The following is a 72,089-nucleotide window of genomic DNA, read 5'->3' as shown; positions in this document are numbered from 1 at the left end:
GTGGCTGATAGTGTTCCATGACCCGTACCACTGCTTTCCACTTTGAGGGCCTGAAATAGATTTTTCTTGTCTCTGACAAGTGAAAATCCTGTCTGTGCCCTACGACCCATTGCCTGAAGTGTGGAGGAGAACAAGTAGCTGATATAGGGGCACTAGAGTGTAGGGCAGCAGCAGCAATCTCTTTGCAGAGCACACAGCTTTCCTGCCATATGTAGCAGAAGCATCTTCCACTGACCCCTCTAAAGACTTATAGAGTTGGCCACTGTAATCATAAACTGTACATGCTGCTGGACTAAAACCAGTAGACATGCAGTGCCTTTGCTATAGGCCTTTACATCTAGAGCAACTCCACAACAGAACACATTTTAGCAATAAAGTTAACAACTGTTACTAGTATGGTGGTTAACTAAGTCCAGAAGTGCTAAGGAAACATGTTCCCAACTAGCAAATTGTAGACTCATCTGAGGTCAAGAATATGACATGTTACCTGAGAGTATTCTCCAGCATGCTTGTATGGAAAATAGTCAGACAGTGGAATCCATTCGTATCTACCTGCAAAAATGACAGAAACTTGGTATAAGTTGTTATTGTTGAAGAGTAGGTGTGAATTCTGTTTTACTTTGCTTGCTTTGCAGTTTTTTTTTCTTTTTTCTCCATGTGAATATCATACAACACCCATTTGAGATGAGCTATTCTGTGCTGTTTTCACCCCCAGCCATTTTTTTCTTACACCCCTGTAGATGGTAATTTTAATTAATTTCCGAGTTATTAAGAATATACCCACTCAGAGGAATGTGCTAAACAATGCAATTCTAAAGATTAATTGTACAGATGTAATTAGAGTCATGCTCTCTGCTCAAAAGCACTACTGAATGTCTACAGTGACATTATTTAAATCATTTGAATCTATGTTGGACAAATGCCATTATCTCTGAAATCTAAATCTGCTCCATAGTGCTTGATTATCCTCTTGCTTACAATATTTTTAACACAGCATGCGTGTCTTCAAGGTACTAGTGAAACTAGTTCTTTGTCCCTTAAAAACAAAACAAAACAAAAACACCTAGGCAAACTTCAGAGAAGAAATGAAACAATTGCTTCTCTTTAGTGGTCATTCCGTTCAGACTTTGGAACAGAAGGCAAATCCTGTGTTCTGTGGAGCAGTTTCCTGAAGATTAAGTGCAAAATAATTACTACTTTTCAGTTGTGTGAATCAGTGGGGCACAGGGCAAGGATAGTTGGGGGTTTGAAAGACATGAGGGAAGTAATGGTGTTAATGGAAAAGAAGTGGGTGGTAATCGTACATTAAAGACCCTGGGATATTAACCTTTGACTTGCACATGTTGTTTATTTCATGCTTGATTAATAGTTTTAAAATTTAGGAGGAAAGGCACCTTTTGGCCTTTTAAACAATGCACACCTTCAGTGAAACACTTCTCTTTGTTTTGTTTGCTTATTGGAAAGAGGAAAATCGAATTGTATTATTCAGCCTCGCAGCCAGTTTATTACATTTATAGCAGTTGTTGATGGCCTCTTATTTGGAGCCTATGCAGTTTCATTTGGAGTGCTACACATGCTGCATTCATCCAGAGGATTAACTGAATTCTCTGCATTAGGGGGGTGACCTTGGTGAACAAAATGTGTTTTTGAGAACGTACAGGTTCTCCTTGATTTTGGGGGAGGTGTTTTTATTTTATTTTATTTATTTATTATTATTTTTATTAATATCTCTGAGGTTTGTATGCTGACTTGTCCAAGTTCCCTTTTCCGTTTTTGAGTGAGTACTTATATAAGTATTGAGCAAAATTCTGCCTCTGCCTCAAGTGTAGGGTCCCCCTTGACTCCCAGTAGGAGCCATGAATGTGCTTGCAAGAGCGGAATCAGGCTTATAAATCTATGGTCATGCATTGAGACAGGCTAGCTCTAGTATGAGACAAGTGGGCTGAGTGCTATTCCACTATTACTATATTTCACATTTTAAATCACAGACTAGTAAATTGTCAAATTTGTATATGACCAAGCAGAATCAGTTTGATCAGTGCAATTTACATGGTGTGAATATTTTACACAAAACCAAAAAAAACTCAAACTCTTTCTCTTCAGTGTGAGTGAGATATTATGGATCAGATTCTTTTAAGGTTGTTTAATGTTTTGGGTATCCAGTTCCCATCTAATTGTATAGGTTCCTTTTGTAGCTGGGCAATTCTAACCCTAATGGTCTTAGAGGGAAACAGTCCCTCTTTGCCTCAGATTCTGAGTCCAAATTTCTATAAACAATGTAGCATAACAATATGCTTATTGTCTTTTTTATAGATGTTTTCCCTTGCATTATAGGAGTGAAATGCCTCATACATATTCACCTACAAAGAGCTTTGAGTTGGAAAAATCAGCATAATAAAATGTTGTTTAATTTTGTAGACTTTACTTTGTTTGCATAGCATGCAGTTTTATATCCATAAACATCAGATTTTCATATCTGTTATTTATGTAAATTTCTATGTCTGTTATAGATTTGCAATCCTTGCATATTCTCTATTGAAATTTGATTATGCTGTTTGTAAAACACAGACAAGAATTTAATGCCCATTCGTGGTGATGATGAAGCGTTTTCTTGCTTTTCAGAAGCACACTTAATTGTCTAATTTTATCAGAGGTGGAATTTAAATAGATATATCGAAAAAGCTAACAGAATGAGTGTTTTTTTGTTTATTATGGAGCTTTGAGTAAATGGTATGTGACTGTGAAAAGAGCTGCAGTGTGTGGGCGTACTGGTGTTTGAACTGCTGATTGCTGCCAAAGGTTACTGGAGTGAAGACAAATGAATTCTTCAAGGCAATTAAAGGTAATGTAGTTGATGAAACAAAATCTTCAAATCTCTCTCACTTTCATATAACTTTAGATTTAGGTCAGCGTGCCAGTGACATAAGAGCACACAGAAGGTGAAAGCCACTGCTGAAACTTCTTTACAGACGGTCTGCCATGCTGTGTCTTTTGGGGAGGAAGGAGTACCGACAGGAGTGTTTAACATTAAAGCTCGGCACACTCCAATGGTTCCCATTCAACTCTGAATACACTTCAAGGTCCTGATCCTACTGTTGTTAATGGACTGGGGCCTGTCTTAGAGACTGCCTTTCCATTTTCATCCAGGATACACAGGTTTAACGAAGATGCTGCACTTATTATAGCCCTGTGTGAAGCAGGGATTCGGAGACAGAGTGCTTCAAGCATGGATTGAGCAAGCAGCAAAGGTCAGAGTGAGCCTGGACCTGCTTACAGCATGCTGTGAAGACCAAAGTTTTTCCCTATAAATCTTCCCTCAGCAGAGAGATCCAAATTAATTTAATTCTCATAGCAGGAAAGAAGTGGGAAGAGGAAAAGGGTGGAGTAGTAGGATAGAAGAGAACATGCGAATCAAAAAAATGCAGGGGAATGTAATAAGCATGTGTTGTTCTGGAAAGAAGGTTGATCTAAAAAAAATAAAACTTCCTGCTATTAACTAAAATAATACAAATCCAAACAAGCTTAAAAATAGATATCTTTCATATCTTTCCATTAAAAAATAAAAAGGAAAGAAAACATCTTTGATTTAATCGCTTTTGTTTGTTTATTTTAAGATGAGACTTCTGTGTTGTCTCAGGTTCAAATATCAGGTTTCTGCACTCTCACAAAAAACAAGTGCAAGCCCCTGGCTATTTCAAGGGCTGTCACTTAAGTTTGCTAGCAGCAGAGTGGTATCTCTGCTACCAAAGGAAGCTTAAAGGGGAAAAAACAGCTGCATACCAGAAGTCAGAATATCCTATGGGCAGAGATTGTTGGTGCTCTAAGCAGGTCAGCTCATCCAAACTCTTAGTATATATGTTTTAATTCTCTGTGCCACAGCTAGAACACTTCATACTATGCCTCTACTATATATCTATGCATAGTCCAAAAAAGATCAGGTTAGGTAAACATTTAGTGGGTAAAAGTCCATGTAAACAAATCTTTGCTATCTGTTTGCTGCTTCAGGCTCAAGGAACTCAGCAAAAGATGGTGGACAAAACTGCCCAAATTGCTCTGCTTTCAGTGTCAGGTCAGTGGGACATGTGTCTTGAAGTCACTTTGAGTTTCTGAAATCTTACCTATTTTCACACTCAAAGAAGCATGTTTACAGTGCAAATTTTGGGGGGATTAGTTTGCTTTTATTTTTCCCCCTATGATTCAGCCCATTTTATTATAGATGACTCTGTGAAAAGCAAGTGTTTTTACTCCTGTACATTTGTGCAGTGTGTGCTTCTCCCATAATATAGGGGTTCAGGGCATCTAAAACATCTTTATGGTAAAAAAAATATAATGTTTTGAGGGTTTCTAAAGCTATATTGAGAGGGAAGGTCACAAGGTATTCATAATCTTTAAAATGAAAATGTCTTACTCATTTAATCTTTAAATGAAAATCTCTTACTCACTTACTTCAAGGAATTTCTTTCTCTATCCACACAAATAAAGGCAGGGCCAGTACATCATATTAAAAATATATGTCAAAGCAGGAGTTCACGAGATGTCTTTCATCCCCATCCTGCTTCATCCTTTCTGCTCATCACTCAACGTCTTTTCCCTACTGAGCACCAGCCACATCATGAGGATATGTGCTGCAGCTTTGCCTTCTGGTCGTCTGACAGTCACAGTACAGTTTAGGTTAGAAAGGCTCTCTGGGGGTCACCTACTAGCTCCAGGGCTGTGGTGCCAAAATGGTGCTATCATGGGAAGTGGATTTTCCTGTTGCAAGCAGTTGCACTGATTATGGGCAATGTAACAGCTTCCGAATGCAATCTTCCTAGAAACCCACCCGGAAGGGTGTGTGAGTGCTCTTGGCTGCCATCAGTCAAGGCCCACTTTTGCCACTTGTTGTAGCTTTCTGTGTGGCAGTGGAAAAAGTGGGGGGAAGTCTGAGGAGAAGTCAGTGGAGAAGTCTGAGGAAAATACTTTATCCTTAAGGCGTGCCAAACTACATTCTGGAAGCTATCATCTGTAGTAATTAATACCTGAAGCAAAGAGGTCACATCAGCTTCCCTCAGCACAGCACTGCTGTGTCCCAGGGAACCCTCTGTCCAAACTCTAGCAGGGCCACCAGAACAGCATAAAATGAATTATGAACTAGGCAGGTGATGTGGGAAAGGGCAGGAAGTTTAGCTGGGAGACAGGAGGAAGAAAGGGGAGCACCATATACTCCCCTGTGCTGGCAGGGGATAGAGTCTTTGTCACATCAGGAAAAGAAACAAAATACTTGATGAAGTGAATGGTGTCTATTTTTAGCAGAAAGAAAATACCTTCTGCATCTTTTGCACTACAGAAGGAGAGCACGTCTTTATTTCTGCTTGAAATAAGGGATTCGATCTGGCTATCCAGTTCAGCCAAAATGCCTATGGGAGTCACAGCTCTCTCTGGTGACAATGACTTGGAGACGTCACGCTCGCGTCCTTTCCATCAGGCCATTAATCACCCGGCAGCTGCAGCGTGTCTTTCTGCAGGCTCTGGGGAGCTCAGAAAGGGTGTGAGGAACCCAGGGAGAGTGGCAAACCGGCATGCCAAGGGGTCTGGCCTTCGCCGTGGGGCAGCCACTGCCAGGCCCTCCCAGCAGCAGGTGCTGGGGCAACTCAGGGCGCGGATCCCCTGCCTGGCTGGGTTTCAGTACCCAAGGTGACAGCGATGGTTGTGTGCATCAAAGTTGTAATTTAGTTGCCATAACAACAGGGCACATCCTTTGCAGTCTGGGCACTCCACGCCTGGTGTACGATGTTCGGCGGCTGCTTTAACAAGCTAAAATTGGCTTTTATTTCATTCTTGTAACATCTATTGTTTTGGATAGAGGAGGAACAGCAGCTCACAGCCATTGTGCTTTATGACTTTTTTTTTTTTCTTCCAGCTTGTCCTAAAACTCATGGGTACAAGGGAAGTGGAAGTCCAGGTGGCATCATTTTGCATTCTAATTTTGAAAACTTAAAAATAAGTGCATAGCATATAAATACACACATATATATATATATGTGTATATATATATACACATATAAACAGAAAACACTTGCAAAAAAGATTTAACATACCTGGGAGCTGAATGTCACAGTGAGTTTCATTTGGACTTTTATTCATCATTAGCTATGGAAAATATTACTGTGATTTTAATAGCATGGTGTTCCCATCACATGAAGTACCAGCAAGTTGGTATGATCTATCAGTAATGTGATGTAGACTGTTAGTGTTGACCATTTTATAAACTTAAAAACAAATAAACTAACCAGCAAAAACAGTTGTACATTGGAAATTCATGATCAGAAATAATGTAAACAAACAAAAAAAGAGCCTTTTTTCCTCTCTATGCTCTCTTGTTCTGCTGACATTAAAGGGTCTAGGCCACGGCACAACGAAGTGCAAAAGAAGTTTTGTCATTCCTGCTGCTTGACTCATCCCTTAGCATTCAGGAGAACTTTCATGTGCACAGATCTTTATCAATAAGTCCCAAACTATTGTTTTATATCTGTTTACTACTTTGATATTTAGTAGACATGTAAGGTAATTTCTGAGGTAATTTTCACCCTAACTCTCAAAAAGATCCAACTCCTTTTAAGGTGACTTCAATCATGGCTTAACACCTTGTCCGAAAGTGATCTGAGGGTTATTGCACAGAAAGCCTAATAAAAGATTTATTTTTCAAAATAATAAGACTGAGACAATAATATTTTACTACACTTTCCTCAACTGGACAGGTAAAATATGTTTGTGTTGACACTTCTGAAGGACAATTCTTGTTCAGGAATGATTTTATACACAATGAGAAGCTGGAATAGCAACAGCAATCTTTGTAAATCCTAATCAAAATCATAATCCAGTTGAATAAGTCTGCTTTGTAGAGTTAAATCACTGTAATTGCACCTGTTCTGTCAAACCCATAGGCCAGTAGCTGCACAGAACTATCTCCCTGTCTAGATATACTGGAGTCAAGAAATTTTCTCTCTCTCTGCACATTTTTCACCCACTTGTGATTCCTAACTCAAGCACTGGCATCAGGAATTTAACCACAGTCCCTTGAGTGCAGATGGTCAGCATATTAGTTTACAGTTCAGCTCAATCTGCACCTCCTCCAGTTGGTTTCATAGTCCACCGGGGGTTTTCTGTGTGCCATTAAGTTAATCCTGGTTCAAATTATCCTAACAAATAAGAATGCCCTCCAAATACTTTTTGAGGGAATTTTATGAATGACCCACTTTGAGGAACTGCATGGATTTTATTCTTGTAATGCATTTCAGGTATTCAATATTTTGTGACTTTCTGAAACAATAGTTTTAGTGTTTACATTCATGGTAGAACAGCAAAGGGATGCCCTCTACATCACGTTGTACTTGTAAAATGCTGCCTTTATTATTAGCAGGGGGAATTGCACAATATAATATTTGAGGCCATAACCAAAACAAGTATAAATTTTCCATAACAGGAAACTCTATCTTTCTCCTCCATGACCAAATTATAGTCTGTTAAAATCAATAGACAATAAAGTAACTGAGTTTTGAAGACTCCTCAAGTAATTCTGCTGCCATAAACAGTCCAAAAATCAGCTGCTCAGTTATCCAAGTTTCCAAATGCTGACTCTCATCTTTCTTTCAGTAAACATAACGTTATCAGTTACATAGGAATATGCTTTCCAACATTGAAACTATGCTATTATGAGGTGCTTGAGTGTTTTGAACACTGAATGAAATATAAGTACCAAGTCCTTGTTTTGTGGTAAGCATCAGATAAAGGCCGTGTACTTGAAAATGCAGTGTATATTTCCTTTAATATTTACATAATCATTTGTTGTTTAAGGGTGGCATGGAGTAACAAAGTTACTCTTGGTAAAAAGAAAAAAAGGTGGGCAGAAAGAAAGAAAACGTGACTCATCAGTTTATTTTCATGAGAAAATTTAGCTAGGTTCCTGCCCTGGGAACAAGGAGAGTGGTTACACTCCTCCAGGCTGCTCTCCCACTACAGCTAAGAAGCTGTGAAAATAGACTCTTTCAGGGCTTGAATGTGAATGAGTTGAACTCTCCAGCTACTAGAAAATCTTTTCAGAATCAGACAGAGCTGAGCAGGTTTTCAGTTAGTCGTATCCCATTCATTCCCTCACCCCTTATCCTCCACATACTGATTCAGCTTGTAGCAGCACAGGTTAAGGCTTTTGAAGTCTGATCAAAGATCCCACACTGGCTGCAGTGTGGTGGAAATGAAGGCACCTTGCCTGTACTGCTCTTCCTTATTGCGAACGTTATAGCTCCCTCACAGATAACACCGTCATCTAAAACAGGAGCAGAAACAAAACAAAAACGCAAATTGCTCTGTACCTTGGCTGGTATTTTAGCTGTTGAATTACGAATAATCCAAGAATTTTAGCTAGTGCTAAAAGATTTTGTTCCCTCCGCTCACTGACAGTTGCTTCTCAAATCCTACTACCTCACCTCCCTGATGTAAACCATTACCTCTCTCTAAAACGAATTACAAATAATGTTTGGATAGAACTGAGTACACCTGCACCACCTCTCACCTGGGAAGAAAGAATTACTTGTGTCACATTTTACAGCAACTGCCTATGAATCACTGACACATTTTTGACTTTTTAGAGTTCCCATTTCATTGGAATGATGAGTGAACTGGATAACACCTTGTCCTTAAACATTTGTCTTTTGAGTATGATCAAAAGCCCCATGCAGTGCCATTTTTACATGAGGTCCACATAGTCCAACTTCTTGTAAGGAAGGTCTGGCAGGGAAGACCTCTAGCTATGCTGATTCACATTTTGAAAGAAATAGAAGTATTTCAGGTCTCTTTATTAATAATATTAGCTTAATATCTATTTATAAAACAGTCATTGATAAACCAATAATAGTTTAAAGTTTTAATATTAAAAAAAAAAAAAAAAACCACACATTTTTTACATTGAGTTCCAAGCTGGACAACTTCTGCTTCAGTTTTTCCAAACAGATCCTATTCTATTTATGTTGTCTCCTGAAACTATATGTACATTCAATTATAAATTAGAAAACACTTTTTGCTATTTTTTTAAGGTTGAAACAAAATACTGGGTCAGTATTTGGTCATGAGCTAGAGCAGCAAGTAACACCTCAGCCTGTCACTGTTAGCCTACAATTTTTCTTTGACTTGCTGGTGTTTACATATTTATTGCTGTTTTTTTTTTTTTTTTTGTTTTTTTTTTTTTTTTGTTTTCCCACCCCTTCCACTTACCTCTAAATTGCTAGACAGGATAAGGTTTTTGATTCTCTTCTCCTTTTGAAGTAAGTCTTGCAGTGGAGATGGGTCTCATGGCCATTTTCCATACTACAAACAGGAACAGACCTTGAGAGGAGATTGTGAGATCCTTCTTGGTAGATGTGTGTGAAGAGACCTCTCTGCCTTTCTCTTTGCTTCTTGGGTCATCTTCTTCAGCAGCAACCTCCTCTCCTGCGAGGGAGCAATAACTCCAGAAAAGTTTATGAAGGATTTCTTGAACTGGCAGCTGGTGTCATTTTGTTGCCCAGTTCTTTTATTACTGACAGTTTCTTACTGTCCACATCTGATGTCAGTGCTGACATGTACCAAGCTAACCAAAACATTTAACTAGTCAGCAACATGATACCCACAAGCTAGCATTTTTCACTTATCTCAGCATTTTTTTTTCTGTAGAGGAGAAAGCTAATGGTTTCTGTATAGCTTCTGATTCAGTGCAGAGACTGTGCTCCACTGTCAGTTCATTTCAGTCCACATTGCATCTTGTGACTTTTTTTTTTTTCTGTGCAATTCAAAAAAGTATTATTTTTTATTATCTGCAGTATGATAAATAATGTTTCAATGAGATTGCTGATCTACAGCAAGCTCTGAATCAAGCCTAGCACGGGTTTTCCCAAGTCTGTGAAGGGTGGGCAAAGTTATGGACAAAGACTGTGGTCTACTGAGTTCTGTTTTCCTTCACAACCTCATTATTTAAATGGCTGCTGATAAATGAGGTACAGAAAATGACATTAAAATGACTCATGATATCAGCAAGCATTGCTGCCTGGAAATGTCACATTGCTGTCATTGCACTGAGATAATAGGACCCAATATTTGCTGCTGTATACAATCAATATGGTGAATTGATCCTGGATCCTTTCTTGCTCTTTGCAGAAGAGAGGTGCTGTTGGCCAGAAGTAAGGGTAGAAAAATAAATAAATAGTTGCATTTATGTTTGTTATTAATTTTTATAGACAACAGAAATAAATATTTTTGTGACTTAAAATACAGTGCATTGCAATGTTTCCTGGTGAGGGTGATTAGAACAGCATGTAATGGTGTCTGACTAGCAACATGAATTCATTGACTACCAACTGTTGAATCTTACATATTTGATCTGCTTCTAAACTTTATGTTTTATTAATGTCAAACTTCAGTTTTAATAAGTCCTGATTCTATGCTTCTCAGTCAGCTTCTGAGAAATTAAATTTTTGGGGCTCGTTCTTAAGGAAGAAAGGACGTAGAACTGAGCCTGTCATTTCTGCATAGTATTAACCACGCTTTGGTGTTCAGAGAACTCTTTTAGATCCTTCCATGCAATACACATTTTATAAGGATAATAACAGACAGAAAAAAAAAATATTCTGTGAGCTCTGTAGCTTTATATTTTGCTGCATTGAAATCTGGAAGGAGAAGGTCTTTAGGGTTGCAGGCAAGACTATGGGATTCTGGGGTGCATCAGGCCCAGCACTGCCGGCCAGGCTAGGGAAGGGATTGTCCCACTCTGCTCTGTGCCGTGCAGCCTCATCTTGAGCACTGTGTTTGTTTTTGGGTACCACATTATTAGTAGGACATAAAACTGTTAAGAGAGTGTTCAGAGGAGGGCTAAGAAGATGGTGAAGGGTCTAGAGGACAAGATGAGTTCCCTCGGTTTGTTCAGCCCAGAGCAGAGCAGGCTGAGGGGAGGCCTCATGGCAGCCTGTGGCTCCCTCATGAGGGGAGCGGAGGGGCAGGCGCTGAGCTCTGCTCTCTGGGGACAGCGACAGGACCCGAGGGAACGGCATAGAGCTGGGACAGGGGAGGGTCAGGCTGGGGGTTAGGGAAAGGTTCTGCACCCAGAGGGTGCTCGGGTACTGGGACAGGCTCTGCAGGGCAGGGGTCATGGCACCGAGCCTGCTGGAGTTCAAGCAGCATTTGGACAATGCTTTCAGACACATGGTCTGATTTTTAGATGTCTTGTGCAGACCCAGGATTTGGCCTTCTTGATTCCAGGAACAGGGCTTGCTACTGGTAGAGCACACTGCTTCCAAAAGTCAGCACACAAATGGGCACACCTGCTGTCCTGCCCAAAGCCATGCAGCAGTTTGGAGCTGTGCAAGAGGCAGAGCCCCAGTTGTAGGATGCAGTACCTGCTTCAGTCATTCTTGTCTATGTAGAGTCATTAAAGCTATGCTGTTAGGAAAAGAAATGTGCAGGCAGATAACTACGGCCTGACCTGACAAGCCTTTCATTTTAACGACTGCTTTAGCTACACCCAGGTTAGGCATGGCAGAGAGGGGTTGCATATATTTTATGGTGTTTTATTAAACCTAAATATATAATATATACTTCTTATTTTTATTTTTATTTTTATTTTTATTTTTTTTGAGGGGGTCAGGGGTAAGTCCTTCCATTTCAGTTTGTACTTGTTTCAAGAGATACTTGATTCAAAACTAAAAGATATGGGGTTTTCTGTGTACGTGTCCGTGAAGGCCCAGCAGCCTGGATGGGCAGCCCAGATTTAATTAAAATAAATTACATCTGTTCGTGTGTAACAACCTCTTATGGTAAACACTGTGTAAGGGTGTCTTGGTGTTTCTGTGATACAGCAAGCCAACCAAAATTTCCGCTTTATTTTTCTTAAATAGAATGAGATGATCCTTCTGGTAATGCCTTTTAAATTTGCCTTTAAAAGCAAATACTGAAGGGGGGGGGGGAGGAGGGGAGGGAGGGGGAACACGACTACATTTCTGCAGTAGAAAGCCCATGAGATTTGGACTTCATGGGAGTTTTTAGTAACAGAAGACTGTGAACCTTGTGTTGTTTGTCTTTGTGATGTCCTACCTTACAGTATGAACAGAGAATGCATTTGATTAATCAGATGAGTGTTGTGTCCTTTTCCATGAGCTAACTATCTATCAGGTATGCATCTTCCCCTGAGTTTTAAAAGCAATCTTAGCCTGATATTTTAACCGGTGTGCTACAGTATTGTTGGCATATATCTTGTATTCCTTCATATATAGTATGTTGCTCTACACAATTATTTTGTGTTCACATTGTAAAGTATATTTGAAGCTTTTCTGAAGTAAAAGCACATAACCAATGCTTTAAAAAATATTGCTTGAGGAAATCATTTTATTAATCCTACACACAATATCCTTCCTGTCAAACAGTGGAATTTAGATGGCAGAATCAATAATGTAGTATCCACATGGGGATTGCTAATACACAAATTAGTGCATGGTGCTTCTGCACTTGGTAAGAAAGATAGCCTGTATTCTCTCAGTCCTTTATTGTTGTACAATCAAAGAGAATTGTGGACACAAACAATCCAGTAAAATATAATGGAATATTTCATGAATTGTGATGTTTACTAACAGGAGTAGAAGTTGCTTTTTTCAAGGCATGGCTGAACAGCGTAGCAAACAATATTTACTGTAGTAATAAAAGGCAAATTATCAGTGTTTTCCTTTAAAACCCATCACAGAGGTAAACTAAAATCTAATACAATTTGTAACATTAATGCACACTGTTTACAGCATAGTATGTGAATATTGCAATACTGATGGTTCATCATATTTATTCAATGTAACAATATTTTTCTGAGTTACTGAAAATGTAAAGGGATGTAAATTACGTATAATGAAATAATTTAATTTCTAATGATTACAGAATGATCTAAATATACTGAACAAGACCCCATGACTGCATACTCCAGTAATTGCTCAGCTGCATGCTTATTTTCATAATCAATGCATTACTCAGACTATCTTCAGTGGAATTTATTACCTCATTTTCAGTTTCACGCTACTTAAATATGCAGTAACCAGTCCCACAGAAAATTGTGATCTGTACAGCAAAGAATCATGGTGTCAGAGGTCAGAGTTCTTTGTTTTCATTCCTTTGAAATCACTCTTTAATATTCTAAAAAGGGCAAAAAGCATGTAATTTGCATTTAAAGCACTGCTTTCCTGCATTACATCCCCTTAAATATATCTTTTGGATAGTGGACATTTATCATAGCATTCCTCTTGACTCTAGAAACAGTGCAGAAGGTAGCTGAAGAACCTTTATAACCGTGCAGTACAAGGCAATAAATCCCAAACTGTCACATGATTACTATGGTAACCATCAAGCCTGTCGGGCTTCCAGCCGTACTGAAAGGTAGGTTCAATTTTCAGCTCATCAACTCTTCCTGGTGATTTACTTGTTGACACTGCACGTTTGATATAGTAGTGTTAATGCCCTCTTGCATCGCAAGGGACTAGTACTGACACCCCTTTTTATAAGATGTTGTTCTGTAGCGACCTCAGGAAATCATTTAAAATTGTAGAATTGTATTTCTGTCAGCAAATGCATAAAGTGGCATAAATTACCAGATTTCAATTCCTATTTTTAAGCTGCTGTAACTTTGTATAGAAGAGCAGACCTTCTTTATACAGGAGCATGAAGTATGAGTTTGGAATTGAGATGGAAATCCTGTATTTGCTTAAACATTTATAGTAGGGGATACATACAGGTCATCCCGGTGTGTGTATCACTGCGTTTGGAACCTTCTCCCATTCTTTGCTGGAGAGACTGAGACGGTTTTGGCACGCTGTATGGTGCTTTGTCTTTTTTGTCCTGGAGAATTCTCTATGGAAATGATCTGTGTTTCTGAATGAGTACAGCAAATGCTGTTACGCCTCAAACAGATTACTTGAAATGTTACGTTTTGCATTTACACACCCACTTACTTTCTGCCCAAGGCAGGCTGAAGCTGCATCAGGTGGGCCAAATAAATCAGGGATTGCTGACTAGCATTGCGTTTTTTTAAAGTTGTCTCTCTGCTTTCTGAGGTCAATCCAAGTATGAATGCTATATAAGCTTAAAATGTTTTTGATGTTGAAGAAAGGAAAGAAATCCATGCCGGTTTTTAAAATTTGAGTAGGTTTGGGAACAATGTAACTTCTGAAACATGAGTTCCTAGAGAATTTGCATGTGCGTGCATGTGTCACTTGGAGTGTGGTTGGATCCTCTGGTATCCAGTTAGGTGTGAAATCTGATTGCCTCAGGGGTAGATAAAAGCAATCAGTCATAGTATCTCTGTTAGGAATGGATTACTCTGTGTGTTGAAAGCCAAAATCAGCACTTAGTTTTTCTCTCCGATGGGGTGTTGATCAAATGTAACTTCTCTACTCTGATACCTTTCTTAAAAAACACTGTAGAAACCTGGTATTTTTTTGCATTCCACTTTCTGTCAAACCTGATGGAAACTGACTGGTTGTTGCTAAAGGCAGCAGTTATGGGAGGGAGTTTGTCACGTCTCACACATGCCAAAGAACTAGTATATAATTTTTTGTTGTTGTTTTCCTCGGAAAAAAACGATGGAGAAAAAACCCTGCAAGGAGCAACTAGTATGTTGTTGGTCTGGTGCCTTTTGAAGTACAGCTTTTTGACCAGAAAGAGTGTTGCTTAGTTTGAAATAGTTTCTTCTACCAAGACATTTGATGCCCGATAGTGGTGTCACTCATCCCATCTTCCACTGCAAGAAGCCTTTAAAGATCTGCATCTTGAAGGATCTGTAGGTATCCCTGCCTTCCTTTCCCTAAAATAGTCCCTAAAATCCGCCTGAAAACACTGTATATGTCATGTTACAAAAAGAGCCAAAGCATTGCTGATGGTACTAGGGATTTGTAACAGTATATCTGGCCAGAAATTTTACCCTTCTTCAGGCATAGTTATCTGCTGAAAAATGTTTGTATTTGGTTACCTGGAAAAAATGTTGTTAATCTTTGAGACATTGAAAACTCTGAAAGTGGAAGTGTGCTGTTCATCATCCCTTCTCACAGCATAAGTTTGGGTTTTCTTCCAGATGGCAAAGGCAGAGGTGGGAGTAGGGCCCCATCAGACAGGCAGTGGTTTGGCACATTTTTTTGCTCCCATTCTCTGCTCACTGCTATATCAAGTTGTTTTCTTCCAGTATTATTCCAGGCAGGTAGAAGGAGATTTCATGGAAAATACTGCTACAAGGCCAGCCTTGACCTGTCAGACTTAACGAGGGAGACCATTACAGATCCCCAGTCCCAAACAGGCTGATATTGGGTGTGGAGGTTGTATGGGATGTTGGAATAAAGGGCATTATGCTATAGAGTTTCTTTGGGCCATTTCCCATTGGTGGGTTTTCTTCCCTGCTGTTGTGGTAGATTGGCCTTGGCTGGCTGCCTGATGCACATCTAGCTGCTCTCTCAGTCCCCCTCCTCAACATGACAGGGAAAAAAAAGAGTTGAAAAAGGTCATGGCTCAAAATAAGGACAGGGAGATTTCTTGTTAGTTACCATCATGGGCAAAACAGACCCGACTTGGGGAAGATTAATTTAATTTATTGCCAATTACAAATAGAGTAGTATGGTGAGAAACAAAGACAGAACTAAAAGCTCCTTGTCTCCATCCCTTCTTCCAAGGCTTGACTCAAACATTCATTCTTGACTTCTGTACCTCCTCCCCCTGAACGGTGCAGGGGAATGGGGGCTGTGGTCAGTCCCTAATAAGTTTCTCCCCCCAGATCCGCTGATTCTACGGGGGCTGCCCACAGGCAGCAGCTCTTCAAGCACTGCTCCCACATGGCTCCGTACCACGGGGTCCATCCCCCAGGAGCAAACTGCTCCAGCACGGGTCCCCCACGGGTGGGCAGCAGCTCCCCCCAGACCCCTGCTCCTGCGTGGGCTCATTTCCACGGGCTGTAGCTCTGGCCTGGGGCCTGCTCCTGCGGGGGCTCTCCATGGGCCTCAGCCTCCTCCAGGCCACATCCACCTGCTCCACCGGGGGCTCCTCCACCCATGGAGGGGCTGCAGCGTGGAGATCTGCTCCGTGTGGGACCCATGGGCTGCAGGGGGACAGCCTGCTCCACCAGGGGCCTCTCCACAGGCCGCAGGGGAATCTCTGCTGGCGTGTCTGGAGCACCTCCTGCCCTCCTGCTGCACTGACCTTGTTATATGCCGGGCTGCTTCTCTCACATTTTGTCTTTCCCATCTCTCACAGCTGCTGTGCAGTGTTTTTTACCCTTTCTCAAAGATGTTACCACTGAGGCACCACCAACACTGTTGATGGGCTTGGGAGTGTCCTGCAGAAGAAAAAATTCGTTCATGAATTTTTAACTGAATGGTGAAGACCAATACAACCGTTATGTAAGATTTCTCTCTAAAACATGTTATTTTTGCACTGAACAAGATCTTGCCAAGACCTACTTCCTTTTCTTTTACCATTTGTTACAGACTGTATGTATGGAAATTATTCATCTGATTTCAGTGAGGCTTCCTTTGAAAACAGAGCTATTACTTCTCAAAATTTATAGTGACCAGCACAGAAATGAAGACTCTATTCTGCATTTCCCCACAGGATAATGACTAATATATAAGTGAGGTGGTGGGCAAAAGAAGCTGTTAGCTTCTGGCTTTATGCTGGCACCACAGTAGTATTTCATCTAATGAAATTACATAGAAATGTTTTTATTTGAGAAGTCTGATACTCAAAAATGTGATATATTTCTTGTGTTCATTAAAATGATTACTCCATTCCATATGATGACTTAGTCTCATCTTCAAAGGATCAGTAGAACATTGTCATGCAGGGCCATGGGCTTATGGGGAAAGGACAGAAGAAAGGGGACTTTTCATGTTATAAGGAATGGTGAGAAGGAAAATCTGAGAAAGAAAAAAGTCTGGTTTTGTTTAAACGTTTGACAGTGATAGATGTGGGTTAGTGTTGCTTTCCAGACCACAGTTGCTTGAAGGCAGTAAAGTTCACTTTTTTGTTCTGGCAGGTCATAGCTAGAGCTTTGTTTGAAACATTGGTTCTTGGCTATGTTGTTAAGCAGAAACTTATTAACTATCCGTATTTTCACAATCCTAAAGCTATATCTGGACTGAGATTTGAGTAGATGTATGTATCTTTCTGGACAAACACAGATGGATCCAGTTCTCATTGGAAAGCTGCTTATAATTTTCTCTGGGTAATTTATGCATATCACAAATCAGAAACGTGCCTAATAAAACTTGGTATCATTTTATACTAGGAGCTATGTATAATAATAATCTTTTCTTGAAAGGTGCTAAGACTGAAAAAAAAGCTGACTTTCTACCATGAACATGGTCAACAATTTATTAAAAGTCTTCTATTTTCTAGAATTCTGCATCTTCAAAATTCATAAATTTTGCCATAAAATTTGGTTCTGGAATCTGAGCTTTCATTTAAAGAGAAATTTATCCCTAACTCTTATTGTTGCAAAGAAAAACTTAAAAAGCATGAAGGGAAGTGTGTCTTCCTTCATGATCATGACAATGTGAAATATGAAAACCTCATTTGAGAGGTTATTAACTCTGAAGCACAGTGCTTTGATAATTCTAAGGCTTGCTCAACTCCTTGAGTGCTGTCCTTTTTAGCAGATGTAGCTTCTTTGCTAGCCTGTAATATCATCATTAATAGCTGTATTGATTCGGTCATCCATTGTTATATTTAATTCATTGCAAAAGTGCAACCACCAAAGAGGTTACATAATCCAGAAATCTTAGTGCACTCAATTGGAAGTTGGAAGAAGGAAGCTATAAAATGCAAGGGACCTTTCCTTCCTCTTTATTGCATGAGTCATCCTCATCTTCTCGACACTTCTGACATATTTTACATGCTGTCATTTGGATAGCTTCTGAATTTCGTTCTTTCCCTACATCTCTACATGTTGCTGCCAGGAAGATTTTTTGTTTCCACAGTATTATTAGCTCTACTCCATCAGATTCCAGCAATATTACAATAAAAGGAAGCCAGTGACTATAGGAGTTTTCACTGTATTGGTGCTCTATTAAGACTATGCATCAGTGTATATGATAAAATGGATAAACACTGATAAAGGGCAGAGAACATAACTATTATCCATGTTTTTGCAGTTACAGAGCTCTGTGATGCATTCACTAGTGCTATTTATACATGTGTCACTGAGTAGTCAATAATATCTCAGTGCTTCAGTTTTAAAATAAAATATGGCTTTAAAACGCTATAATAAAATCCAAACGTACTGAAATGCTGAAAGATTTTTTCTTTTGTTTAAATATATTTATTTTCAGTTAAAAAGAACACTGTCTCCTGATGATAGAGTTGAGGGAAATTATCATTCACAAAGCAAATCAATGACAGCTCTGCATCAAAAGTGTAGAGCCTAGGAAGGGTTGGAAAGCTAAATTGAGGCATAAATAACTTAGGCTACTAACAGATAGGATGAGGTTTTAGAGAAGGAGGTCTGAAGGGAGGAGAAATGGGACAGGTGTTTCACAGGACATGCAAAAATGAACTGGTTCCCTTCCTGCTGTGGATGGGACTCACTGCTGTGTGGTGAAGGATGCTTCTGGCAGGCAGCATGTATGATGCTGAAACATTTTGCAAAGTGGGCATGTCGCAAAGTGCTGACATTGGTTCCTTGTGAAGGATCAACAAGGCTGGAAGAGTTTTGTTTTGGGGAGGTGATTACAGGGACACCATGGTGGATTCCCCATGGCTGAAACACAGCGGCTGTCTATATAATTGGAAAAGTGGGGAAAAATGCAAAGGTTGTCTGGGAATGGATAAGATCCAGCATGCTCTTGCTGTCATCTGCAGGAGATTTCAAAATAAGCCAGTAGCAACCTTTTCCAGGAAAACAAAATTAATCCCCCTCTGCTAGAGAAGGGAGAGTATCACGTTGAGTATGCTAATTTGAGGTCCTCTTTATAATTTACTTCATTTGCAAATCATGTCATCAACTTTCCACATCATGCAGACCTAAGCTCCGGAGTGAAATATATTGTTTTAAGAAAAGGTGGACAGTGGCATAAATCAAGTACAAGCAGGTCGTTGTTCCGTGGCTCTTTCCCTTCAGCAAACATGCGGTAATGAGATTTAGAGAAGGTGGAGGCAGGGTTTGCAGTAGAGAAATATACGATGGTGACTGACAACCAAGGCGAGAGGAATAAAGGAACCCATGTTTTCAATTAACCATGTCCATGATCAGACCTTGAAAAAATGAGATAGTGGCTATGTAAACCGTGCATAATTTTTGCCAGCCTGTATCAAAATGAGACATTATCACAGTGTGCAATGGAATAGATTGCCAGAGGCAAATGCTTATGTGATAACTTTCCCAGGGGAATAAATGAGAAAACTTGCATGCTGTCAGCTGTAACATTTTATATGTTAGCAGCCATTTTCCGTTTGGGAGCCGTGGTTGGCAAGTGGCAGAAAGATTCCCTTTACACCCAAGAAGGGACAGAGAAATGGTACATATTATACTACATGTATCTATCTATATATTCACAAACAATAGTTTTATAAACCTTTTTACTTTCAAAGGTCTTTATCACTCATTTGCATAGATTTTCATTAAGTTAATGCATTGTTAGTGGTCAGAGGTATGCAGTACTGCAAATTATGAATTTGTTACTGAATTGATTTTTCTGTGTTATTTTAATTACCTGTTATAGTCATCTGTATATTTCTCCAATTGATGCATTTTTGTGGACTGAAAAACAAAGTATTTGATTTGTACCTGAATCACAGATGGATTCTGCTGATAAAGAAAATCCAAAATATTTCAATAACATATTGGCTGGTATAAGAAAAAAAAAAATCTTGAACAGCGATTTGTGTGGTTTTATACCCAACTACGTACATCCAGTATGAACTCTGCTCACTCATAAAACTCTGCTGCTTGATAACTGAAATTTATACTCACTCATACACCCCATTCCTTTTATCAGAAGTAATTAACCTTGTGACTGATTCAAACCACCTCTGGTGTCTGTTAATAGAAGTCCCTTAATGACATACATTTTTCAGATGTTCCAAAAATGAAAATTAAGGTGACCATTTCACAAGTAACATGCACAGTGAAGTTTTATCTCTTGCCTGAACAAATGTTATTGGTTTCTTTTAGATCTTGTTCATTTTTGTCACTTTGGTCTTTGTATGTGCTTAGGCTGTTCTAATGCATGTTTGTCTTTTACTGTTTTTGGTCTCTTGTTTTAGCATGTCTCCATCTCTGATGAGTACTTTTAAATACTTAGTATTTCCCCTGGGTTTTTCTTGAGATTTGTTCTGTGTAGCAAGTTCACAGGGTGGTACTTTCAGAAGGATTTCCAGTGGCATTTGGCTGAGTGGCATGACTGTGTCCTGTGGGTGCTGCAGGCATCTCTTCCATTCAGACCCATGCAGCTGGTGAACATTTCTTGTCCTTGGAAACATGGGAGGCTCCTAGTTTACACTGAGCAAAATATGCTGACCTTGTGAATTAATGTACTGAATTGTGCCGGAGCAGTCTCCCAAAGTGTAATTAGTTTCTTAGACATAGTCTGCCAAATTTTTTGGGTTGAAGTGTATATTTGCTTTGCATTGGGGCTGAGATTTCAGGAGCTCCATATTGATCTGAAGTCCTTGCTTTCTAACAGCTGTTAGACTGCAGACTCTCAGTCATGGTTGCAGTAAGAAAATGGCACTTTGGTATAAAGCTCAGTTGTTAAATAGTTGCAGAGACTGCCTTATTGCCTCCTAGCCCTATGAGTCTCTCAGCATGCGGCTTGGCTTTGCACATAGTGTGGTTGGAGGGGCAGTCCTACGCTTCCTCCGCCTCATCTGTTTCCTCAGCTCACGTGCTGGATTGAGCAATCTGTGAGCCCAGTGAGTCAGTTCAGCCAACTGATCTGATAGAGAACCTTGTTTTGGCAGATCCATCTTCTGTCAGGCAGGTCACTGCGCCAGCTGGCGCTGCAGTCGTGTGGTTGCCCCTTCTGATGCTGGGGAGGAGCCTGGTGGAAGGTGAAGGTGCTGCTTTCCGGGGTATCTCCCAGCTTCACCAGGCTGCGTGTAACTTTACACTGAATTTCAGGATGGGTGCCTGGATTTTGAGGTCCGGTGAATGGATTTTATGCAGTTATTTGTTATGCAATTCATGCTGCACTGGTTTTCAGTCTCCAGAAACACTGAACTGTAACCACCAACCAGCTTTGAAATTGCATAAATCTTTATGAAGGGGGTTTTGTCTTCACATGTTTTGTGTTATTATGAGCTAAAGATGAATGCTGTTAGTCTGTTTACTTTTTTTTCATTGCTACCTGTAGCAATGTACCTTTTCCCATGGTTCTAATGTAAACTTTACAAGTCCAAAGTGTCCTAGATTCTCTGTGCATGTTCTAAATATCAGAATCAGAAAAGCTTGTTTGTCTGTCACTAAGGATTTTTTTCTTTTTTTCTGGTAGATCTCCTAAAGGTTGATATATTTCTCCTGATTTCTCTTGGATATTATTGATTTTTGTGTGTGTGTGTGTGTGTTTGTTTGTGTGTGTTTATATGTTTCTGGCTTTTATTTTATTTTATTTTTATTTATTTTTATTTTTATTTTTATTTTTATTTTTTTATTTTTATTTTTATTTTTATTTTTATTTTTATTTTTATTTTTGTTATCAGAACTCATATAAGCAGGCAGCAATTTGTATTATGTGAAAGAAGAGAAATTTGTGCAGTCCACACCTGCATAAGCTCTCGTGCAGCCCTTTCCAGAGCAGCAGTCCCAGGATAACATCACCAAGAGGCACTGCATAAAGCACCGAGGTGAAAAGGCTGTTCGCTCAGGGCAGTTCCTCAGCCCAGCCCAGCACTTTCCTTCTCATCCCTAGGAAGTTCCAAGGCCACTGTTCAGGGCCTGGTCTGTAGACTCCAAGGCTTTCCCTGCAGGATGGATGATGCCTCAAAGTAACGGGGAGAATTACTTTAATCGTTGGTTCTGTTCTACCGCCACCTTGTTAGGACTTGTTAGAGGAGAGGTATCCTTTCTTCTCTCCTGAGAGGGCTGGTAATTTACTTTGCTTTATGACATTTACCTCCTTTGGAAATTAATTATTTTCTCTCTCTGTCTTTGCAATTTTGATTTTCTCTTCCATTAATGCTTTTATCGTTTGTTGTAGCATCTCTTGCAATCCAATTTACTTATTTGTATTGATATTAATTTATTTAATTTAATTTTAAGATGCTTCACTTTCCTCCCCAAAGCCTTCATAGTCTCTTCAAATAATATTTGTTTGGGTCTATGGATTATAACCTGTAGCATGCTAGCTGCAAGACCCCCTTGCAGAATTTTCAGATTAGCACTCAGATGTTTTTTTCCAGCCCTCATTTGGCAACAGTGTGCTATTAGGATCTGCAAAGCTTATTAGGATCTGCAAAGCTATTTTTGTTGTTGTTGTTTTGTTATTGCTCAGATCCCACTGTAAAACCTGCTATATAATGCTATAAAATCAATGGCTTGATCATGTGCTGAGCTTTCAGCATGACCATTGCTATGTCTTTTCCTTTCTTGTGGTTTCACTCTTTCTTTCTCCTCCTTCTCTCTCACCTCTTCCCACATGTAAGGTCTCTAAGACAGGCACATTGATTTTGATTTGTTCTGAGAATAGTGAAGTCCAATGGGGCTTGGTCCTCAACCAAGACCTCTTAGTGACTTATACATGTGCTTCTAGCTCTTATGTGCTTATCTCTAGCCCCTGGAAACTTTATCTCTAGCATCTTTCTTTGTTTATCAGACATATGATTTTTTTTTTTTTTTTGTCCCTTCCAGTATCTTTTTTTTACCCTTAATCTAACATCTATTTACTTTCTCATATATAAAATTTTGGAAAACACTCACAGGTTAAAAAAGACTAATGATCTCACCCAAAATGTGCTGTGTGAATTTGTTAAACAAAAATCAAGTTTCTTGTTTGTTCTTGTTTCCTTATAATTTTAATTAGCAACGATAACTTAATTATAGTTATTCTGATTAGAAGCTCTGGCATATGATGTTTACTACATGTATTTGCTGTGATAAATACAAGTGCATAATCCCTGAGTATGAAAAACTTGCTGTAGACCTTAGAAGCAGAATTTTGAAGCTTGTTGACTTTGTTTGAATAATCCTGTTGGATACATTACATCTCTCATTCTTGGAATGGCAGGTTTATCTCTCAAAAAAATAAGTCTCGCTATTAATTTTCATGATCTTGTTATGCTCCATAATAAGACAGTAATATTCTTGCCCTTCTCTTAGCTTTAATAGGCTGCAACTCTATGCTAATATTTTTCAAAAGTTCCAAATGGACTATTTTTAAATGTTCATTGCTGTTTAGCAAAACCTGTGCCAAACAACTCAAGGGACGGTTTTATTTTTGTTGTTGTTGTTGTTTGTTTGTTTGTTTGTTTCCTAATAGGTTGTTTTTTAATGCAGTTGCTAAAAACATGGGGAAAAAATAACACCTTGTGGCTAAACATCTACTAGAGATTGACAGCATTGCTCTTTGTAAAATTTTAAAGATCGTTTTAACTCAAAAATTCTTTATTAAAATAAGAAAAAAATTCTAATTTGCATGTGTGTAATAGAGACCAGAACTCAGTTCTTAAAATAGGAACAATTTTGTTTCTAGAAAACAAAAAGTAATAAAGCACAATCTTTTCCTTTGAATGCAACAAAAACAACAGACCATGTTTCACCGCAGTTATGCTATTTGCCTTAAACAAGTACAGAAGGATTTTTTTTTTCAGTGAGTGCTGCTTAGATTCTGAACCTTGAAAAATCCCATATTTAACCTAAAGCAGTTACATAAGAAAATCTCAGTAATAAAGCTGTTTGTATTTAACTGATAAAAATGTATAAAAATGTATAAAAATGTAATTCTACATCTATGCAAAGTATACTGCTGCATTTCGAAGTACTTCTGGACAATATCAGATGATGCCAAAATACTGATCATATAACCAAGACAATGAATCATTACAAGATGACCTACTATCTGTGAGATACCTAAGTTGATTTCCTAAGGCACTTAAGCTTGTTTTACAAAGATAGTATTTGCTAAAGATTCCTATACACATGTGTATTTTCTATTCCTTTTCCTTTTCAAGACTGTATGGACAGTTTAGAATCCTTTGGGCTATTTTTATTTTTATTTTTGCTTTCCTCTTGTAATGTCTCAGTTGAATCAGGATGATAAAATAAACTGTGGATGCATGCAATGATGATTCCATTCTTTTGTGCAATGCTTTTGCTTTTTTTTTTTTTTTTTTTTTTTTGGCACAATGTAAATGAAACATTCTCTGCTTTTCAAAGATTTCCAAAGGCCTTTCTGATGTGTTGCCTGCTATTCCCTGATGTTGTATGCTCTCTCTATGTAATGGTATCTGTTTCACTGCCCAGTACTATTTACTTCTTTTTACTGATCTCCTTGTTCTATTTGTTTCTTCCTTCCTTTTCTGGTTTTTATAAAGCCCTTCTTTTCCTCTGTGAAATAGCAGCTGCTTGAGATAGGTAATTAACTGATGTATACCAGATCAAAGGGCTGAAGATTGGTCATTAATCTGAAAGTTCATTCAAACACAGTATTTAAATGATTCCTTGAAGTTCTTGGATCAAAATGTTGAGATAGCTGTCTCATGCTATTTTTCATTGTACTTAGGCAGTTGCTTGTAAAGAGAATTCCATACATCTACACAAATCACCAAAACCAAGCATTTTTTTTGAAAAGAACAACAATGTGTATATCACTCTAGGGTTTTAATATGTACAGTGCTGGGTGGGTGATACATGTATGACATTTTCTTTATGAACTTTATGCCAGTGGGGCACCCATGTCTAACATCTGTGTTGAAAAACTGCCACTAACCTTCTAACCAAACATTGACTCTAACCGAGGCCATTTCTCCCCCTCCTGACACAGACATCATTGGTATAGTTTTTGGGCTGAAACTGATGGTTACCAAATAATAGCAAAATTTCAAAATCTTGTATGTGTGTGGGTGCTTTATTCCACTGGGCACCCCAAAAAGCACGTGTTGAAGTGCAGAGAAAGTTTTCAGAATGGTTCTTAAAGTGCAAAACCTCTCCAGCAAAATGTTCGTCATCATTCAATGTAGCTCTAATTGTGGTTTATGTTAGTAGAGGCTTCAGTCATGGCCAAGACAACTGTAATCCCTTTTCTAGCATCACCTCTGCAAAGCAAAGCTCTTCCCACCATTTCCTTCATCTTTAATGCAGTTTATCCATGTTCATAACCTATGAAATTCACTCCTGACTAATAATACCGATAGAGAAAAGACTATATTTAATACATTTTTCTGGTTGAAATGTTAGACACTGACATTTAGCTTCCAGGGAGAAACAAAACAAAACAGTGTTGGAATTATTTGTGACAAAGCAGGAAATGGCTTGGATATGCTTTCTTACTCTTGTCCTCAAACATGATTATGTTTTTCTGCTGATTGGATATTGACTTTTCAGCATCAGGATTAGACTTTGCAATGAATAAATTACAGAGGAAACAGTATATTGCAGTCCAAGAATAATCATCCTTATATGATAACATCTTCATGGGGATGCTCGAACTGTGTTAGCAGTGGTTTCCAATACTTGCAGGTCATTGTCATAAGAGTACTGCCCTTCTGACTCTTCATGTTCTCCACTGTTACTGCTTTGTTCTTGTTGGTGCAAACCTATTGGAAAAGTCAAAGCCTTGTGCAAAGCACTTGCTAAAATTATTGTTATAGAGATAAGTAATTTGGGGAAGAATTTTAATGGATTTGGTGAAAGTGTGGCATGTGAAGTGGACATAGATTGAAGAGTTCTTTTAATACTAAAACATTTCTGTACACATGTGCTCCTGATGTGCCAGCATCCCAAAGTTGGTGGATGTATAAGCTTTACTTGGATGTAAGGGTGTTGACAGTGAAGGCTTAGTCATGTAGCTGTCACTGGGAGCAGCTGGGCTCAGACATATGTGATGAGACGACTAGGGACATGCCCAATGGCTTTGTGAGCTGGAGTCTACTGTGCTACCTTCCCATCAGTCATTTCTGTCAGTTGTGGGAATAATCTTTTTGTCCTTTGGAGAAAACTTTGGGAAGGGCACTAGAGTATTAGGTGTATTCAGGTGGCTTTGTTCTGCAGCTTCACTGAAATTGGGGCAGTTTGAGCGCTGTGGTTTCAGTGATGCAGCCCATCTCAGACATGAAGCAGTCCACTGATCCTTGCTCAGTAGACTGCAAGTGTTAAGGTGTCTTGGCTTAAACCCAGGGAAAAACAAACAAACAAACAAAACAAAACAAAACACATTCATTTTTGTGATGAGAGCTATCAGGATGTACATTTGGCAAGGGGAAGCAACCCTACTGAGGGCAGTGGTGAGTAAGGAATTGGACATGCAGTCCGTGCTTTGCTGTAACTGAGCAGCAGCAGGTACACTGTGAAGTTCACAGCTGCTATCTCTAAGTCTTGCTTGGGTTTCCCTGTGGTCCTCCTCTGGCACTTTTTTTCTACAAGCAGTGTTGACCCCTCTGTGGCTGCAGGGGGCTCCATTCATGCACACACAAGCAGGAAGAAAGGAAAAAACCCCAGGACGAGGTAGAAGCTTTACACTACAGCCTGGATCACAGCTTATGTTCTCCAAGAAGGAATTGTACTGGTGGCCCCACTTACCCCTCACCTGTCCCCTGGGAGCAAGCAGTCTATCTCCACAGATTTTAATTGTGAAAGGAAGAGAACCATTAATATTTTTCCTCTGTACCCTACAGCCCTCATGGAGAAGCCAGAAATATCATCTGTCCCTTAACACTTGCCCAAGCAAATTGAATCTATTTATTACTGCCAAAAATGTGTATTTGCTGTTTTTTACAAAATATGTATTTTCTACATTTGGAGAAAAGTGGTCTTAGATAAATTGTCATCCCTTCCAAGTAAAATACTCTATTCCTTGTTATTGCTTTCAAACTTCAAAGATAGACGGAGGGGCTGAAAGTGTCAATATGTTATTAATTCTCCAGTGGCAGGTTCCTGGCACCAGTCATTCAGATGAAGAGCCATGATAAAGTGAAGCAGTTTAAAATTACAACAAGTTCAAGGTAGATATAGTACCTCATTCGCAGTATCTTCAGGCGAAATACTGAGATGAAATTGGTGAACTTTGATTGATTGTTTGTTAATCACACCAGCGGACAGAGCTGACAAAACCAGCTGCCCTTACAAGATAGTGTGCAGCCATTCATTTCTACCCTGTCATTCGTGCAATTTGTGCAAGAAATAGCTTTTAAAAATGAATTAAAATTGATGCAAGTAACAGGTAGTGAGATGAAGCTGGTGTGGATTCCAGCAATACCCATTTCACAGGGGCAGTGGAGACAAATGCACTTTCATTTTTCCCCCCATAAAGGTTGATGAAGATGAACTAGATTAGAGTATGATTATAGACATTAAAAATAGCTCTGAGAGAACAGTATAACCTTGCCTTGCCTACCAACCCCCCCGGAGTGCTGGATTGTATTTGCTCCTGTCTGTGGAAGAAAAGAAGATACTCCTGCCACTGCCCTGTGGTGCTGGTACAGTGGGGATGTAGCAGGCTTCAAAGACTGCCCCTGTTCGTCCTTCTTCATATGCTGTAGGAAAGTCTTCTTACGCATATTAGCACTTCAGCAACACTTTTCACACAGACTTAACCCCCGTCCCACAGCTGAAACAAAGTGATTTTAATGATTTATTTTTTTCTATGTAACTACCTTACATCTTTCGCTTCCACTATAATGAGCTTCCAGTTCATTACAGCTGTCTCTGTTCTTTCATGAGCAGCTGAACCACTCTAGTGACTTGACACTGCCTGGACTGACAGCCTTGCTCCTGCACTGTCCTGTCCTCTTCCCATGGTTACACTACCTGACCCTTCTGCATTGGCTGTGCTGCAATTTGACTCTCCTAGAAGACTATTTAATCCACTGAAATGGCAGGAGGTTCTAGGGTCTCCTGTGGGCCTTGCACTGTGACAGGTTGTACCCCTTCCTAACTCTTCCCTCCTTCCTTGAACATCAAGTACAAGCAGTAGCTTTTTTTGTGTGTATTTGAAGAAGGGCATGGAGGTGCTCATGTCTCTACAGCTGAGGAGGAAACCTCAGTGTGATGGTGAGGAGGGCGAGGCTAGGACGTTGGAAGGGGGGGGAGCTCTGCAGCAGGAGGGCAGCAAAGGCAATGGGGCAGCCTTCCATCTCCTGAAGCATCACTGAGGGCATGGAGGAGTCTTACAGTCCTTAAGCAAGCTGAAATTGTTTTGAGAATCCATGTTGGATTTGCAGTGCTGGCAGCACAAAAAGCGTACTTTGATTTGCAAATGGCTGCATTTTATATGTAAATTACTGGAAAAGATAAATGTGGAACCCCACAAAGTCGCTTTTAGTTAACGTCAGAATGTAATCCAATTTTAATGAACACAGCCTAAACTTTTAAAGAGCATTCACTTAATTGGAAAAATGTTTATTTGTTGTGTTCATTTTTTTTTTTTCCTTAACGAATATTTGAGATGCATTTGGAATATATTGCATAACACCAATAAAAATTTTACTAGCAATATGTCTGGGTTTGTGTGCATTTGAGTAAGTTTACTTTCCTATTTTTATACCAGATTGTAATGCAGGAACTCTATTATCCATCTTGCAGCTTGCTAAATAAGCAACAATTAAATGACTCGCTGGGACTAATTAAAAATGATTCTTGCTGCTCACTCTCTACTTTCACATATAGCAACTTGAAACTTTAACATCTTAACCATGTTTCCTGTCCCCTTATACTCTCCACCTGATTTGTGAAAACTGTCTGACCACTGCAGACCTTTTCAGGTGGGAAATTTTTCCTCCTTTTTATCAGACTGTTCAACCAGTATGTATCTCTTTGTAAAATGAAATATTCCTCTCCCATGTTGGTACGCCAGAAACTCAGGTAGGCTTTCCAGAAGGTGAGCACGATGCCTAGGACTTTGGCCACGTAAAGTGGCTGGACATAATGGGAAATTGCTTATTACAAACAAATAGATGTCATACTGGGACAGGGTGTTTTGCAACAATTTGGGAATACAAAGGTGCAAAGGGTGGAAGATTGTAGAACAGTATCTGTAGAACTTACCACCTAGTGAAATCCTAGGGCTATAGGTAACAGAAGAGGATTTCTATTTTGAAACAATCAGTCATAGAAATAAGGATCTACTGTTAGTTTTTTATTCACAAATCCTGAGAAAGACTTTGTAGAAATAAAACACAAAGTGTTAGAGCTGTGTGATGTGTCAGGTTCATGTTGAAAAAAAGGCTTTGTTTTTGTACATAAAGGAGGAGATATCAGTCTACACATCAAAAGAACTTGCTCTTCATTTTTTCCACCTGGTTTGGGATTTATAAAATTTCTAATTTTTGTATAGTAAGAATGACATAATGAAACAATCACAACAATGATTTAAATCAAACTTATACTACTGGAAAGGGATAAAGGCATAAATTTTAATTTAATTTAATTACAATTTTAGCAAGAATAATTCAAATATTCTTTTATCCAAGCTTCCATTATCACTGAAGTTTAAACTGAATTATGTACTCTCTATATTTGCCAGTCAAATTCTATTATTATTATTATTATTTTAATTCAGAAATATTGTGGATTTATGGCATTATCTAAATTCTTATGGACAAGTAAGCTATGATTAGGTAGGCAAGAAATTACCTTCTCTGCCAAATTAAATTGTCTTTCATGTTAATTACAGAAGCTAATACCTTCCGTTAAAATAAAAATTAAAATAATAATAAATGATGAATATCTTCACTCATTAATAAATTAAAATGTATGTCTGTTAGTTTAGCAACAGTCTGAAACACTCTGTGATTTTGTTTTGAACTTCAGCTTTGATCTAATTAGGCTCACCTCAAACCTCCACCTTGTAGTTTATACCACTGATGGAAAATATTGTACTGACAAGTAAGGAGCTGGTTGCAATGTCTTTTTTGCCTATGCCTATGTTAATACAGTATATTAACTTTGTGGTTGCAATCTGACATCCAACCCAAGTTCTAGCTCCAGCAAGCTTTCCCAGGGACTGTTTTGGCTCCTTGAAACAAATACTGAAGTCTCTGATGATAAGTACACTGACTCAAAGCTATGAGGTTTTATTGAACTAAGGACGTGATTGGATGAGGCTTTGGGCAACCTGGTCTGGTGGAAGGTGTCCCTGCACATGGCAGGGGGATGGAATTGGGTGGGCTTTAAAGTCTCTTCCAACCCAAACCATTCTGTGATTCTGTGATTCTGCTATTCTGTGATCCTGTGACATATATAATGAATTGTATGAAACACGGAAAAAAATATTTTGCATCCCCTCACCCCCCTAGATGGTCAATCAATCCAGAGTATACTTTCTTAAACTTTCCAAATCATAGAATATTTATATTTCTAATCTGTTTTTTTTTTTTTTTCCTACATGCATATGATCTAAGTGTTCTAAATATATATTCTATAAACTTTTAACATCTTTCAGGAACTCTCTGTGTCATTTTGGTGTAAATGTCCATTAGTTCATTTACAAGAAATTAAGCTTAAATTTCTATCTGTTTTTGATGCCTCTCTATTTTTGAATGTTCAGTTTAGAGGCATACAGGGGTTGAAAAGGTAATGCAAGCTTAACGCCATATAACCTTTTCTCGAATGTGTGCTTCATGCACCCCATGTTTGATGAAATGCTTTGAGTGAGCGTTTCTCAAATGTACTTACTTCCAACTGTTTAGATGGTGTATACTAGGAAAACTAAGATATTCTTAATTGCTCCCACTGCTGAAACAGTACTGAATAGCACGTGCAAATGACAGAGGCTTAGTGTTTGTATATTATGCAGAGAGGTTTTCATCTTATCCTTTCCATTGTTGTTGTTTTGTTTTCTTTAAAGGGCAACACCTGGCTCTTGAAATCAAAAGTGAAAGAGAAATCAGAACACAGAATTGTGTGAATAGCAGAAAATGTTAATTTACCTGCAAAAGGATTGTAATTGGGAGCCACCATACAAATGCTTAAGATGTGATCAAATAGCAGTATATGAACTTAAGTAAGCATTTTAATCTCTCAAAAGCATGCTATGAATGAGTCTCCTTGAGAACTAATCAGAAGGGGCTTTATGTGCTTTGTATCATATTTAATTATAAAATAAATAGGTGTTTTCTATTGCTAATAAACTGTTGAAACGACATCCTCAATTCTGAAGAGATGTTAAAGTATCTATTTCTTGTAGAAGTCAATAGGACTTGGGCACTTTTTGAAGATTTGAACATTATAACTTGATATCAACACTCTGTTGCGTTTTTTTTTTTTTTTTTTTTTTTTTTTTTAAATTTGATCCTGAAACAACATAAAATTAAGATGTAATCTGAACACATTTGATAATGTGTTGTCCCTACCAGCTGCCTTCCTCTGTTAGCACATGTGTTTGCATGGCAGTTCCATTAGCCAGATCAAGGGGTTGATCCAGCTAGGGGAAAAACACCATATTTCTCTGATCTGATTCATTGTGTGCCTGTATAACTGGCTACACACAGGAAGAGCATGTAGGGATTGAAATTAATAGCCAAGGAGAAGGAGAATGAAGAGAGCAGAGGACTGCTGCTTTTGGCAGCTGTGATGATGAAGGTGTTTGCTGAGTACTTCTTGCCATGTTTAACCCACAGTAACTGCAGGCTGCCAGCAAAGGGTAGTCCTGCTCTGTCTCCATCCCTAGTGCTTTCCTAGTGATCATGGGCCAAGTCTGTGGAAATCCAACCAAACAAAATAGATATCCATTTGATCTGCTTATTCAACAAACTCCTCTTGTAGCTTCCTCATTGCTATACCAAGTGCAGGGGGGAGGAGAGACCTTACTGCCAAGGTGAGGAATGTGGAGAGGAAAAGTTATAGCCTCTTGTTGACAAGAGGCGTGTGTACTGAGCTAGATAGCAAATCTCAGTCTTTATTCTCTGCTTTACTCTAGCTGTTGAAGCTGAGAATTTCAGTAGACTAGGAAAGTGAGGCTCTGTAAGATTTTTATTGGCATTTGTTACTCTGACTTCCTGGACTTTTTGAAAAATTTTCATCTTGGAGCTATCAAATATTTTTGAAGAACAGTAGGTTGCTTATTTTGGCTCTTTCAACCTTTAAATAGTACTGTTATAATTTGTAGCCATCAACATGGGCCTCCGTAAGTTAGCTGAATGCACAATAAAGACCATCCATGCTCTAAGACTCTTGCAATTTAAGTAAGGGCAGAAAAAAAAATATTCTCCTAATTATAAGTAAATTGAATCTCAGTAAAATGAAATGTGAGATCTTCCAGTTGCAAAGGTGAGTCAAATGTCTGATTTTTACTGAGAACTTCCCCCTCCTCATGGACTTGTTTGAAGTGGTGAAGAGCAAAAAAAGGAAATTAGATTTTCTGAGTCTTAGGCCTGAATCTTAACCAGACATGCTGACTATCTTTCTTTTCTATATTCTATAAAAAAAAATAAATTACCTTATTGAGAGTAGGCAGGAGTGCTTAGTTAGTGCCAGAGAAACTGATTTAATGCCTGATGCTGATGGAAAGGTCCATTGGTTACTGTTAAGCGAAGTGGTCTGGATGCAGCCTCAAGCTCAAAATATCACTAAACTAATGCCAGGACCTGCTAAAAGATGCTTTCTGTACTTGCCATTTTTGTAACATTCCTTCTCCATCCCCCCAAAACTAAAGCTTTTCCTAAAAAGGGGAAGAGAACAGGAAGAAAGAGATGAATTTTGAGGAAAAACATAATGATTAAATCCCTCCAAATGACCCTCAGAACAAATAGAATGAGAATGAGGGTTGCTACTGGAATCAGGATACTTGTCTAAATTGCATTTTGGTTAGGAAAACTGAGGTAGGCTTTCTAGTTTTAATTTTTAATTTTTTATTTAAAAAAAAAAATCACAACAAACAAACTTTCATGAAGATGATTAGTAAGCCCTATGAGTTTGCAGGGGCAGGTCAGTTTAGCTTGCCTGACTTTCAGGAGGAACACTCTTGCTTCGTCTATTGACATCTGTAGGTAGAAGCTGGAAATCTCTCTTAACTGCTGAAGATTTATTTAATACCAATTCCTGTAGGTTTGTACCTGGTTATAAAGAATTACTCATTCCATAGCACGTGGGCAGCTCTTGGGAGGCAGGAGGAAGGGAAGAAAACATGTTTGACTTGGGTTTTTCCTCATAGCAGTCCTTTCAGAACACTGATGTCTGCATTTCTATTTCTTCCTGAAGGACAAAACTTGACAGAATGATGAGCTCCAGTATAAAAAGTGTTTTAAGAAAGTTTCTTGTCTCCATTTATTCATTATTTCCTTTGCTTCTTGCTGCGTAGGTTGTCTGTACTAGTGTCCTAAGTGACAACCGGCAGTAGTAATGAGGCAGCAGACTTTTCTCTAATTGAACCCTGTCAGTCCTTCTCATTAAGACTGCAGAATGTGTGCTGGCTCTCTAATCCAAGCTATGACTTTAATTTCTTCTTTTCATCCCCCATCTCACCCGCAGCATGGCATTTGTGCAGATAATGAATACCCCATTTTACACATCACGTGTAGGAGCAAGTTAATTGCTGCTGCTTGGCTGGGACCACCTTCTTGCTTCTCAGTCAGTTTGAGGGAGCTGAAGGACTGGGATTTTGTGATACCTGGTGGTCTCAATCATGGGCAACACCTAGGAAGCCCGTGTTGGTCACCCAGCATGAAGAAGGGAGGAGCCTAGTAGTCAGTTTGCTCCAGAGCCTGCACGGCATAGTTAAATTGTCATCTATCACAGTAGTGGAAGGACATCTCTTTAGAAAAGCCTATGCTTTTGACAGAGATAGGAGATTGTAAGCATAATTGTCTAAATTCCCTTGTGTGGCCTCTTTCTTGAAGATGGGCAGCTGGGATTGCAAGCACCTGGGATTCACCAGAGGTGAGCAAGCCTCTCTGGTCAGACGTGGGATGGCTTCTCTGCTTCGTTAGAGCTATCTAATAATTAAGGCACTGTTACCTTCCATCCTTGTGAAATGAAAGTTTTTGCTGCTGTAATTTAATGCCACTCCATGTGTACATGCATTCATATCGACTGCTGTAAGGATTGTGGCATGCCTGGAGCTCTGCTTGAATGCATGCATTTGTAACAATATAGGGTGTGTGGCAAGTGTCCAGGTGGATGTGGGTTCTTGTTCTGTGAAGAAATGCTCAAAATACATACTTGCTTTTCAAAGGACTATTTCAGCACCTTTTTGCATTTTATTTATTTATTTATTTATTTATTTATTTATTTATTTATTTATTTATTTATTCATTCATTCCAATGCTAGTACTGCTGGGGATGCTTCTTAGATTTTCACAAAGGAAATATACTGCTGTTTGTTAGTGTTTTGAACTGTTATTTTGTCTGTTGAATGTAGATAGCATTTACCTGACTTTGTGACCCTAATGCTTTGGTTGGCAAGTAGAGGCTCGTAAATCAGAGATAAGGTGTACTGAGACTGACCTGAAAATATGAAGAATATGTTTAAGAACTTTCATATTGGCACACAATATTTTTCTATTGATATTGACTATATTTTGTGCCATTTTTTTTCTACATAATACTTGAAAGAGCATTAAAATGGAAGTTAGAACAGCTTATAGATCAGAAAACTCTTTGTATAAGGTTAAACAATGGCTATGTAGCTGTCCAAAAGATCATATTTGCAATGAAAAAAATTTAATAGTCAATTTCATTTTATTGAAAATAAGCTAAAGCTTCAGGAATATGAGATTTTTCAACATAATGCAAATGTCTAGTGAGGAAAAAGAAAGTGTTTTGAAATTAAATAACCTATGTCTACAAATTGCTGCATAAAAATTGGAATGAAAGGCTTCACTTGAGCTTGGAAGTGAAAGTGCTGCCCCTTTAAAGTAACATTCTTCTTTGTTTCTTTACATTTTCAAGGATGACTGCAGATACTGTGCCAGCGCACCTTCAAGGTGCAGCAGTAGTACTCTGAAATTTGACAGGCTGAAGTTTTGAGTTGAATTATACTGACAACCTTGGTCCTTTATATCTCTCTTTAAGGTAGCAAGCCAGAAAACAATGTCCTGTTAATAATAACCTTGTGAGTTGGCATAAGGCATAATCTTCAGAGAAAGGGAATAAGGTAGAAATGTCTTAAACAACTGTGAAATGAACTAGCAGAAATTGGTTGCTTAATAGATGTGGGTTTTAAACTACAGGTCAAACATAACCATCCTGGAAACCTTAAGGCTCTTTCAAAGTGGTCTCTTAAGATGATAGGCTGCCTGCTAGGGTTGGTGATCTGAGCATTTTGGGTATATGAGTCATCTGTCACCTAGGCTCCCATCTTCCAAAGGAAACAATGAATTGAAGCTCTCATTTTGTTGGTATGTGGAAAAATAACTAGGTAAATTGTTAATCTGCTTTTCATTTGGCACCTTTTTTTTTTTTTTTGCCCCTACAGAAAAATTTTGTAAGACTACCGTTTGGGGAAAGTTATTTCGGTGGCAAAAGAGCAGCAGAAAAAAGTAAACATTGCAGAAACCACATGGCTGAGTAAAAAATAAAGTAAAAAATAAACATAAAAACAAATCCAAGCTGTTGAGAGAATAGCAAACTTGATGTTATTCTTTTTGTTGGCATTTTGGTTCTTAGGCCTTTAGGGTACACTAGATTTATGCCTCTGTAATACATTCTTTTTTCTTAAACTATGACATCTTGCCATTTCTTTCTCTCTCTCTCTTTTTTTCTTTTTTTCCTCCTTTTTTTTTTTTTTTAATGGAATTTCAGGAATGTTTTAAGCTACTTGTATTTTTATAATTAGAGGTGGTGGATAATTTGATAGCTGACTACTGTTTTATATCTAATATTACGTTGTCTAGCTTTCTCCCAGATCCATTAATTTGTCTAGACCCCCTATCATCTGTTTTCTGTTGATCCTGAAACACTTGAGACTGCTTTTGTTCTGCAGCAAGTAAACTGTGTGTGGAGAGCTGGTTGGATACGTACTCAGGCGCAGGAGTTACCTTATGAAGGAAGCTAGTGTGGCTTAGCCAAATATTCTTGTCATGTACTTTTAACAAGACATGCTGTCTGATAACTTTCAGCTGTAAATCCCTTGGTGAGCCCAGCCTCTCAAGAGGCTGCTCTGACTTGAACGAGGTGTTGCTCTGCCAGCCGGCAGCATCTGGAAGAGGAGGGTCACGCTCCACTTTGCATTAAAACTCTCAGGGACCGCAGGACTTGAGGGATGGTGTGTGCAAAAGTGGAAAGTACAGGGCTGTAAGCAGCTGCCTGCAAACTAACAGCACTTAGAAGTGTGAAGCTACTCATAGAAAACTTTGCTTCTTACTGTGGGTGGTGCTTTTAATCTAGTTTCCTGTGTAAAACTCGGTGCTTATTTCCAAATGGGATGTAGGCATGATCAGAAACTTCATACGGTCACCTGCTTGGATTTCAGCCTAGAGTATTTCTTGTGTGATTACTGGTGTTTTTATTAAGCTTTTTATTATCTTTTGGAAGAATAAAGCCTAAACCAGCACCAAAAGAACATTGGGTAGACATTGTGTGTTGTAAAGTTACCTGTGTTGGCAGGGAGTTTCCTTCTCAGTGAGTGAGATATACTTTCTGTTTATTCCTGGTAGTGCATTTTGCCATACTTCAAATGTTTTGCCTTTTTTAATTTTATTTTTTTAAATCACTTAACACCTGCATACACTATGGTGTGAAAAATATATTTCTGTTTTTATCACTTGTTTAAAAATTCTTTTATTCATACAGAGCTCGTTCTGAACACACGATATACTTGAGGTCAAACTTGTCACCATTATGTGTCGTGTCCCCCCCCTCCCCTTTTTTGTGCCCTACTAAATTTAAAAGAAGAAAATTCAGGTTCTTTAAAACCTGTAGTGAATTCACAGGATTGTTAAGGTAATAGACACTTTGAGAAAACAAGTATATATGTAGAAAAGAAAAAAAAAAAAAAAATTCTGGTCAGAAATCTTACCTTCAAGCTAAGGGTCAAAAAGACTAAGGAAGGTCTTATTTCTTGCTCCTATAAAATATTCCTTGTTTAAATATTTCCTAGTGTTATCTTCTCTCTATTGCCCATGAGAGTGCAGGAAAAAATGAGCTAAAAATGTCTTTGGAACACTGGAGATTTAAGGTCCCTGAGGGAAATCCAGGTTTGCTTCTGCAAGTCCCTAAGCTCTCAGGTGGATGGGTCCAGGGGGATCATCTGTATTGCTACTTCAGTTTTGGATGTCAGTGCTGCCACTAAGTGAAAGTCATCCACAGGCAAAATTTAGATCAGTTTAGTCGTGTGTCATCTGGAGAAAGTCCATTAGTTGAGTTAGCTCAGCCAATTCTCCATGAACTCAGTCTGTGTGCAATAACCTGGACAGTGTCCAGCCCTTGTCCCGTCTCTTGTGGCCTTTCTCACTCTGAGCAGATCCTTCAAGTGAAGACACCTGTCCAAAAGAACTGGCTGTGCTGCATCAGGCTGTTACATTTGGGAGTAAAAGTCAGAGGTGCCCTGACCTGTGTTGGAAATGTCTCTGTAGAAGTCCCTATGGGTTTTGCTCCATCCTCTCATGAGTTGCTGGGAACAATGCCAGCCAGAAGTGGAATCCCTCGTTGAATTCTGATATTTCTCATTCTTTGTTGGAGACCCTACAGCATAGTTTCTGTCTGGGGTAGAGGAGTTTCTGGGCTTAATGCAAACTTCTAATGGAAATTTTGTTTTTCCTGTTAAAGCTTATATGTTTTGTCATATTTTATGTTATGACAGGCCTGACTTCATAGAGAATTTCCAAAGAAGACTTATTATGACTTTGATTTCACAATTTAGTGTATGATTTTTTGGAGTGCCTTTGGTCAATAGATGGAGAATTGCATGAGAGTTAATTTCTTTCCATTCCTTTATTGCCTTTGCTTTACGATGATAATCCACAGTATGTGTTATTTCTGGACATTCAACCACCACAGTTCATCAGATAACCTTTGAGTATAGTAACACATGATGAGGCAGGTACTTCACGGGCAATTTCATGGCTCTACCCAACAGAAGATTTAATCTTCTCCAAACAACAAAAATCACTCGGACAATTTCAGCATTGAAGACAAGTGATTTTGACTGCTGAACTGAATTTAAAACAAACTAACCAAGAAACCAACACTGATGTGTTGATGTGGGTGCAGTGTCTAACTACAGTTATGTTGTGATAAAAGGGACTTGGACCTTCAAAATCAAAATTCCGGAAAGAATGTATGAATAAAATGCTTGGAGAACAGTAAGGTATGCAATCATATCTTTCCTGAAAAGATTTACATCTATTCATATGAATTAGCTGCCATTGTGTGGTACAAAGGTAAATAATCTTAGGCATCACAAATAGATGTACTTATTTCCCAAATCCTTTCTATTATAAAACTGTTATGTGTTATTATCATGTCTTAGGTTGTTTCAAGCTTTCCTGAATATTCAACTTTTTGAGTAGAAGTCTTCTCTGTCTCATATAGGTATCAAATTATCTTTGAGAGAGGGTTATACAGAAATTAACAAAAACAACTTGGTCATTGCTCAGAATCTATCTATGAAAAATTAACTGCTTTGTCCATGTTAGACTCATGTGAGAAGCTTAGGCATATCTGTTCTTTCATAGAGTTTTTTTTGTTCAGAAACTTTTGATAAACCATATATTTCTACCATTTTGTGAGTGCTTTATTGGGGGGTGTGGGTGTCATTTCTAATAGTAGCTCAAATTTTTTTATGAACCTCTGGAATCTGCTTCCGCAACTGCTTGATATTACAGCTGGCTGAAACTTGGCATGTCTGTTTTCAGTGAAATGCCAACACTGAATTTTCCTCTTTTGAATGAGGATGAAAACAAACATTAATTTGTCCACAAAACTGATTTTTCAAAAAACATTATTTCAGCTTCATTGAGGAACTATTTCAAGGAAATCAAAACATTGTATTTGGCTTTTGACTCATATAATTGTTCCATGTAATAGGAAATAACATTCTAAATGAAATGTCTTAGAAAGAAACGCGGCTTTTAAAAATAAATTAAAAAAAAAAATGTTTCGAATCCTATTATTTTCTTCTTGTATTTGTTTGTATTATTTTATTGAAATGCTGAAAATGAACTCTCTAGCTTCCAGTTTGCTCTGAATAGCAGTTTCCACCATTCCTTCTGAACTCAGTCAAACTTTGTTAGTGTTCAGAAAATAACTTAGAATTTCAGCATTGTGAAGCAGTTTCAGTGCTGGAGCAATGGAGGCTGAATGAGACCTCTGTAATCGCCGGAAACAAAGAACACTGTCTTTAGATCTTCATTCACTTCTGTCCCTTGTTACTCGTGCCTGGGCAGCAGGAGAGAATTTAACAGTATGGTTGTGAAGGTTTAGAGTGCATTAGGAGAGCTGGAAATGGAGAAAGTATCAACTTAAATGCAGAGTAATTAAACTAGTAGCCAAGAGATAATTGGACAAGGTAAGGTTGACGAGCTGTGACCAGGTGTCATGATGTCAGTAGGAATCCTGGGTTTGTCCTCTGTCCTGCTATCAACAGAAATAGTAAAATCTGTTGAGAAATTACACTTTACTTCCCTTTTGTGTCCCCCGTGAGAGGAGTATTTTTGCAAAATCAGCATGCAGAGCAATAGGATCTATCTATTGTCTCTGCTCATGTTCTACCTTAGTGAAGGTAAATAAGGAATGGGTATTGAACTACCTACAAAAAACAATGAGATACTTGGAAACTGCAGAACAGTTACCTGTTCTGATGAGCCTTCATTATGTAATACAGCATAGAATTTGGTGCCAGTTGATATTTTAGAGGACAAAACTGTGCAGGATTTGAAAGGGACCAAAGCAACATAGTGGAGGAGCTCAACATAGTCTCTGGCTCAAATATAAAACAAAAACAAACAAACAAAACTACAAGCTCACGGAAGCTGTAGGGCTCCTAAGGAAAAAATCGTTCAACAAATGCTTGACTTCTGTTTAGCTCTCTAAATGTTAAGTACTGCTGGAGCCAGGGTCTGTACATCGTCTTCCTTGTCAGAAACGGTTGGTCTCTGTTTTGTGCAATATTTTTTTTTCTTTTTTTGGTTAATGTATGTTTTTTAAGGACCTGAAAAGCTATAAATATGGCATTAAGAGTTGATAAATCAGTAAGCTGATGTCATAAGTAATGTAAAGTCACACTTGAAACTGCCTGTATAGAGTGAATTGTCTCCTCCAGTGGTTCTGTTAATGGATCAGATCAAAAAAATTAGCAGACATTCACAAAATAACATAATATTTGCACATGAGAAATGCTAATTAAAATCGAATACTTAGCTTTGTAACTAGTTTTGTTTATTTATTTGTTTTATTTTATTTTTTTTTTTAAGTTAGAGAAATGTGAGAATTTCTATTTCACTTTATCAGAGGGTTTCAAAGTTGACATTTCTGAATTACAAGCATGGACATTTGGCATTTAATCTATAGCATGTACCAACAAGAGCAAATTAACATTAAGGACAGTGGTTTTGTTCTTAAGCGCCAGGTTTTTTCTTATCTTGAAATGGAGACAAGAAAACCTGCCTCACACTCTCTTACCCTTGCCCTAGCAGTTGTAAAGGGATGCCTGTGTAAGGGGGTCTTTCCAAGGATACCTGATGGGTCAACACTATGAGTATGGTCCTTAAAGGAGGTAAAGGAGGTATACCGTTGAAGAGGTATGTTAATGACTGTAATAATGCCTGCATCAGAAGTGATAACAGGAGGGTTCTTGCAACTGGTTAGGTAGGAAGCTTAGTATGTTCCCATTTGCTTCTTATTCGGGTACTATTAATACTCTCTTGAATGCAGAAATAGTGATTTTTCTAAAAATATGCATTTTTCTGAGATGTTCCATTCTTAGCTATGGTGGAATGGTTTTTATTGGGGGTGGCAACAACCTGCCCATTGAACTTCAGAGCTTTGTTGAAGGTCACTAAGGTATTAGGGCTCTGTAGGTCACAGGTTTTATTTTGAAAATAATTTGGCAGCCCAGACACAGGGGCTCTGTTCTTCTTTTACTGTAGATTTCAGTTCCACAGAACTTCTATATTATTATTATTATTAATTATTTTAAAGAAGTTTCCAGTTTTGCACATCTAAAATGAGTAGTGGTCATGACTGCTTGTTTATTTGTTTTTTTTGTTTGTTTGTTTGTTTTGTTTTGTTCCCCAGTTTTGCCACTATTAAGTATATCATTTTGTTAGTAATGTTAATAGTGACTCTTACCATGTTTGGCAGAGTGCTCTTACAAATAGTGTTTAACTTCAATCTCAAAATGTTAACAGCAATGTTTGAATATAGAGCATTTGTTAAATGCATTATTATTCTCTTGTTTTCCTCAAGATGACATTTGCATTTACTTTTACTTTCATGCAGCATTCACTAACTGGTGAAGGAAAAAGAATTATTTTTTCCTGTTATATAAATATGGATTTTTTTTGCCAAATTCACCCTATCTTCTAGAAGAAACCCATACAAGAAATCCAGGGAGACATCCCTGTGGTTGACTTGAATTTCCTGCAGTATTTATGGCAAGAGTCAGTGAGATCCCATGGTCCTGCTTGTCTGAAGGAGTCATGGACAAAGAGTTCCCTGGGCTTATAGAGGTTTTGAAGAAGAGAGTAGTGATATCCAAGATACAACTACAATTCTTTTCCTTCTTAGCTATCATACTCTTCAAATAGATATTCTGTTGTTGACCAGATTCCTTGATAAAACCACAAAAGGGATTCAGTGGCTGTTTCTGGATGGATGTCAACTATGGCAGTCAGTGCTAGTATTTTATAAACTACAGAAATCAGGCAAGTTTCTGGTTCACCTTCTGCAAAAGTTGCTGAAAATAATTTGGAGGAAGAAGAGGAAAAAATAATGTGCAAGACAAAAATAAAGCTTGTTGGAATATAATTCAAAATCCTCTATCTCATTAGTATTGAGACGAGATGTATTCGTAAATCAGTTATCTAAATGAAACTGCAAATGAGGCTAATAATAACATTTTTCCATAATATTAAGATAAGAACTAAATACAAGATTACAGTGGCAGTAGTAGGTTGTAGATATGTTTTCTTACTTGAATTCAGGTTTGTATCTAAGATTTTTTGAAAGGCAAAATGGTGTTTTTCTACACGAAAGCTACACAAACTTTGTTCAAAGGGTGCTGAAATAATCTCTTGGAAGTAAACCTCTAACTACATGGAGCTCTAGAATCATTATACCCTAGGCTATTTTTAATTAAGATTTATCAGCATTTTTCAACTGGATTATGAAGTGTAAAGCTCCTAGGCATGGTTATGAACAATGCATAGTAAATATGCTGCGACAGTGTTTTCCACTCCCTTCTTCAAGCCCTCCAAATCTTCAAGTTGAAAAATAGCATTTTATACATGTACTAGCAAACCCTTTGTTATTGAAATACGTGGTAGTTAGGGCTCTATTTTTCTATTGTTTGCATGTGAAGTAGCTTTGCATTTCCACAGAATTTGAATGCAATTTGTCATTATTCTCCTGCTTAGCAGCTGGTGCACATCACTGGATACTGGCCAGAAGGAAAGGTGGGAGAAGGGGTATAAGCTTCTAAAGAAAGTGTATTGTTTGATTTTTAACTACCAAACAACCACCCCTCCTTTCTCTTTTTCTTTCTTTCTCTCTTTTTCTGTGCCAAGCTTAGATCTGTGCCAAGATGATGCCTCAAATTCATGTATCTCAGGGTTGATTGCAGTTTATGAATGGTACCTATATTAAAGCATTTATTTTACTTGTGAACAATGTGTCTAATTCCCGTTACAATCGATGAAAATCTAGAAAATTAATTTTCCTTAATAGGCAGCTAGTGCCAATTGAGTTAACTTCGGGAATTGCACGTTGCTTCCAGCTGTTTGTCCAGAGGCAGGTGAGTCTTCCATTGCCCGTCTCATATATGCCATCCCTTGGGCACTTTAGGTGACATCGAATGCCTATGTAAAGATAACTGAATTGAGCTACAGGTCAGGCTACTGGCTCCTAGGGAGTGATTCAGCTTTCCCTGAAGTAGGCACTTAAGTTTGTTGCCTTGACTAGTCACTATGATGGGAGCTTGAATGCTTTACAGAGACACACCTAAATGCAGATGTTTAAATCTTGGATAGATCCCAGTCAGAAGAATTACCTTGCCTCTGATAACAGTTTGGGATTTTGGCAGCCTTAGTTGTTAATTTACATCATGAGAATTTAATTTTTGTACAACAGCAGTTTTCTTTAATAATAAACCTTTAATAAGCTTGTTCAGTTTAATGCTGGCCGCCTTCATTATTTTGTACATAATTTCATGGCTAGAAGACCTGTATATGGATGTGAATATGTAGCTGGAGAATACTTAGTTCAGTATTTGTTTGAGCTGAAAGTGGTTTGCTGGGAATAATTTGTATACAGGCATGCATCCACTCTCTCCATGCAAATATGAACCATGAGCAGATTTCTTATACAATTTGACTTAATTTTAAATGATCCTTGCAGCAGCTTGCATTATTTTAAAGTGTTTCTACAGAATAAATTATGCTGAAAACTACTTATTGATGACTTGTTTTTATCCAGACGTGGTTAAAAAAAGTGCATGTAACTGTAAAAATCTATCCAGGAAGGGTCCCTTAATCTCTTCATAACTTCCAAGTGGTAGATGAGGCATGCTGCAATTTCCTAGGCTGGACACCACGTATTGCCTGGATAGTTGTGAATCATGTTTTTAATGTCTCAAACAGTAACATCATAACAATCAAAGATAAAATAACAGAATCCCAATAGATGCATAAATATGTAAAACATTTTATTTCCTGTTTGTATTACTCTAATGCAGTGATATGAACAAAAGTACTTGAGTATGTTGTCTCAATTTTATGGAAAGGTTATGCTAAATTGGCAGTTGTGGCATTTGACCAGAAAATTGAGATTTAAAATTGTAACAATAGAATCTGAAAACCTGCTAACTTGCAATGTTTGGTTGTATATTCACTATCAAATAACTGAAATCAGTTTTATTAAGAAAGAGGAGAAAAATTTTAAATATTGACACAATTAGACCTACAGCTGTAACAAAGGGGATTTCAGTTTTTCCCAATATGTGATAGTAATACAACCTGAAGTGCTTTTGTTGTTGATTAACCCTTGGAGAAGGAAGGACTGAATTCAAGTAGAATACTAGGATTTCCTTATGAAATTCATAAAAACTAATTTGTGTGAGGAATTCAAAAATACCTGGGAGAATGGGTAAAATTATTTCTGTAATGGTGATGTTGAGCAACATATTTAATTGCATGCTCAACATGCAATGTACTCCAAGAAAATAAGAATTTTATTTCCACCTAAGCTCAAAACCTGAAATTTCGGATGCATCACCTGACCTTGGGGAGAACAAAGTTTTTTGTTTTGTTTTGTTTGCAGGTGATTTTGGGGGGTGTTTTTTTGTTTGTTTGTTTGTTTGTTTGTTTGTGGTTTTGTATTATTGTCTTTTTATTTTTTTCAAAAAAAAAAAAAATCAGCATGCTGCATGAGCTTCCAGTATTTCTTCTGTGGATGAAATAATTAAATGGTAGAATAATGGTACAAAACTGAAGCTGTTTTTACCTTTTCAGCTTTTTCACATTGTTTAGCTTTGGAAACTCCAACCCAGCATGAAGGCTTGGGGCCTGACTTGTCCCATTACACTGAATGAATATTTGGTGTGTAAATCAAGGTTTATGGATTAGACTATAGTTATGTTCTGCTAAACTGACCTTTACTTCACCAAAGATTAAACTGATGCGATATGTAAACTGCTGGGGTTTGGGTTTTGGGTGTATTTTTTTTTTTTTTTTCTTTTTGCTGTTTCATGCAGCTATGTATGAGGTAGCTTTTTCTTGCTAGAATTTGTCATTCATGCTTTGTTTGTGTTTAAATGTTTTTGATTATAGTGTTCTTTCAAGATCTAGGGGGAAGGATGCATTTTCGTATAAATATACAAGGCAAAGCACAATAAAGAATTGAAGATAAATACTGGAAAGAAAACCGATCAAGTGCTGTTAGGAAAACCATTAAAACGCTTTACAGAACATTCCATGTTATCACACTGTGTTGAAATGTGGCAAGTAGGAAGGTAACATTTATCACAACAGTTACGGATCATTCATTAGCCTTCTGTATTTAGATCCTATGAACCCTGAATGTGTATTTCTGGACTTCCTGAGACATAAGGTGTTGTCACTGGCTGTTGATTTCTTAGCAAGAGTCAGGGTGTCAGGGCTCAGGCCTGATGTTATTAAGGCACAGCTGACATGCAGAAGTCTGAAGTGCAATATGTGTGTTTAACCTTCAGTTGGTGCGGGGCAAATGTAGCTGGTATAACCACATTTTGTTGTGGGCTAACTGAAGACCGTAGCCCAAACCAAATGCAATGTAGTGTGCAGAAAGAGCTGTTCGTATGATAAATATTGAGGTGGTAAACTGCAGTCACTTGTCTCATTAGCTTCCACGTTTTGAACCCTCTCTGGAGAGCTGAGAAAGATGAGAACTTTTGACCTCCTCAGCAAAGCTCTGTGACCATTACTCACTTCTCCAAACTCCTAAGTAGATCAAGAATTGGATCTGGAAAAGTGTGTGATGGCAGGATGTGTCTTTATGATCACACAGTGAGGAAAGCAAACAGATGTATTCTTTGCGAAGGGTTCAGCACTTCTCATTTTAGAAAGTCCTAGATGTTTTTTCCATCCCCACCTCTCTGAAGGACTCTTTGGAAACTGGGCCAGAATCTTCTAAGATTTTCTTTCTAGATTTTTTGCAGATTGCTCTCTTCCTTCATAGAGGGAAGCTGACTTCCTTCACCTTAGATTTGTTAACTGTTTTCCACATGCAGTCTTTTTCTGAGTCTCTCATGCTGTGTGGTTGTTTATTTTTCCTCTTTCTTTTCCAGGATTCAGCACCTATACAGGTATGGTTCTATTTAGAAGAAATACCCACTCATTCAAAATTTTGCTAACATCTCATTCCACAAAGAAAGATTATTGTCCTAGACTTTACAAGTGCATAGTTCAAAATTGTTTGTCTTCATACAGATGCTAATTAAAGTTTGTGCTCTGTTGTCTGTCATGACCAGTTCTCCCTTAATTACTGTTCAAAGCAGCTCTGTGAGAGCAGGAATGCTGATCAATGTTGAACCCTAACTGAGCAGGATGCTCTGGGATGCTTTCATACACCTTTCTTGGCAAAGGCTGTGATTAGAAGCACAGTCTAGCTGCACAACAAATATTTGAGTAAATAAACTCTCCATTATGGTACTGTATCAAATTCATTCAGTATCCATAACCCATCACACATTCAGTGTTTCATGTAGTTGTCTAAGTGATGTTGATGATGGTCCATGGCTGGTTTTTGGTTTTATTGTTATTTCTTTTTTTTTTTTTTTAAAGTAGATTTTCCTTTCAATATTTTCACCTCCTCAAGGTTTATCATCTCAGATAAATTAGGTGTCAAATATATTTTTAGGGCCTGGAATATGCCTGATCAATTCATGAGCAGAAACCTCACTCTCTTCTACCCAAATTCTGTTTTGTTTTGCTTTTGATACCCCAGTAAATGTTGGCTTGGTGATAAAATTACCAGCAAAGAGCTACCATAAGAAGGAAAAAACAAATAACACAACCCAGAAAACCAGAATTTTTTCAAAGGAGGTGCAGAAGGCAAGGAAAATATACTGTTAGTTTGCTTATAAATCAGGATGGTTTTATTTTCATGCTTAGCAATTATAACCATGTTTCTAAGTTTTCCACATGAATCATCTCTGATATCTGGTTAGCATAGTGCAATTGTGCTGTAGGTCAATAATGATGGGCTTAAGGAGTCAGAGTGCCAAAAAGGCCCTAACTGTGAAGAAATAATATGGTGGTAATTACTGACATGGTGACTTTATGTCGCCAGACTTGTCGCACTCTACCATAGTGGGGATAATGACCATGTGGGATACTGATTCTACCTGATAAGTTACAGAATCAAGGACGGACTATGGGGAGGACAATTTTATAGCCCAATCTTGTTAAGCTGATATGAATCAGCTATTAATCCTGGTTACAATGTCTGAGATCTCTGAGTAGCATTGCTTGCAAGCCATGGATTTGGGCACATAAGTGATAAGGATGCATGTTTCCTTTGTGCTTTCTTTATAACCACTGGAAATGGAAAATAGACATGGTCCACAAAGACGAGATCCAAGCTTGCATACAGCTCATTTCTAAAAGTGTAATGAATGAAGGTTGTTTATGGTCTATCTCTTTTGTGCATTGGACTGCATGGTGTGTATATGTACAAAATCATCATTACTTCTCTGTGTGCTTCTTCAGCTGAGGCCTGCTAACTTCATAAAAAAATCACTTCCACACCAGTACCATTAAAAGAATATTAATCATAAATTTCCATTGTTCTTGGTTACTCTGAAGTTATCCATATGACCACTTTTGGATGTCTTGCAATACAGCTAGTTCTGTACCGACTAGGCTTTTTCAATACCTCTCTACCCCAGTCAGTCATTCTAGCAGAGTAAAGCTAAAGCTAGTTAGTTTTATATAAACATTGGAGCCCACATGTCCCAGATGAGTCATGAAGAAAATTCTCTGAGGCAGTTCACCAAAAATACTGACTTTATTTTCTCAGATTCAAAAAAAAATAATAATAAAAAAAATCAATCTGTGTAGAACTTATAAGACAGTATTAAAATTCAGCATAGCATACAAGAATTACATCATGTCACACATGCTCTCAAAAATAGCATCTTGTTGATGGCATTCAAGTAACAGTATTTAACTGTGCATTTTTCACAGTTTTCAAGATGTTTCATGGAAATTTATATATAACAAGAAAGCTAAAGCCTCTTATTCTCTGGCTACTACAGGAGGTAGACTGCAGTCCAAGGACCTGTGACAGGACAAAGCATTTCATTTTACCCTGAAAACCCTATCTGCTCTATTTTAATTGAAACAGCTGTGACCAATCTCCATTTCCCAATCTCTGTGAAACCTTTTAGATGGCAGAAAGAGTTTCATGTTGGAAGTGTTGCCCCTCAGAGCCAGATGGCACATCAACCAGTATCCACAATGGCTAAAATTACCACTTCTGAATGGAGGATACTACTGCAAGTACAGATTTTCTCTGACAAGAGCCAGGTTTTACACAGTGGGATTTCATTTCAACTTTAACTCTTCACATAGCTCTATGTCAGTGGAGTCTGATCTTTTAGTAGTTTCTTTCATGGGGTGGAGAACAAATATGTTCTTTGTTCACTCCAAAAGTGTTGTTCACAATGCAGGGCAGAAAAATGTTGAGACCAAAGCTTGGCATTGGCAGATGTGTGCTAGCACCAGCCAAAATCTTCTTCCTGAAGTTTGGCAGGATAAGAGCTTCTCTTTGCTATCTTGGTGTGAAAAGACAATTCATGCTTGGGAATCTGTCCCCATGTCATCTTCTGCATGTGTAGTCACAGAGCAGGTGGTGTATAGATTGTACTATGTAGATAGCAACACATGCAAATTAGAATGAACTAAAATCCAGGGTGACTCAAGGTGGGAGTGAGGTGTACCACAGACTCTGGAAATGTTATTGCTTCTTGTGGAGTTCTTATCTGCATGCTTTCACCTTCTTCCCAAACACAAACATGCCCTTCTCAAGAAGCAGTTAAGCCATCAACTGTGGCATATTAGGAACAGATTATAAACTCATATGAAACTGACATTTGTTTAATGGTCCTTGCCTGGATTTTGAATGGGTAGTGGATAGGTTCTTCTGTTCTATAATGAAGTTAGCTAATGCTTCACATATTGAAAAAGAAAATAGTTGTAAAGAACAGGAGATATACCTTTTGATTGTGAGGCTTTTGTTGATAGCCTTTTGGCTGACTCCATGTTTAGCATATGTCTTTGTTAATGTTTGGGTTTGGGTTATGGATACACATTTGAAATCAATATTTCCACTTTGGTTCACAGAACAGTATTGGACCATGCCATACATGGAGGAAACAAAACCAGATGAAGTGCTCCAACCATCCATGTATGAATTTTTTTATTTAGTCTATGAATTTATTTAGAAATAGTTTATCTCCCATGCTATATGTGTACTGTCAATGTCATGTCCTGAACACCAGCTCATTCACACTACAAATGTGCTGTTGGGCTGTGCTGCTTCCTGGTGCAGCCTGAAAGCACTGTCAAGAACATTGAGGGTTCCTCCAGACTCAGGGGACAATAGAAGGGGAAATGCCTAGATAAGCCAAAAAAATGGCTCATCTAGGGGGTGCAGTTTGGTTCAATTTTGGGGTCTAAACTAATAAAACATCCCTCTCCTTGTAGAGGAAGAGGTCTTGCTTTGTCACGAGTGCAAGTGATAATCACACAGTGAGGTCTGCAATGAATAGTCTGTTCATATCTAAAACACCTTGTGAAAGCCATTAGCTAAGGTCAGCAGCTTATACTTTTGTGCCTTAGCAGCTTAGAGATCCTTTTGCCTCAGAACTGCTATATGCAAATATGTGTCTAAATAGCAGTGAAATTGCATTATCCATATTAATAATCATAAGAGTAGCACTTGTAAGACCTGTGGCTTGCAGCACATCTGGTCCTTGTCATAATGTTTCAGAGAAAATGCTCCATGTAAAATGCTTGATTAACCTGGGCTTGCAGGCTTGAGAACCTAACAAAGCTGTATTACATGCTCAGGTAGATAATAACTGGGTTTCAAGTTTGTAGAACTGTTTTGTGACCTTTTTCTTATTATACTTGTGCATATCACAGTTGAGTTCCTCTGTGTAGTCCATGTGTAGGGGTGACTCACCAGTGTGCCATGCAAAATCATGTGTATAAAGTACCCGTGCTCCTCTTATTCTTTCTCTCTTTTTGTACTTAGAGAAAAAAATGTCTATTTATCAAGAAGAAATTATGGTGGCAACAAGTCCCTAATTCAATCAGCTTTTATTTAGGTATTGGAAATCTTTATGATGCTGCAAAATGTACTTGTTCCCTCTTTCCAGTGCTATGTTTCTTGAGATCAAAGAAAAGTCGAATGAGATCTTTTCCTCTTACCACCATTGTTGAGAAGCACTGTGATTTAAAAATAATTTTAATTATTTATTTAATTATTAAGATATTTACTTGCAAAATGCCAGGGCCATGAATGTCCTTGTTCCAAGGAGGAATGGCTTCTCTGCTGTTGAGAGATATGTTTACATATTAAAAGGAGCTGAAGTGCGAAGATGATCAGATGACTTCTGACGACTGCGGCACACCTCCAGCCATGCCTGCAAATACCCCACCTGTTAATCCTGGGTGCTGTTGCTGGGTTGAGTTCTCACCTTTGTGAATGCCATATGAACAATGATGGGTAGCTCCAGACTGGGAGAAGGAGACAGTAATGCCATTTCCTAATACTGCTTTTTCCTTTTCTCTTGTTGCCATGTTACTGGTCTGGTAACTGTCATCCCCCTGTGCCTCACTAGTGCTCTGGTTTCTACTGCATCCAGTGGTAACTCCCTGATTGCTATCAGATATTATAGGTTCTCTGAAAGTACAATTTCCACAACTAATGTAGAAATAATATTGATCTATTCAAAGCCATATCCCTTTTTATATTACAGAAGAATAATGATTTACATAATCGTGCATTACTTTTTTTTTTTTTTTAATTTATTTACTTATATTTTGTTTTGCTTGTGGATTTTTTTGGTAAATAACACTGTGAATCTGTGCCACTGCTAATCTCATATTCTCTTACCTGTTATATTTGTCATAATACAACCTGTTAATTGAATCTTGTCTCAATTTGTACTTTAAGTACTGTAAGCCCAGTACCTCATTAGCACCACAAAATCTTGATCACATAAGAACCTTTGTGTATTACTGCAATGAACATATTAAACTGAAATTTCCTCTTGAGATAGCAATAAAAATAATGTTACCAGGGCTCTTGAACTGCTTATCAAATAGAAAAATTATTTTAATACCTGTATATTAAATGAAGTGGAATACTCAGTGACCACCATACTGCTGTTTCCATGAAGGAGATAGAACTGGAAATGTAGGTAAAAGTGCTGACAATGCTTTGTATAAATGTTTTTTAAAACTTTTTGAAAGAATGTGGGGGGAAATACTCTGATTTGTGGTTTTGATATTGAAGGTTTTTTTTTGCTTTTAAACAAGAGAAGCAAATCTTATAATTTTGTTGAGGAAAGAAAAGCCCCCTGGTTTTGTTTAAGCTCTGGGTGTTACAAGATACAACGATGCCTCCTTCCCTGCTCTACCAGAGTTTGTTTCTTCGGTGCTTGTCAGTGCAGGAAAGCTAAATGATGTTCACAGTGCTGTTGGATTACTCCCAAACTAGTTTCTTCCAGTAAGTGTATTATTTTAAAATATACTGTGGCCTATGACCACTGGTGAAACATCTTTTGAAACTAGAACCATCCTTCTTCCTTTACTGGCAAAGACACTGATGATGCTTCAAGTCTGTGGTCTTGCTCAGTTCTAAGAAACTAATTCATTGTGTCCAGTGGAAGCAGTCCAAAGGGATAGTCATTGAACAGTTACTTCTTTACAATTACTCACCTATTTCAGACAGTTATGCATTGTCTGTGGCAGCAACAGCTTTTCACTTTAATTCTCCTGCGGTATGAATATGTACAATTTAAACACTATTATAGTTTGATTCATATTTTCCCTGATGTATAGTAGAATAGTATTTATGGTGGTATGGCAAGAACAGCTTTTATGAGTATTCATTGCTCTGGCTGTGCCTCAGTGTTTAATCACTCTGCCATGAGCAATATCCCTGAAAGGGTAACAGGATGTGAGCATCCTGGTTCAAGAAGAACAGCTGCAACAAGATTATTAAACAATTAGTCTCAACGTGCCATGTTTTTGGGATATATTGATACATTTCAAGCATTTTGGGAGGTATCGAAACTACAGTAATAGATTTGTTGGAAGAGAAGCATGGAACATATGTCTTCAATAGTAAGGTAACAGGTTTGCTAAATATAGTTTTTTTTTTTTGTCTTTTACTATGTTCTGTGAACCAGGGTGATTGACAGTAAGCTGTCCAGAGTAACAGTCTGACCTTACTCAATCGATGCTCTTACTTTTTGGTAAATTCTGCTTTAACATAAAGCCAATTTTTTTTTTATGCATGCTTAAATTAAGTTAAATTTAGAGAAAAATTACTGAAGAATAATTAAAAAGAAGAAAACAACATTGTTTTCAGAGTTAGCTTGGTATAGAATTATGCTTACTGTGTATATATATATATATTTGTATTTTTTTTTTTTGCCTTACATGTATGTAATTGAATGATATTCTTTCTGTTTTCCTCCAGAGCTTTCCAAGGGAGAAGAGCTCAGAAATCAATATTTTTTTTTTCTCTCCTGAAATACTCAGTATTTCATAACTTGAATAATGACCCTCTAAAATTTATATTTCAAAACGGTTTAAGTCCAGTAGTTTTAATAGGAAATATTATTAAAATTCCATTATTCTAAAGTGGTCAAAGTTCAACTTTCATTAATCATCATAGACCTTAAGTGAACAATTCTAGTCTAGAGATCTATAACTATGTATCATTTATTATTAAAGCTAATTGTTTGTTTAATTATTCACAGCACTGTCATGGATTGATTTCTCTGTGGTCTAGGGATAGAATTTGACTCCATTATTAAAATAATTTAGAGAAATATGTTGTACAATCTCTCTATTTGCAGCAAATGTAATTGAAAAAAGTTACTTATTTTTCCCAGAAAGTATTTTTGTTTACCTGTTAATAACAAGTCTAATTTTTGTACATAAAAAACATAATGACTTATGTTTTGATATTTTTCCATGTTTTAATTTGAAATACCATCTCATATTAAATACTGTTGAAAGATTATAAAACTTGCAAATTTAACTTCTATGGTTACTGCTTCCAAGGAATAATATTAAAAGAATTTTACAATGATGGTAAATTTAAGCAAAGGGGAGAAGTTGATATATAATTTCACCTGCCTGCTTCACTTCCAATTTGAATGTATATTTGTGTTTGAGGTAGTACTGCATATTTTACTTCGGTTGTTTTGGTGTCAGACATCAAATGTTGAGAACTATTTTTTCATAAAGTGTGGTATATTAGCTATTACTGAATTAAATCCTAAGAAGCTGGCGAAACTGGGATGGCAAGGAACCTAGCCTTATGACCATTGTGTCTTAGCACATGATCAGCCTAAATTGCTTTCTTCTGCTGTCTGAAGGTGGGTTTTTGTTTGTATGTTTCTTTGCTTGTTTTAGTAGCAGATCAATCAATTACTACATTTCTGCTGTTCACTTCTGGATGATTATCCTTAGTCATGGAAAAATTTCCTGAAGCTTGCTTTTCTTCTTTTTTTTTTTTTTTTTTCTTTTTTTCCTGGATAAGAATCCCGTGGGTTTTTTTTTTTTTTTTTTTTTTTTTGGTTTTGTTTTTTGGTGTTTCCTTATGAGGTCCATTTTTTAGATCCCTGAATGTCCTCACAGTCATTAAATGGGCTTTTTTTTTTTTTTTTGGAGGGTCCACATCTTTATTGAAATTAAGTATATAAGACCGGGTGCTGAATAATGCAGGATTACTTCATGACTTTCATATTTTCAGTGTTTAAAAGCACTGGCATGCTTGATATGTGTTATGCATTTCAATAATGGCAAGGATTTGTTACCTATCAAAAAAGAATTGAGTCGTGCTATATGTAGGATACCAAGTGATTTTTTTATTTATTCATTTACTTTTAAAATAAGAATGTATGTTCTCCATTTTCCTGGTGGACCACATATTACTGAGTGAGTCAGTCATGTAATCCTTAGTTTGGTTAGGTAGAAATTAATGTCAATAATCTTTATTGAAGACCTTTATTACGTACCTTGGTATTTAATATTTATGCTTTCTTCACTAGTCTAAGTGCCTTGGTCCCTCTTGATAGACAGCAATTAGATTGACCTTGCCTTCATATTGGCTGTAACTAATGTCATTGTTTTCTTCTAAATACTTAAAAGTAGCTCAACATTGAGTAACTTCGCGGGAACGGGGTTTTAACAGAGTGGTATACAATTTTTGCTTGTAAGTGCGTTTCCTACCCTATCCCCATATAGATGCTAAATACGTCCTTTCCAGGCATCTGGAAATTTGTTCTCCAAGAGTTCCCATAGGTAACTGATGGCAAATGTGGAATTACCTCAGACAGGTACTGATGGATATCATGAGGATAAGTATCTTGAGGATATAATGAGGCTTTTCTGGGTTAGGAACAGTTAGGGACTATTGCAATAGTTGTTAAGAACATAAGAACTGGCATTTGATCAATCTTCTACATTTTGCAAGTGTCAGTGTTCACTAATGAACAATAAGAAAAAGTGTAAAGAAGAGATACATGACCACAACAGTTGAAACTATTGAATTATTTTTAGTTAGAAACTAAAAATAGAAACTATTATATATAAATATATATATATTCTATATATAAAATAGAAACTATTTATAGTATGCTCTCCCAGCTCAGTTTACAGGTTTCCTGAACCAAAGTCACTTACTTTAATGGATGCTTAATTTTAATCAATGTGTTTGCCTAAGTTCTTGCACCTATTTTAAGCTTTTAACATATTTTAATTCATGTGTAATCATTTTAAAAAATGTACTTTTTTTTTTTTTTTCCAGACCCAGTGGTTTTGTTTCAAAATTCTGCTTGCTAATTTGTTAATTTAATTTTGATGCTTCATGTCGTATTGGAATTGTAGACTATTATTTTCTATGTATTTCTCTCGATCATTCATGATTTTACAGAATTTTACATCACTATTGTCTTCCTTCCAACACTCAGACCGAACAGTATTAACACATAATGCTGCTAATAGGAAAGTATTTTCCATTAATTAGTTGACTAGCTCTCTATTCATCTGTTTTTATGCTGAGGCTTTTTTGATGACAGTTTTTGAAGACACCAGAGCCCATGAAGTTACTCAACTGTGGGAACATGTGATGTATATAAAAAGTTACATATTGAAATTTTGTTTTTCATTGCAATCCTTCCTAATATTCTATATGGTACTCTGGACAGTCATCCAAAACTAAGTAATGTTTTTCCCTCTCAAATGGGACTTTTGGTGAATCTCAACTACCATTCCTAAATGGTGATGATAAATTTAGAGTCTATTACTAGCTAATGACAACCAATGTTAGTTTTGGCTATGTGACTGACTTTGACATTTGAATCTCACTTGCCATTTTATTGTCCATTTGCTCAGTATTGTAAGACTTTTCTGTAACTCTTTATAGCCTTATTTTTTTAAGAATCACTCAGGGTTACTGAACATGCTTTTCATTCATAATTCTTCTGTCTTAAAGAATGTATTAATCTGTGAATTGATCTTTCCTCCTATTTCAAGATAGCTGTGTTTCTCAGAGCTTTTTGTATGGAACATTGCTGCTTTTGTGACTACTGTCCTGCTTCCTGATCAAAGGCATTTTGTAAATTCAGAAGATGGCCTTTCATTCACCTGGTAGCTAATTCATTGAAAGAACTTTTAATATTTCTGTCTGCTATCAATTCTTTCACTAAAGCCATGCTGGTCCTTCTCTTGCATACCACAGATACTCATTTATGTACTGATGCTTTATTGTATTTTCCAGCAATTAAACTGATTTAAGGGATAGATTGTACAAATGGGATATTGTACAATAGTCACGACAATACTTTGGCAATTTCATGTAAGAACTCTTTCATATTTCCTTGATGAACACCATCTGTCTTGGCAATTTGTTACCATTTTTTATCGATCTGTTCTACAGTTTCTCTTTCTATAGAAAGAAAGACTTGTTATGGGATCTTTCATTATCTCCTGGCGTAAAAAAAATTCTTACAGCCTATTTGCTATCTGTTGCTGGCCATGCAAGCTCTTTTGTAAGCTTTTTATTAATTTATTTTAAAATAATTAAAACTTATTATTGCTGATAATGCCCTTAGAAATTGTTCTTCAAATTCTTTACAGATTAATCATTATTTTACATTTAACATTTTATTTTACATTTGGGAGTATTGGTGGATAGTCGGCTGAATATGAGCCAGCAGTGTGCTCAGGTGGCCAAGAAGGCCAATGCCATCCTGGCTTGCATAAGAAGCAGTGTGGCCAGCAGGGCTAGGGAAGTGATTGTCCCCCTGTACTCAGCTCTGGTGAGGCTGCACCTCAAGTACTGTGTTCAGTTTTGGGCCCCTCACTACAAGAGGGACATCAAGGTGCTTGAAAGAGTCCAGAGAAGGGCAACGAAGCTGGTGAGGGGTCTGGAGAACAAGTCTATGAGAAGTGGCTGAGGGAGCTGGGCTTGTTCAGCCTGGAGAAAAGGAGGCTCAGGGGCGACCTTATTGCTCTCTACAGATACCTCAAAGGAGGCTGTAGAGAGGTGGGGGTTGGTCTATTCTCCCACGTGCCTGGTGACAGGATGAGAGGGAATGGGGTAAAGTTGTGCCAGGGGAGTTTTAGGTTGGATATTAGGAAGAACTTCTTTACCGAAAGGGTTGTGAGGCATTGGAACAGGCTGCCCAGGGAAGTGGTGGAGTCACCATCCCTGGAGGTCTTTAAAAGACATTTAGATGTTGAACTTAGCGATATGGTTTAGTGGAGGACTTGTTAGTGTTAGGTCAGAGGTTGGACTCGATGATCTCGAGGTCTCTTCCAACCTAGACAATTCTGTGATTCTGTGATTTAAGTTGCTGGAATTCAGGGTGTGTTATTTGCATGTAAGTTCCATCATAGTTGCTTCTATTTTTTAAACAAGCACACATACAAAATGATTATTTTGGGGTGGTTTTATTGAGCTGTTTTTAGGCATCTTTTTTTGCCTCTTTTTCCTTCCCTTCAAACCCTTGTCTTTGATCTCTCCCTTTGTTATGGAACATGGGCACAACCACTGTCTGCATTCCAGCTCTCCTGGACAGGTTGTCCAGATGTATTGTGAGGTGCCACCGCTGCATCCAGCACAAGTCCCTGTGTGAGCCTCACTGGCATCACTGACGTGGCTGTCTACTTGCCTGGGATTTTTGTTTTATAGAGAAGATAGCTCTAAACCTCATGCACAGCACAGTAAACCAGAAAATGTGTGCACTCTTGCTGAGCTTGTGTTCATTTGTGTTTGCTCCAAAAGATGTTGAAGTTCTCTGTTTTTTATCTGTTTGCTTACTTGCTCCCTCTCTTCCCCTTTCTCTTCTACCAGATTGCACCTTCCTCCCCTCACCCCAATGTATGGATTTTTTTTTCCTTTGTTTCCTCTTGTTTCCTCTTCTCAGGTTTAGACGTAGAGGTCCAATTACCAAAATTCATCTGTTCACTTGGAATGACGTGGCATATGAGCATTTTGCTTCTGAATGCTAACAAAAAATAAGGCATTATCATGTAAGTTTTACCTCTTTACTAGCTTTGAGTATGAAAGCAAGAATTTCATATGTACAAAGATTTAGAGGAGTTGGTAGAAATTACCTCCTCAGCTTGGAGGCTCACTATTTCTGTCCTTGTGAAAAAATGTTTTGTGTAGGTGGGTGTATTAAAGTATTGAAGGATTCTACAGGAAAGTTAGGTGATGCTTGCAAAGGTAACAAGTCAAAACATGACAGTATTGATACCCATGGTATTAATGGGTATTAATATTAACCCTATCATGAGTAGGGCATTGTTCTTCATGTTATAAATCATATTAAATATTTAACTATGATTCCTTTATGCTGTGATGTGGACTTACCTAAGAGCACTTCCTTTTTTGCTTGCAGTTCTAGCATTTCAGTTCCAGACACCTTTATTTTATGAAAGACTTGTTCTTCTTTTGAGACATCCATTAGCTTTTCAGCTGTTATTACCTTAAATATCATCTTCTGATTAGAAAGGGAAATCAGAAAGATGTGCATAGAAATTTAGATTTTTTATCTAGTTTGTTAATGACTTTAAATGCTAAAAAAAACACAAAAAACACAAAACAACAAACAAACAAACAAAACCCAAACAACTACAACCAACCAAACAAAAAACTACAACCAAACAACAACAACAAAAACTCACCTTATTTTAAAGCATATATATTAATTGACTTGTTATGGGGTAGTGTTGGGGTTTAGCCCAGCAGGCAGCTAAGTACCACACAGCCATTTGCTCACTCCCCACCAGTAGCATGAGGGAGAGATTTGAGGAAAAAAAGCTAAAACACATGTGTTGAGATAAAGATGGTTTAACAGGACAGAAAAAGATATACATGTATGTTTAGAGGATTAATGATTTGAAGAATATTTTTGTATCTAATGAAGGGCTTAAAGGATACTAAAGTACTGTGAGACATTCAGATGCTCAGAACAATAGAAATTTGTTTTTTAAAAAAAGGAAGAATAGAAGAGAAAACAAAACCAAAGATACTTGGGGACATATAGCAATTAACCATGAATATATCCTATTGTTGAATTACTATGAAACATATATGTTATGGAAGAGGGAATCTGTAACACATACTACATTGTGAGCACAAAATGAAATATAGTTTACATGTTATTATCTTTTATTTTTATTTTCATTTAATCCTTGTAGGTTTTGCAAAGCTATTGGTCTTTTTTCTTTAATTTGTCAGGAGAGTTGTAGGGAAAAAATGGTAAGGTAGCTTTATCTGAGAAGATAAATGTGCTTTGGTTCTGAACTGAAACATGACTATAAAATTATACCTTTCTACTCAGGAGATCTGATCTCTATATTTTTAGTCTGTTTCATTCATTAATTTTAATGATAAAAAGTCATCTTTCACTGTTTTTTATCCCATTTGGTTAGAAAAACCTTCACACTGCGAAGAATGTATTTTGTTTTGCCTTATACTTAATTATTAAACTTGATATCTGGCCTCACAACTGGGAATAAATTGTCCAAATTTAGCCAAATTCCACAGCATAAATGATTTATAATGTTGAAGATTACTGCTGTACTGCTTATATCTATATACATAAATTTAATATATGCATATATATATATTTCTTCGTGACAGCTTCTCTATTGAAAGAACTCTGCCAAAGACAGAGAAGAATTAGCTTCTCCTTTACAACTCACCAGTCTGACTTTTCCAATGTTAGGTTTGCATCCCTACACAAATCCCTCTTAAATTAGGGAGACCCAGTCTAGAAACAATTGAGGTACACACATAACGTTGCCAAGAATAAAACCTGAGGAGAGACTTCTTGAAGTGGGACCAGTTATTGGCACTTTAGTGGGCTTTGGACCATGCTTACTAATACACTCTGAAGTTATTAAAGTCGTAAATAAATTCGCCTCATAGCAGCTGCTTGCTTGGGGTTTTCTTGGAGGTGGGAATAGTGGAAGGGTTGGATATTCTTACTTAGTGTTAAAATCTGATAGAGTTCTTAATGTCTACTGCTGTTTTGACCACAAATGAAAATCTACTATAAATTAAGATGTATCCTTGTTATTCATTTATTTTTAATTTAGTCCTTCAAAGCTTTTTTTTATTTTTATTTTATTTTATTTCCTGATTCTGCTGACCTATTTTGCTAATATGCTTACCATCCTGTTTGTTTATTAAGAGGAAGGCCAACAAAATTTATACTTATTTATTTGTTTAAGTTAAGAATCTTGGGAAAAGAAGCCACTGTTTTCTCACAATGCCGTAAAGGACTATTCAGACACGGTTGAAGCAATTTGTATTATGGAGAAATGCATGCATGCGAGTGGTGTGAATGAAATACATTTGGGCTATACTGGCATAAGTCATTCTTTTTAACTGTACAGAGAGATCATTGGTGAGGTGTCTGTGACTATGTGCTTGCTGCCTCAGCTCAGATGTATTGCTGTAGAAGACAGTTACAGTCTGGAAGCAAAATCTACAAGCTTACATGCTTTCTTGGAGGAGAGTACCTAGGTCTGTACTAGGTACTGTACCTAGGTCTGTACTAGTACTAGGTCTGTTGTTTAGATGGAGAAGGGGGATGAACCAGCAGCTGAAGTCTGTACATTCCCATTGCAGCATGGGATAAATGTGTGGTGCCTCCATCCCACTGCACCTTAGAGATCTTGGGCAGTCCCCAAGCATCAAGTTGTGTGACGACAGTTCTACTGAAGAGCAGGAGTATGTCCACAGAGGATGACACTGCTCTGAGAGCACAGGGTGTAAATGAGGATGCTCCTGGCTCTTGGAGGTCCTGAGTGGTGCTTTGAGATTCATATCAGCATATCAGCCAGCACCTGAAATGTAATAAGAGTCGTGTTGTGTCCCCCCCACCCCCAATTCCACAACTAGAAGTTGGATTTCCTCTCAATGTGAAATGTTCTGAGAAGTGAAGTTGTGGGTTGGAAGGGTATAAGGAGATAATAAGGAAGTCCCACATTTTCTTTGATATATTCATGAGTCATTACTTAAGTTGCGTGGTCTGAAACGTTTAAAATCTCCTGTGAAATGGAGCACTGAGAAATGTTTCATCTGTTCCTTATTGGTATTTGGATTATGGAAAAAGGGCAAATCTTAAATTTGATATTTCTGTATCTCATAAAGATCAGCTGTGTACAAATTTACAAAAAGATCATATTGATTCTTCCTGGGTGTTCTTATGTTGAGTAGGGAACCTTTAACATGGAGAAACAAAGTTGTTCCTCAGTATTGTTCCATTTATTGTCCTGCAGAAAGGAGGGTTTGCAAAGATAATTTGTGAGCATGTGTGTAGTTAACAGGCATCATCAGTTTAACTTTTCTTGATACACATGATGTAATTATGCATATGTACAAAAAAGAATGGTTGTTCAACTAATACAATTTATCTATAACAAAGCCCAAATCAAACACAAAAATAATGTCTAATTGTAAGTATCTAAAGCAAGGAGTTACAACTTTGATGCATAGAAATTAGTTTCATTACATCACTGCCTAATGGCTGAATGCTAAAATAAATGCCTCAATGGCACCAGGGATTAATTAGGGACAAAATCTGTTCTTGACTATTTCTAGTAACTTGAAAATAACCAAAACATATTATGGAGTTGCAAGGGTGTGATTTATAGCACAAGATAATCTTTTGCTTTCTCTTTAACTAGCAAGAGGGTATCTGAAGTCTACATGTGTCTTTTGGGGTTCTCCAGTTGCTGCCAATGTGAAATGTGTAATGAATAAGAAAGTGTACATATATGTGTGTGTGTGTATACATATATATATATTTTTTTAACTAAGTAATAGCATGTTCAGTTTCCAGAGAAATAACAGCTTTTATCTGAAGTATTTTTACTAGTATGAAGAAAGTTTGGTGACATAGGAATATCATTCATATTTTCATAGGAAAAAAAAAAAAGATTAGTTATTAAAATGACAGTTTCAGCAAATACCAAAGACAGCTACCCTATGCTTGTGAACTGGAACTCCATACTGAGATTGAATAGTCAGCTTAGCCTCAACTGATTTACTTAACTTGCTAATTTAAGCAGCAGCTGCACTCATAAATCACTCATAAATAGCACATCAGCAAAAGAAGTCAGTAGGAGCTTGGCTTTTTGGACTATATAAGGAAGATGTGATAGACCAGATTCATTCCTGCTCTTGAGCTACCTATAGAGCTACTCTGTATCATGCAGTTATAAGAACTGTTCCTATCTATCAAGCTTGATATACCTAGGTGCCTGGGGAATATTTCTGATAAAACTCTCTAAGAATGCCAATCTGTTATTTTGTTATGGAAACCTAATTCAGTCGGTAAAGCAAAACCTGACTGGGTAAAGTAACTGCCGTGGGCAGAGGGTGTCATGCAAAATGTATCCACATGCAAAATGTGGTACAAATCAGATAGATGGGGAGATTTATGCAGAGAGAGTGCCAGCATCAACTTTCACGGAAGCCTCTGGTAGTGAAGGGAGGAAGGGAGGAAAGGAGTTTTGCTAGTGGAAAACAAATGTGGTTTGACTGGATTGTGGATTGCCAAGAGGCAATCAGAGCAGTGGTGGTGCCCACAGTGGGAACAGCAGGATGGAGTCAGTGAGGGTCTGGCCAGAGAACTAGGAAGGCTTGGGAATTGCTTCCCATGGCCTTGCTTGTCCAGGTACCTCTCAGGAACTAGGGCTACAATCTCTGAAATCCCAGAAGTGGAAATCATGTTGCTTGGCCTGTACCTGTTGTACATCTACCTTTGTCTCTGCATGTTCTGTAATTTGGCCTAAACTGTTTGAGTTTTGATTTATTTAGGCTAGAGAAGAGGAGGTGAAGAATTTCCCAGATGCTTCAGGTAGAGCTGTTCAATTACTGGCTTTCAACCTGGGTGTCATGTTATTGCAGACTGTGAAACTGCACTTCAAACTCATTTCTGGGGAGGGGTGCTTTGTCCTGTTGGGAAAACAACCTGAAAAATAAAAGGGTTTCAAATGGGTCATTGCAGATTTCTTTTAAATGATCAACAGTCCAAAGTTATTCCCCAAGCATAAATTGAAAATGTGACATTCATCCACCATAATGTTATTTTTCAGTGAAGAAAAATTTCTGTGGAAACATTCAATGTTAGTGACTTCCAACATCCTAAAAAATTTGGGATGACAGATGGTTCTGTTGAAAGAAATACTCGGTGGTTATTGTCTGGCAAATGCCCCAGATACTTCCAAGTTCTCTATAGGCAGTTTGACAAAGTACTTGGTTTTCCCACTGTAATTCTATCTTACTGAATTCTGCATAATTCTGCATTAGCCTTCTTAATCTGTTATGATATGTCTTATTGTAACAGCAAGGCAGTAAAAGCAAGACTTGAACCATTAGTATTTGGTTCCACTTGTCAGGAGGTTTCTTTTTTTAAAAATAAAATAATAATAAAAAAGTTAAATGATATGTAAAATGGGCAGGGTTTAAAAATAAATTCCTTCTTGAAGTGTAGGGTCTGGATTTTTCATTTGCTCAGTAGTTGCACTGTTTCAGATATAGTGTAATCCTTACAGTTTTGTAAGTAGGTTTGAGATGCTTAGTTTGAATGCCAAGGTGATTCAGGGTGGCTTTCAGGCATCATCTTTTCATCCACAAGGTAGATCCTTTGGATGATCTGTGATGATCCAAGTTTTGTCTCCTCAGGCCACTTGCAACCCTGCCTGCGAGGGACCCAGGCATGGGACATGGACTTTCGTTCAGTCTTTTGGTAAGGAGGTAGGTGAATGTTACCTATTCCCCATGACATTCCTATGGAGAAAAGGGTGCAAACCAGCTCTTCTCCCCCTGCTCCTTGAGTGTAACTATGGTTTAAGGTGATTCTCTTTGTTTTCTGTCATTTTGTGGGTGATTTGAACCAGCAAAATGTTGTAAGTTCCATTCCAATGGGCTTTATGCGCTATTTGAAGCGTGTATGCATTGGGGAAAGGATCAATGTCTGTGTATCACCAAGACCACAGGGTCTTGATTTTCCTCCATCTTTTCTGTAAACTCAAGTTATTTCTTTTGCAAATCCAAACTAGCTGCACCTGATTGAAGGTTAGCATAACCTTTAGAATGACGATAGAAGGTGTGGAGCTTGTTTTCCTCATGGCTGGCTTGTTCTTGGAGCTGATGTTTCAGCAGGGAGATGTGCCTTGAGAGGTCTGGCATCTCCCTGCATTTCCAGTTACACCACCACCACCAGCATGCTGGAGTGCTTCACTCAACTGGTTCTGCTTTGCCCATTGCTTCCTCTGTGTTCTTATCATTGTGTCTTAACAGTATGGGGTCCTTGCAGCTTGTGGGTACTTTTGTTCCTGACTATAATTAAGTCCTCTAAAAACCTACATAGAGTTAAATGTGATTCAGGCAATATGTAGGCTTCATGAAAACACCACCTCAATGATTTTTGTCTAAGAGTGTAAGTAGTCTTGAGCAATTGAGAAAAATTGTGACTTGCTGCCCCCGCTTCCACCCAGCAGGATTTATTCCAGTCTGTTAAGAGAAAATCAGGTTCCCCGTTTAATACAATTCATATACTGTCTTCTAGAATCATTGTGCAATTTCATCCATTCCCATGAAATCTTTGTTGGAGGCAGAAGTTCTGTAAATAGTTAATTTGACATCATTCTCCTTAGTCAAGATCAGCTATAAATAGTATTTCTGAGTTGTGTTGAGTCTGAAAGCTCTTGCCTTGGATTTGCTGTCTTCATTCTGTGATAGCTGCTTTTTTTTTTTTTTTTTTTTTTTTCATTTTTCCCCCTCATTATTGCTCTGAACATTTAAATATCTTCTTCAGCAGTGGAATACTGATGTTACACAGATAAAGGAAATACTGGTTAAAAGGATTCATGATTAATTTCATAAAACATATATATTTTTTTCATATGCCAGTCAAATAGGTAATTATTAAAATTAAACATATGAATAATCTATGAAAAAAAGAAAGAGTGAGCCAGAATTCCTCTAAAGGTGGTAGATATTGCTTTTATTAGCAGTGCATGTATTTCCTTAGCAAACTTATCTAGATTGGTAGGATCAGTAGTAAAGCTTGGTTGTGTATGTGTGATTAGCACGGGTATTTGGATTGACAAGGGGAATTTTTAGGAGGCAGTTCCCTAGGTGCTCCCTGTACCACTGCTGTATCTTATGTATTAGGGAAATGGAAGGAGAGTGTTCAACCAAATCTGGAGTTGTAGCTGGTAGTTATTTGTGAGCACCTCCACAGAAAAACCTCCAAAGTAGAAACCACCTTTATATGCAGTTTTGCCTCAGCTCAGCATAAGCCCTGCTTGAAAATAATTTCAAATATATACGGGGTAATATGCTTCAAATGAGAACATTTCAATTGTCAGGCTGCAATGTCGGGTAAACTATATTTTATTTAGGACTTATGAATATCAATGCATGCACCTAAGCTGGTGTAGAGTTATGGCCAAGAATGTGAATGCAAGAAGGAGGAGGGGCAGGGGTAAAAAAAAAAAAAAAAAAAAAAAAAAGTCAGTAAATTCAAAGTGATGGTTACCAAAGCAACTATGATTCTTTCCCACTTGTACTGTAGTAGTGCTGTATACTTATCAGCACTGCTGAGCTCTGATGTGTTAATATATACATGCAGTGTAGCTGAGTAACTGTGGGAACCAAAGTTGTGGGGGTTTTGAGATGTAAGTCTATTGCAGAGTGCCAGAGATGATAGAGCATTTTGATTTATTTGGGTATTGAATTCACTTCTTTGCAACAGTCATAGAAACAAGTGTCACTAAAGACAAATAATGGAAAATGAGAACATATAACTGTAACAGAGCAAAATGTGTGCAGATTTTCTCCCTCAGCAGCCAGACAAAATACAGGGAAGGAGGAGAGGAATAGACTTCTGTATGGCAAAATGTGATTATTTTCTTGCTCCTGGGAGAGGAAATGAGTTAAAAGATTAGATTAAAAACCATAAATTAAAAATTGTGGTTACAGCAAATGGGAAATACTTTAAAGATAAGGAGCTAGCTGGAAGAGTTATATACCCTTCCCACTGCCACCAGGCTTGCTGAAAGGATGGCACTGGGAAACGGCAGGAGTTGCCTGGGTTCTCCTGATGGGCAAAAGCACCACTTCTGCCCTGTTTTCCTTCCTACATGGTGCAGTGAGAGCTCCCCCTCCTGTTTTCAGCCTTAGTTTAGCTTCTAGATAATATCAATAATATTAATTAGCATTTTAAAATGAGTATTTAAGAAAATCTGCTAGGATTCAGGAATGTTCTTGCTGCCACACCTGAGAAAGGCCTTTCACTTGTGTGACCTGATGGCACGTTGTGCTTCTTGGCTCTTGGCTCACCAAAGCAGAATTTCTGTTGGAGTGCTTGAGCTGAGCAAATACAAGAACTGGCTGTGACATTTGGTAGAGCAGTTTATTGTGAGGTTTTGTACAAATATACAATTACTGTGGCCAGGAGAGAAATACTTTATGATTTGTTACCAAGTACAGTGGCAGAAAGCTTTTTCAGGGTCCTTGCATTTGTAAACCATCCCCAGTCAGTAGTCAACCCAGTATACCAAAATGCCGTTTGTATACCAAATCCAGGAAAAAAAAAAAAAATAAAAAAATACCAAGTGTGTTGTAGGTTGTAGTGATTTGAAGAAAATCAGGAGTTTGCAAGACAAGGTATTTTGCCTGCCTGCTTGTATCTCAGATGTTTCAGTGACAGTTGTGTTCATGCAGACACGTTCCTATTGTATTAGTCAGAAAATATGATCGAGGTTTATTTTAGCTTCACGGTTTTATGCCAGATACAGCACCTGATAAAGTTAGAGTATTACAGTTACGGTGATACCTTATCTGGTGTAAAGCAGCTGTACAAGTTGAACAGTCAGAATTGTTTGAGCTTAGATTAGATCAGTGATTTGTGTCAGGCAGTCCATGCAGTTTGGGTCCAGGCATTAAAGTCAGATTTACTATCCGATTCAAAGTTCTGGAACAGCCATGACAGGATATAGGCAACTTCAGCTTACAGGCTGAGCCAGAGTTCTTCACAACTTTGCAACTCAATTTTGCTGTAGGCTAACAAGTTGGAGAGTCACCTGATGTGCAGCACATGGTCTTTATTATCATGAAGGTAATAGGTTTCATTATGTGTTGAAACTAGTTGTCCATGCTAACAATCCAGGATTTATATAGCCTAATTTGTCAAATTCAACTGTAGAAATTCAATTTGATAAAGAAGTAGCAGACACAGCTCTGCAGCCACCCTTACCCTTGCCTTTTTATCTGTATCTGTGGCTTCTCAACAGAAATTGGAAAAAGCAATACTGAAGTTGTAGATACCAAATAAGATCTAAGATATCCATGCCTCCTTTTAGTTATTTCTAGAAAGAGATACCCAAGTAACACTGTATGCTTATTTGACCATGGTAAGTAGATTGAATAGTCTGAGAAAGGTAACAAGCTTTGTAGCTGTGATGGTAAGTTAAGAACTGGTTCCTTGTCAGCACATAAGTGAATTGCTGAAGGATTCTTCACTGGAGTGACATAATCGCCTCAATGCTTCCAGAGTCAGCCTGGGATATTTTCTTCAGAGCTGCTCTTCATGCAAAGTGGATCACCCATTGCTATCCACAGTTAGAAAAAATATTTTAATAACAGTTGTTTGCTGCCTTGTGACAGGTTTCCCTCCTCTTGATTTATTTTTGGCACAGCCTCAGTCTGTTTTTTCTTGAACATTGCAATAGAATTAATTCCATAAATAACTCAGAGCTTTTGTGTGTCATATCTAGCAGACTTTTTTTTTTTTTTTTTGAGTAGATATATTCTTGTGTAGGTTGTCACTTTTTTTTTTTCTCCCTTGTATTACTTTTGAATGAAGCCACCATAATCTGATGTTAATTTAAATGTCAAATTAAGAATGCTTATATGGAAGTCAAGGATCCTACCCCAGCTAATTATTCACTAGGGCTTCTGCATTCTATGTTAATGAGGTAAAACATGCAAGAGACCAAGTAGCTGAACATCAAAGCTGCCATAAGTGAACATGCAAGAGACTTAAAACTAAAAAAATACCCAAACAGCCTTTTCTCAACATGCCTAGATAAAAAGAGGAGGTATTTATATGGCTTAAAGCAATAATAAAATATGAATTCAAATTCCTAAATGATAGTCCAGTGCAGAAAGATGTCATCTATCCACAAATCAGGAGTCCATGCACACAGCACAGTCATAAAACTGATGGAGCAATGCAAATATTGGGGTGCAGTGTAGTATTATCAGTTTCCAAGGAGGGATGGGTCAGTCTTCTGAATGGGCAAGAAATTTAGACAACCATGGTATGTTAAGGACACCTGCAACAAACCTGCTATTAGCATCCTTGGTTTCATCCACTAGTTAAGTATTTGCATTGGCAGACTTTTGGATAACTACTGGAACAAGGACTGTGTATCTTTTGTCTGCCTAAGATAGTAAGTTAAGTGCTGTCATCTGTTCAGCAGGTTGACTGTACACTGCTCCCGCATGTCTGCCACCTCACAGACCTGTTGCTCTGATGTGCTAGGTAAGGGCAGCAGTTTTCCAGTGGTCTCAAGGAAAGTCTGCCAAAATCAGCAGCGCCTGTGCCTGTGGAGTTGTGCTCAAAATCTGCATGTTAAAGTAAGATCCTTGTGTGGTTTAATTTACTGTCTTTTATTATTATTAACATAATGGTTTGTGACTTGGTTAAGAGGGCTGTTTCTGATAGTAGTAGCAAAGATGAGGGGACTTGTAATTTTGGATGAGATAGGGTAGTTATTGTAGTATCTTTGTGAAAGCCTCTCAAAAATTACCGGAAAAGACATGGGAGTGTTTATGTTCCTCCAGTATTTTATTTTGCTTGTAGATCATTATAAGAATTGTTTAGTGAGCACTGAGCAATTCTGTTTACTGCAATGATATTGATAAGATTGTGGAATTGAATGTTGCAAAAGATGTTAGAGCATAGAAAAGGCCCCTCCGGAATGGCTGACATCATCTATAAATCTAAAGAAATAATGAAATTAGAAAGTGTGTATTGTGCCCAGAACACAGACAATAACAAGTCACCTGGGAAATACCTTTTGACTGATTCGCTGATTGGTAAATGGCTGATGGGATCAGAGAATAGTCAGGAACAGTGGTTTAGAAAAGGAGGAGTTTTTCTTCTTTGGACTTTTAAATAATTGTCTCTAGGACTACTAGCTAGTAGACTTTTCATGAATCAGAATTGGTTGCTTTCTCTCTGTTTTATACAAAACACAACAGATGTTAATGTTTATTTTTGTTTCCATTTATCTCTACTCACCCTCTACTCTTTCTCACCTTGTCCTTTCATCTCTGTTGCAAAGACTGGAGTTCTCACGTACTCTGTCCTCCTCCTTTCTTCTCTCCCTCTATCCTTCATTTCTTCATAGCTACTAAAAGGAAAGAAGAAAAAAATAAATCATGTTCCTGCATTACATTCTCCTTTCAGTCTCTAGTGACTTTTAATCCTTCTTTTCCTTTCAATCCCTTCTTAACCACGTCTTTATTTGTCTTCTTGCATCTTTAAATTCTTCCTCCTCATTCCTGCATTTTCTCTCCTTGTCAAGATGTTCACCTGTTCTCACTGGATCCAATCTTTCCTGTCCCCTCTTAATGAACTTTGTTATTCCTCTCTTCTCTGCAGCTTTCCAATATGCTTCCAGGTGCATCTAAAGAGAAGGGAAAAAAAATGCAATTCTTTCAGGGCTGATTTTGAACCAACAGTAGCTTCTACTAGCATGGGCACTGTGTGCATCTGTGGAATTGCACAGAGCGACACAGATGGCTAATACTCTTGTGCACATTCTGATTCAAACAGCAAATCAGATGCATATTGAGGATTGAAGGGTTGGGGGAGGTGGGCTCTTTTTTCCACCTCTGACTTTGAAATTATATCTAACCTTTTTGGCTTCCTCTGGTAATAGTTCTTGAATAAATCAGAACAAAGGAGAAGAAGTGAGATTGGGTAGACATTACAAAAGAGGATGAATAAAATCCTGTTTGCTACTGAGACAATACTTGACCAATGGTTAGCTTCATTTTTTTTTTCTAGCCTTATGAGCTGCTTTGAATGAGCAAGACCTTCAGATATTCACATGTATATAATATAATACAATAATTCATGTTTGACTTCCATATCTACTTAGCCCTGTGTATGTCCTCTCAATGACTTATCTCCTTTGTCATCCCAGTGAGCATGGAAGAAGAGGTAATTTTTTTTTCTTTTGATAGAATTATATTTTAGTCTGTGTACTTGTGTAGTCTAAATCTAAGTCTGTTCATTCAGAATAATATATTTCAAGGATTTAAAATCATGTGAGACTCAAAGTTAGGCAATTGAACCAAAATCTGTGATTTTTATTTTGAATTCTCAGGCATTTCATACTTGTGTAATTAGTTGCTCCAGCATACTGGACAGATCAGAAATATAAATGGCCTCAAGGGGATTTAGACTTACCAACCAAAATTTAAAATGGATGCTGTTACAATTGCTCAAATGTAAACTTCATTTTGGAGGTTTTACTTAGCTGGAGGTTACTTGAAGCTGGCAGGGTGAGTTGGATAGCTTTATACTTGCACTGTTCTTTTTTTTGTGAACATCTGTTATGGGACTCTAAATTTCAATGAACTGTTCTTCAGCCATTGTATGTGGTGTATCTGGTGTTTAAAATATATTGATGAGCCTGTTTTTGTAGGCTGCAAGATGACACAGAAGCTTTCCCTTCCATATCTGTAGTTTTCCATGTGCCTATGAGGTGGACTAATTCCCATCACAGATCCTGGGATTTAGGAGAAAACAGGAGAGTTGGCAGCACTGGGTAAAATATTGGTCAATCTGACTTTCAAGAAATATGAACAGTTAGTGGGTCTGGCTTTCCAAAATTTTAGTCTTTCGTGTTCTATGGTTGTGCTGGATAACACAAGCTAGAGGTTGTACAAGATGCTCTGATGTGATTCAGCATGCACTTCAAGCTGCCAGTGTGTATCGACCAACGGACCAATCGACCAACTCCTCTTCATGGAGTGAATTTTGTATTCAGAGCTTCTGTGGGTGAAGGTGTAGCTGATTGACTGACTATGATGCATACAATTTTTGATCATTGTGTTCTCTGTAAGCATTGGTATGCAATGCTGATCGTGCTTGCTTGTTTGCAAGAAAGAAAACAACCTTTGAAGAAAAGCGAGGGTCCCTTGCCTCTCAAAGAGTCCTAGATCTTTTTGTATTGGACCCCTGTGTGCCAACCACAGATCTTTGCCTGTGTAGAGAAGAAAGGTTGTGCTGGCCTGTAGCAGGGAAGCCATGGAGATGGCAGCCCTGGGTCCTTTGCAGTGCCATTTGGGTCCTGTCACAGAATCTCTTATGCACAGGATTCAGCTGACTTGAGCACACTCCCACTGCTAAGCATATTTTTAAATTGCCAGCACCACCTGCTCTGGTACTGATATGGAGTGAGGGTAAAATCTCCCACTGGTACTGATCCAAGGATGTGATGCAGCCTATGAGAGGATCTTAGCCTCTGCTATAATTATTAAACCCTGTGAAACATGAAATAGTATTTGCTTTCTGTGCTACAGGTATCAGATGGTGTATCCTTCTTATTGCTGTAATGGGATGATAAACAAATAACTGCATTTCATAAATTGGCATTTCCAAAGATATCCCCCTTGTTGAACTGCAGCCAATTAACAATAAGTTCAACTAGCAATGTCTTATAAAATTCTAAAGCTAATTAATTCTAAAAGTGAAAACCAGGCTTAAGAATAATTTGGAATCTGGTGCATTAATAAATCATATGGCTTAGTTCAATTTTCTGCAGTTCTGCTTACACTAGAGAATATCAATTTTTGACCTTTATTTAAAATGAGATTACTTAAAGGTGATCATTAGCTGAACATAGGCTACATAAGGGATGTATTTAGACAACCACCTCTTCAGAAAGATGAAAGAACTGAGGGTCTGCAGTAGCTGGAAGATATACCCATAAGCAAATACAAAGAAAAAGTAATGAATTCTGGCTTTTAGTTGCTTGATTTTAACAGAATGATATTTTAATAGACTAAGAAGAAATAGGAGATCATTGTGATAATTTGTTTGTCAGAATTTGAGACAATGAGCTTAACCTTGGACAAAATCCTTAGCACTGAGCAAACTTTCCAATACTGACAGGTTTGCAGGATTTCAATACTGTGGTTTGAGTGACACTCAGCATTCAGTCCCCTGCCTTTCAGAAAATGCACTTTTGAATTTAAAATTACTTCCTCACTTTTGCTTAGGCAATGACGCTGCTAAGGGCATTTCATCAGCAACCTACCTATTTTTTTTTATTTTTCCAGAATTCCCCATTGTCAAATCTAGGTAACAGAAGGCTATTTGAGTATCTAATACATGCACTGTATATGCTTGCCTCTGGAGGAAGCCTAGTTTTGTTTCAGCACAGAAATCCCATAACAATAAAATCTGATGATCTAGTCACATAGAATAATCTAT

The sequence above is a fragment of the Netta rufina genome, assembly GCF_964035555.1.
Source record: "Netta rufina genome assembly, chromosome: 1".
NCBI classification, from domain to species: domain Eukaryota; kingdom Metazoa; phylum Chordata; class Aves; order Anseriformes; family Anatidae; genus Netta; species Netta rufina.
This window is presented reverse-complemented; position numbering follows the sequence as displayed.